The sequence below is a fragment of the Myotis nattereri genome (assembly GCF_964212035.1).
Source record: "Myotis nattereri genome assembly, chromosome: 6".
Lineage (NCBI taxonomy): Eukaryota > Metazoa > Chordata > Mammalia > Chiroptera > Vespertilionidae > Myotis > Myotis nattereri.
The window spans coordinates 88,455,545-88,527,633 of NC_138081.1; the positions used below are offsets into that span (position 1 = coordinate 88,455,545).

At 40.4% G+C, this 72,089-nt stretch overlaps 2 protein-coding genes across 2 annotated transcripts in view; both read right to left on the reverse strand.

Annotated features, from left to right (window-relative positions):
• Positions 1-20,761: 20,761 nt before the first annotated feature.
• On the reverse strand, positions 20,762-43,801 carry NUS1 (NUS1 dehydrodolichyl diphosphate synthase subunit). Its single transcript, XM_081094865.1, has 5 exons — positions 43,378-43,801; positions 29,454-29,579; positions 28,227-28,376; positions 26,851-26,950; positions 20,762-23,549 (listed from the first exon to the last, which is right to left on the reverse strand). The coding sequence occupies exons 1-5, from the start codon at positions 43,790-43,792 to the stop codon at positions 23,459-23,461; spliced, it is 882 nt and encodes a 293-aa protein (XP_080950991.1). The 5' UTR covers positions 43,793-43,801; the 3' UTR covers positions 20,762-23,458.
• A 16,036-nt stretch (positions 43,802-59,837) lies between these two features.
• The window catches only part of LOC308521781 (nephrocan-like), a gene marked incomplete at its 5' end in the record, with an annotated part of 12,588 nt that continues 336 nt past the window's right edge, over positions 59,838-72,089 (reverse strand). Inside the window, 2 exons of the mRNA XM_081094885.1 lie at positions 59,838-60,883; positions 63,144-64,045. Of these exons, the coding sequence (XP_080951011.1) occupies positions 60,436-60,883; positions 63,144-64,045 (1,350 nt within the window). The 3' untranslated portion in view covers positions 59,838-60,435. The remainder of the gene's footprint in view (positions 60,884-63,143; positions 64,046-72,089) is intronic.

Below are 72,089 nucleotides of genomic sequence, written 5' to 3' on the forward strand. Positions count from 1 at the left end.
GTTATAAAGAATCACTGCTTTGCATGAAGAAATATGTCAAGATGACATGTGAAGTTCTTTTCATACATAGTTCATCAACATGGTTTCCCATTATTTACATGGTTTGAGTTTGTTGATGGAAAAACATAATCCGGTTGAGGACTGCTCCTCCAGTTTGAAAGGCTAATGAATGTTACAGAATGAGATCGTTACATTCAGAGCAGAGCCTCCCAAGGTTGACAGCAACATTTAGAGAACGACCCGTCTCCTCCCCACCACCTGGCTGCCAGACTGCTTGTTGAATGAAAACAAGTCAGACTGAATTGCACCACATATGCAAACATTTATTTACATGCAGGTACAGAAACAGTCATACAACCTGTTCTTTTAAGCTTTATAGAGTCTTCCCTCAAAGTGCCCCTGCTATGAACTGTATGTTTGTGTCTCTCCCCGCCCTCCCCCCTCCCCCCTAATTCATAGTTGAAGCCCCACACTCCAATGCAATTGTATTTGGAGGTGGTGCTTTTAGGAAGAAATGAGCTTTAAATGAAGTCATGAGAGGGGATTCCCCATGAAGGGGTAGTCACCTTATAATAAGAGGAAGAGACACCAGAGCTCTCTTTCTCTTCCCATCATGTGAGGATACAGCAATAGGCAGCCATCTGCACGTCAAGAAGTGAGTTTGCACCAGGCCCCAACTCTGCTGGCACCCTGATCTCAGACTTCCCAGCCTCCGGAATTGTGAGAAATAAATGCCTGTTGTTTAAGCTGCCCAGTCTGTAGTGTTTTGTTATCACAGCCTAAGCTAAGACAACTCTTGACTCTAAAAAGCATCCCATAGGAAACTACAAAGCAGATCTAACAATACTTTGAAGACAAGATCAAAAAGCCTTTTAGTCCTCCATTACAGGAGTCACAGATGACTAAAGGGAGTTCTAGACTAAGCCATCACACAAACATTTTATACTGCTGCATTTGCTGGGTCCTTTTTTTTTTTTTTTTTTTTTTTTAATAAAAGGATGAAGATGCCTGTACAATCATTCTAGCCAACCATATGCCTTGAACACTACTCATTTCATCAGTGAAGAATTATCTGTAACATTCCTTTGGCTAAATAACAAAGCTCTCCGGGGAAAATTTAGATAACAGTAACTAGGCACCTCTGGACGTTAACTAACCACGTTTAAGTAGACTGCAACTCACAAACAATATAACAGAGGCAAAGCTACTTTGTTTGTTTCAAGAATACCATTATGTTAAAAAATATGAAGTTACAAATTTTCTGTGTATTTTGAATGCTAACATTTAATAAAGAAGTCCTTCGATATAAAATATATACAATAGAACAGTAATTCCTAGTCCACTATAGGCAACGTGGTCTGGGATGGGGCACAAGCGGAATTTAGGGATAAATGTCTTCTCCTTTCATTGCTGCGACTGTATCTCTGTGACAATTGGACAGCCTGGTTTGGAAATGACATCAAAATCTGAAATAGAGGCCCTTCTTGTGAAGAAAGTTAGGTCTGAGCCAATTAGCATGACCAGTACCAACTCTTCAACCCTAACTCAGGCCCTGATTGATAAAGTCCCAATGGCTTTGATGTTTTCCCCAAAGGGCCAGCCTAAATCAAGGTCCCTATGCTTTCAACTATGTGGTGCTACCTCCCAGGTGAGGCCGGTCACAGCAGGGCTCTAGGCTCAATTGTCCGGCATCTGGCCACATGCTCAGGCTGGCTCAGGATGTCACTTCTGACCTAGAAGGACGTAGCCCTCTTTTTACCATTTATACAGGACTTTCTACCATTTATTAACTGGATAAATGTTACCTTGACTGCATTCAGGGACAATCTGAAGACATCAGCTAATTATGGAAAATTCACCAAAACTGCATGAATATTTTTCACTCAATTCACAAGTGGAATGATCACATATTTGATCACGGACACTTTTTAATGTCTTTAGTGGGTTATTAACAAGTTGACAGTAACTACTTCCAAGTGAAGAAGACGCTTTAGAAGTTGCTATAACTGAGATTAAAGTAAAGGACATTGAAGTGTTAAGGAACAAAGCCTTCTCACTTTTATAATTACCTCTTCACATATATCCATCATTAAGAATTTCTGCTATATTGTCATCTGTTAGCAATTAAATCAAAGTGCTAAAAATCCTCTAAAAGTGCTAAGTAAATCCTCAGCAACAATCTGGGACTCTATTTAAAACAATACCTTACATCAACTAGTATGGCGACCACAGTATTTACATAAAGCCTGTTACCACAAGTGTTTGTTGCACTGTATCTATCCACAGGGGCCAGAGAATGCTCAAGAGGGGAATGGAGGAAAGAAAAGATGAAAGAAAAATGACACAAGTTATTTTCAGGCATCCTCCCACATAAAAAGAATCCTCCTTATTCTTTAAACCTCCTTCTACCCCGTTACCCTTAATAGTTATTAGGAAGCTCTTGAGTTGGTCTCTCTGGCCTTTGTGAAGAGTTTACCAGAAAATGCCATATTCCTTCTCCCCAGGGCCACAGGTTTGTCCTGTTATCTCTGGCCTCTTGTAAATATATAATCTAATTCAGATGTCTCCTGCACTGACATAACTCCTAACTCTCCCTACAGAGCAAATTTCCTCCAGTCCTTTCATGATTGAGGGTTCAGCTCTTGGGCTAGTAACATTCCTATATGATTTGACTCTCACTTAAGAGGTGCATTAGAATCCTCAGCAATTGACTCACTAATTTGCTCCATTTCTGGTTGAGATGTGTCCAGAGAGTTTATAGAAATGATTACCCGAAAGAGGCTAAATGCATTATATTTTATGCCAGGGTAGGTCTGCTGCGTGGTTCAGGTACAATTATGTTATGTTAAATTGCATAAGATCAATGGTGCTGCCTTCTGGAACCAGTAGGTTGCTTAGAGTCTTTCTACTAAATAGAATATGTATGATGGTAAGAGCTCTGCTTGTGGATTATATTATTCAATGTGTATTAGAGATCTGGACGTTTAGAAAATACATATCATTGAATTCACATGAAAAGAAACGTATTTTCATGTTTTCTCTTTGTGTGTAGGCATCAGTTGCATCTTACAAAACTAACATAGAGGCATTAAATGCTCAGTCTATATTGCAAACACTCTTCTGCCACAAACGAACTTGGACAAGTTGCACCTTCCAATGAGTACATGGCAAAATGTTAAAGAAACTTCCAGAAAACTAACCTTGTAAGCTGGCCTAGTCTTTGCAATCTAAAGTTGGCTGGAGCACTGTTTCCGACATAAATCTACCCAAGCAAAGCTCCTGCAGCGGTTTCCAGTAATGTAACAGCAACCTTGGGACAACAGAACCAGCTAAAGTCACTCCATCTGCATATGCATTTCAAAAGCTAATACAGGGGAACAAAATGAACAAGTCATTAATCTCAGTTATATTTTTTAAAAACTCAAAAAATTTGTCACACAGATAAGGATGCATAAGAAACTCAGACAATGCATCTTCAGTTAATTTATGTGTGCATCTGTGTGTTCCATGTTAGCAAGGTGATATCTCTTCTGTATTCAGAATAACCTAGTTGTATTCATATATATAGTTATCATATTGATACAGTCTGTCATTTTCCCGGTACTGAAAAATGATGTTTCAAATTGTTTATGTGATAAGAGATGAAGTAAATACAAAACAGAGATGAGCAAACTGGGAACACAAAACTAAAAAAAACACATCCTTGACCTTCTTGTTCACATGTGACTACTGTTTAACTCAACTGCATGTGGTGCATCATGGATCGTTGATTTTCAACGCTAAGTGTGTAGATCATAGTGAAGAACAAGTGACATGACTCATTGCTATAGACATTAAATGTCAAATTCTCTTTAGATTCCCTATTTTAAATTCTGCTTTTAATACTTGGAAACCACTGAACAGATCCCAAACCTCAGACATCTCATTTTCTAAGGGATGGGGAAAAAATCTGACTTTCCACTTCCTCCTCCTTTGCAAACATACAGTGAAGTCACAGGCAAGGAACCAAATAGATTTTCTATTATCTGACACTGGAATCCACAGACCATATGAATCAACAAAATAGACTAGAAATCTTTTTCAAATGATGCTAAACATTCACTTGAGAGCACAATGTCCTGAATGCTGAAAGCAATGTGCCAGTTCTACAAGATTTGCACAGGGACAGCGCCTCCTGCTGACTCGCAGATGAAATCTTCATTCAACATTAAGCTCTGGTGGAGGAGCCTTGGGAAAGACTGGAAGCTTTCTCCATTAAAAAACAAACAAAAAACAGTAGACATTTTCCAGTGCCTACTAGGGAGTTATGCCAGACTGTTCACAGCTGGCTGGGCATACATCATACCTCATAGCTTTTCTAGAAAGAAAGGAAATCAGTGATGCTACCAACAGAATGATGAGCTTGCCTCTTCAAAACTACAGAGCACGGACCAATCTTTCCTAGATCAACAGGGGAGGAAATTCACTTACTAACTTGCTTTTTGGCTTACCATCAATTCTGGAACAAGTCATCCTTGGGATATTCATACATGCTTACCTAACAGGTAATGAACACGCTAGACCCATAATAGCTGATATTTATAAAGTACTTAGTATGATGTTTGGCACTGTTCTGTGTGTGTTATGTGTTAATCAATTTAATTCTCAAAATAACTTTATGAAATAGATTCTATTAGTACTCCAAATTTACAGGTAAGGAAACAAGAGGCGCAGAGAATTTAAGTAGTTCGCCCGCAGTGACACAGCAAAGTGTAGGGTATGAACTCAGATCATCTGGCTCCACAGTCCCTACTCTGAACCACTACACTTGTGGATTCACACAGCAACGTTTTCCTTCTCGGTACTGCCTCTGCAAACCTGTTGTCAGCTCCCTTCTGTGCATAGCTTGTGCCCATCCCCTCCTTGAATGGAATGAAATCCTAGGTAGGTCTCACAGCGTTTCTCCTAGAGTAAGTCTTTCAGTAACTTAAAGGCATAAGAACAGTCACCATTAAGTCAATAATAGCTGAGGTACAATGTAATATTAACTTTTAAAGCCCCAATCAAATACCCCATAGCACCTAACACCTCCCAACTTATGGCTGTTGCAGTCATTGGGTTGGGAGAGGGACTGTGTTTGGCTGTTCAATCTACCAGTTCCAACTATGGCTTCCCCCCTAAAAGGTTGGCGATTTGGAAGGAGCAGGTAGGTAAGGAAGGGTCAGGGGCCTTCCCTCCTGCCTTGAGCCCACACCAGTGCACCTTGTTTAAAGCCAACTTGACCTCGGGGGTGACTTCTGTGAGCTTGTGGAGAACCCCATCATGGGGGTTGCACACCCAGAGTCCAGTCCTCTGTGCCTTGAGTCATATGTACAGGCCTTTATACTTCATCTTGACCAATCAAGCCCTTGAGCAAGGCTGCTCTTGGCACCCGAGGGAAACACTGAAGGAGCAGTGGAAGCTCTGCAGAATCTGGGAGGTGCATCTTCATGTCCCGCATACTCTGCTTACCTAAGGTCAACACACTCATGCTCTGTCGGTTCCAATTACACTAGGGAGAAGAACATGAAATGTGGAACGAAAGGATCCACTTCCCGTTTTATCCTGGAAGGCATTGAAAGTGCTCAACTGGTTCAAAGAGGATCAATAAACTTGGTGAGATATGGGGTCTCTCTATAGTCAGGTATTCATTTCCAGAAACAGTGGAGGACCAGGCAAACCTACACAAACTTCCAGAAAGCATTAAGCTATTTCCTATTGTGATGAATGGCTACCTCCATCCATGTTCCTTCTTCTTCCTCTCCCCTCCAGGACTAGAGAGAAACTCTTAAATATCATACACTGTTTGAATGGAAGTGAGTGAAGAACATACCAGTAAGAGGAGAAATACAGTCTATCCTGTGTTAGCAGAATAGTTTTTGTTCTATTTTCAATTCGCTGTTTATAGAAATTGGCCTAATTATAGACCCAAATTATTTATCACCTTTACTTAATTTTAGAAGAAGATAGACACAGGTGCCTAAATAAAGGATCTAGGCAGTTCTGAGAGTGACTTATGAGCATGCTGGTTTCTAAGGATTTCAGAAAATAGTAAAAAACCATGCCAGGGCAACCTCAAAGCCAGCTAGAGCCCTGACTTAATTACAGGCCAACTCTACACCTGAGAGCCAGATGGGGATTTAGAAGGGTACCTCGAGCACAGCCTGGCTTCCCTGGCTCAACAAGAGTCACAAAGCCCCCAAACTCTATCTTTCCATATGTTCAGTTGAGGCACCCAAGCTGTGTGAGTACAGAAACAAATAAACAGTCAGCTCTTCATTCTGAGCTATTTACGGAAAACCAAAGAGGTAGGTGATGCTGAGTGAGCAGGTGGATTTGAGTAAAATATTTCCCTGGCTGCTTTAACTTATGCAAAACCCAGACTGAAGAAAGCAACATAATGCTAATTAAAGCTGTACCTCAGAGTTTGCCAAAGCTGCTGGCTTTGATGAATGAGCCTTTCAAAGCCTCCCTAGCTGTGGACGATCTACCAGTCAGCTTGCGCCTCATTCAAGCGCTCTCTAATCAAAAAGCTTTATTAAGTCACTTAGGGGGTAAGTCCTACATTGTTTTAAAAGAATAACAAATGACTACTATTTAACATTTGCTTTTTAAACACCAAAATATTCTAGAACACTTTCATAACACCTTCAAAAAATGTGGAACCACTCCAGACTTTCTCTCTGAGTCACAGTTGGAGAAAATACTGGTAACCTCTGCTCCCTATGGTAATTCTGTGAAAGAAACAGCTGGTCTCTATGAAGGCATTCAAGGCAGTTGATGAGAGATTCAGTCACTGGAGATCCAATGATGGAGGGACCCAGGAAATATGGATTATTGAGCAGTTTCAGATTAGTAACAACAAAAAAGACAATGGGAAGTTACTTATTCTGGAGCCGAGTACGGAGATATCACCAGTGTTCACCAGAAGAATGCCCCTCCCAGTTCTTCTGCAGATGGGTGAGGCCAAGTGACTAGTTTGGCCAATGAAATGTATACTTATCTAACCGGATGAAAACAATCTTTTCATCACTAAATAAGGTGGGAATGAAATAAAATAGCATATGTAAGCCCCTAGACCAGTGGTTCTCAACCTTCCTAATGCCGCACCCTTTAATAGCGTTCCTCATGTTGTGGTGACCCCCAACCATAAAATCATTTTCGTTGCTACTTCATAACTGTAATTTTGCTACTGTTATGAATCGTCATGTAAATATCTGATATGCAGGATGTATTTTCATTGTTACAAATTGAACATAATTAAAGCACAGTGATTAATCACAAAACAATATGTAATTATATATGTGTTTTCCAATAGTCTTAGGCGACCCCTGTGAAAGGGTCGTTCAACACCCAAAGGGGTCGTGACCCACAGGTTGAGAACCACTGCCCTAGACTGTTCTAGCACATCATGTGTGATCAATAAATGTTAATTCCCTTACATTCCTTAATGCTAACATGGAATTAATAAACACCAGCCTTGCAGATGGACATTTACAACATAGCACAAAACCTAGTGGGGGTTAGCCTGGGAAAGAAAGAAAATGAGATTCACAGATGATAGTAGCATAGGTAAATGCCGGCACTCACCACCTCCCACAACCACATCAAAATAAAAATACAGAAGAACCATCATTCAGAACCACTGGAAAGCTGGTTGAATGGAAGCCCTACAACTAGAGAAGTAAAAAAGAAAGCACACTGAGACTGGTAGGAGGTACAGAGGCACAGAACAGGCTGGTCCAGCTCCCACGTGTGCTGCTTTTTTGATAGGGAGGGAGATCCTCTCTGTGAAGACCACCTGAAGGAGCAAGGGGACTGGGCCCCACACCAGAACCCCAACCCAGGATCCCAGAGCTGGGAAAAGAAGTCCCTATGAGCAGTAAGAACTATGGCTGTAAAAACCAGTGTGGATTGGGGCTCATTGACACAGACCCAGCTCTTCCTCTTAAAAGGCCAGCACCATGAACTGAACTTACAAGGTCCTGCTTCCTCTGAGTTCCAGCACCAGGTTGAGGCTCTGGGGAACACAGACACATATGACGAGGAACTGGATTGTCTGGCATCAGGGCAGGAACTCAGTGGCAGCTTTCTCCCAGAAGGAGGTGCTCACAGGAATCATTGTTCCAATGCTGGGACCTCCCCAGCTGGTTGGTTGCAGGGCTTCCTGGCAGCCAATTCTGTTTGCTCCGCCCTGGTGATTCCTTAAAGCCCTGCCTCACCCAATTTATAACCCCACACAAGCTGTGTGCAGCAGCTTTTCCATATGAATGGCCTGTCCTTGATTAGGCTAAAATCTCTCAAACAAGCTGCAGCTGGGCCAGGGAGCCCCAAACCTATCAATAAAAGGTCCAAGGCCAGCACCAGCCTCCCTTGCTTCATAGCTGGGCCTCACCTGAGCACTTCCAAATCTGATACAAAGAGGAGGAATCTGCAGATTTCTCTGTAGCTCCTGCTGGGTGGCCCCAGGCAGTGGCTGACTTTGCACCTCCCTGGAGACCCAGAGCCAGTGTACCCAGTGGTAAGTAATACCAGATTACAACTCTACACATTCATAAGTGAATACTCAAGAGGCAGACCAGTGAGCACCAAAGCCCTACTGAAGCAAGTCCTGCTCCATAGGGGTTTCTCCTGTACAGCAGCTCTCCCACTGTAGTTACATCTAGTCCTCACAGACAATTGGCCTGAAGGTCAATTCCTCCCAGTGAAACTAATAGCAATCAAGTCTCAACTACAACAAGATTGTGCTCACAGTCCAGAAAGAGGTGCACCTAGAACTCCCAGCTCAGGTGACTGGGGAGGCTGATCCACTGTGTCCTATAGAACATCTACTACACAAACCCACTCTACCAATTCAAGGAGACATAGCAGCTCTATGCAGTACATAGAAACAAATACAGGGAAGCAGCCAAAATGCAGAGACAATGAAACATGTCACAAATGAAAAAAATGGAAGAAAGCAAACTACTGAATATAGACTTCAAAACCATGGTTATAAGGTTACTCAAGAATCTTCTAGAAACCTCCAAAAAATTGAAAAGGACCAGTCAGAAATAAAACATACACTGACTGAAATAAAGAATAATATACAGGGATTCAACAGTAGACTAGAGGATTGTGAGAATCAAATCAATGATTTGAAACACGAGGAAGCAAAAAACACCCAACCAGAAGAGCAAAAAGAAAAAATAATCCAAAAAGATGAAGATAGTGTAAGGAGCCTCTGGGACAACTTTAAGAGTACCAACATCCAAATTATGGGGGTTCCAGAAGAAGAGAGAGAGCAAGATATTGAAAACCTATTTGAAGAAATAATGACAGAAAACTTCCCCTACCTGGTGAAAGAAATAGTCTTCAAGTCAGAGAAGTACAGAGAACCCCAAACAAGAGGAATCCAAAGAGGACCACATCAAGACACATCATAATTAAAATGCCAAGAGCAAAAGACAAAGAGAGACTCTTAAAAGCAGCAAGAGAAAAACAGTTGGTTACCTACAAGGGAATGTCCATACAACTGTCAGCTGATTTCTCAACAGAAACTATGCAGGCCAAAAGGGAGTGGCAAGAAATATTCAACGTGATGAATAGCAAGGACCTACAACCAAGATTACTCTACCCAGCAAAGCTATCATTTAGAATTGAAGGTAAGATAAAGAGCTTCACCAACAAGGAAAAGCTAATGGAGTTCATCACTACCAAACCAGTATTATATGAAATGTTGAAGGATATTCTTTAAGAAGAGAAAGAAGAAGAAAAAGAAAAAGATCAAAAATATAAACGGCAAAATGGCAACAAATACATACCTATCAACAACTGAATCTAAAAATCAAAATAAATGAATAAGAAATCTAATGAACAGAATAAACTGGTGAATAAAATAGAATCATAGGCATGGAAATGGAACAGATTAATGATTCTCAGAGAGAAGGGAGGTGGGGAGCAGGAAGAGATTAAACAAAGATCTTATATGCATTACCTATGGACACAGACAATAGTGTGTTAAAGACCTGGGGTGGGGCAGGAACCAGGTGGAGGGAGGCAATGGGGGGGGGACATCTGTAATAATCTCAACAATAAAGATTTTTAAGTATTTAAAAAAGAAATAAAATGAGAGTTGTCTGAGAAAGGTAATAAAATTTGAAAACTTCAGCAAAGATCACATGATGAAAGAAGAGGTACTGTGCATTTGTCATAAGCAAAATTCAAATTGCCATCAACAGTATTTGCACAAGAAAAATAAAATGCTCTAATATAAAAGGCTTAAACTTCTATCTTCTTAAGAATTTGATAAATTAATTTTGTCTACTTTTTGTTCATCTTCTTTGGGGAATGGGAATAGATGTGAATGGGAAGGGCAAGTGAGGGAGTGTTTTAAGCACAATTTGGGCACTAACTTAATGATGATTCTGAAGAAAGTTTCCTTTATCACTGTGCGGTTAATCTGCTCCTAATTACTTTGCCCCCTCTGCTGATGAAAGGCGTCCTCTTCGTTTATGGCTCACAGACTTGTATATTCCCCAGAGATTTGCCACTACCCCCAAGTCACCAGAGACACAGTGGTTTACTCTCTCTAGAATTTTAAATCAAATGGCTGCAGGCAATCCAGGATCCAGAACAACAGCTAAATCACAATTTATGTCTGGAACACATGTTTGATGTTACAAAATGACAGGGCAACAGAGAAAGATAAAGAGATAAATTATTTAGTCTTATGGAAATGATTAAAGTAGAAGTAAAATTTGAGAAAGCATTCAAAAATAAAACAAGATGATCTGAGGATGTTCTTACCAGTGTGTGCATCTTGCCGCTCTTTCTACCCTGTGAAAGGGGAAAACTAGGTAAAAAGGCAAATCACACTAACTTAAAGCATATGGGCTTGTGTTGGCAAAGCAACAGAGAAAAGTAGAATCTGTCAGTCAAGAATCATTAAGCACCCATGATACCAGGGCAAGGCAGCAGGTGCCCAGAGCCCTCTAATCGTTTTAGTCTCGGGAGCGCCTGAGGGACACTTTGTGTGTCTTGTTGGCTTCTCCAAACACTGAACAGAGACCAGGCATTGGGTGTGCTTTCCAGATCAGAGCAACCTGCCTAAGCAACCTTTATGCACCACCTACTCTGAGTTAGGGATTGTGGTGAGAAACTTACATGCATAGTCTCCAGCCTTTTTGAAGAACCGTTGCTGTTTTACATATGAGAAAGTAAGGGTTCTAGATGTTATACACCTTGCCTTTGATCAGACTTGTAGTGGAGGGTAGAGCTGTGTTTTAAACCTATCTCTCTGGTTCCAAAACCTGTGCTTCTTTCAGGAATGATGGTGGGGTTTGGGATGAAGAGGAAGACAGTGAGCCTGAGTCTATGGCCATCACTGAGTCTGAAGAGTGACCAGCTATGACAGCTAGGAAGAGGAGAAAGACCAAAGAGCCTTCAGAGAGGGCTTTTGCATGAGCGTTCAGGAGTAATGGTTTACTACTGGTGTTGGGGACTAGGAGAAAGCCCTTCAGCCCCATCCTGAGGCTGTTGGACAGAGGACGCTGATGAGTCCTGTGGTGGTCAGCCCTTTGGAGGTACTAAACAGTTTTGGTAAGAAGTTATTATGTTGCCTCCAAAGAAACCAGAGTCCAAATTTGAGGGCAGAAATGATATTGAACAGTTTCATAAGCCCGACCGTATGTTGCAAATATCAGGAGACAGGTACACAGAAGAATGCAGAAGGACTTATGCTTCTTTAGAAGGAGCCAACTGTTGCCTAAATGATCACATTTCTGAGGGACTGGAATGTCAGCTGGAAAAACAAAACAAAAACAAGGAAGCCATCATACACTGGTAGGCTTCATAGAGAAAATAATGAAGGCTCTGGCTCCTAGGCAAATTATTCTCATCACTGAAGACTCTTGAAAGTTTTGCTGATTATTTATCTCAGTCTTCTTGATCTCCATCCTGTTTGTTCCTAGTGTCTATCTGATTGTGTCTTCATTATGCTAATATTACCCATATTATTTATTGTTGTATATATGCCATTACTGACTGTCCAAATAAATGGTTTGTTCATCCCAGCAAAAGGAAAGAAAATGTAATTAACAAATAAATTTGCCCCAGACTCACAATCCACTGCCCAGTCTTTAAATACTACAAAATACCTGGCCCACAGATATTACTGCTAAACTTCATTCTGAATCTTTTCACTTCCAGCAAAAGATTAACTGAACAGCCAAACAGGTCATCTTCATTCACCTTGGAAAGTAATGGCGGAGAAGGCTGTGTTAATCTGCTTCTGACACGAAGTCCTCAATTATATTGTCATTTGACAGAATGAACTAGAAGCTAATACACGACAGAACCCGAATGGATCCAGGCAAAAGCTAATGTGAAATTTATCTATTGAAAATAATCAGTATGCACATATTGGCCACCTCAGGCATATTTGCTTTGCATTTATTCATTTGCTTGTTTTTTTTAGTGCTTGACTCATCTAAATTAGGCTCCAGAGTTTAGTAAGTAAGAGGACCAGATCAACGGGTAGAGAGAAGTATAGTTGACACTGGAGGCTGGCAGGGAAGATCTGAGGAGTTTGTGCTGTATTCAAAGTTGAATGAGAAGGGATGGGCGGGTCTTGAGAAGAAAGTGCTGTGACCTAACTTTTTTGTTTGTTTTAAGGTCACTCCACTGCTATCTATAGGGGTCTGAGGGACAGAAGTGGCAGTGGGGGAGCTACTGGGAAGCTCTGGCAGGAGTCCAGCAGAGAGAGACCACGGGCTCCCACCAAGATGGCAGCAGTGGGAATGGAAGAATAAGAGACAATATTAAATGTTCAAATGCTTTCAAATGGAAGAAGCAATGTAATTAAGGATGAGGCTTAGGATGTATCATTATTTTTGTTTATTTTACTAAAAATTTTAATGTCAAACTTGAAAATGTTTGTAATATTTTTATCTCCCAAGTCCAATAAACACCAAATTCTGATAACTAGAAATAGCAAGTTAAATGAGCAAAAACGTGTTTGTTCTTCTATTTTTACAACATTTCATGTATCGGAAAATAATTATAAAAGGAACATTAAGTCTAGTGGAAGCATCAGTAATTGTTCTGGAACTAATTCTACCTAACATGATTTAATAGGCTTTATAGAGTTCTACAAACAACCAATTTAAATTAGGCACACTGAGGTTTAAATCCATAAAATAACTATACAGTTAGTTTAAAACATTGGTGTTAGTCTCCTCTCAATCATATATCTGCTCTTAAAGTGAATAAACTGGAACATACATCATAAGTGGCTATGATTCTCAATCCACAGATTAACACAGGTGTGTAAGAAATATCCACTTATTTTCTTTAAATCCATTTAAAACCAACTCTGATCCCTCAACCCACTCAACCCTAGTGCAGTAGCTCTCAACAGGCTCCGTGACTTCTAACTTATTTACTCCTGAGGAAATCTCCTGGGCTTCCTCTCCTTAATTTAAAAAACATTCCCCTCTATTCTCCTCTGTCCCTAAAGGTAAGCAGTTCAATGAGGTCAGACTCTGGAAAACACAAGCCAGAAATCAGAGTACATTAGAGGTAAATCCGGTTCTTGCTGCTAACATTCATTTCTCCCAAGGGCTGGACTTACAGACCCCCTTTTTAACAAATTGAGTACAGCAAATGTATTAGGATGTTATTTCTCTGGTTAACTTACAAAAGATGTGACTTCCATCTTGCCGGCACTCTGGGTCTCTTGGGTGTTTTGCTCTGGTTGAAACCGGCTGCCATGTTCTGAGCTCCTATATAGATAGGCCTCTGTGGAAGGAAACTCAGAGCAGCCTCCAGCCAACAGCCAGGGAGGAACTAATGCCTTCAGTCCAACAGCCCTCTGGGAACTGAATCCGACCAACAGCCCCATGGGTGAGCTTAGAGCAGTGCCTGCCCCACTTGAGCCTGCAGGTGAGACTGCAGCCCTGGCCAACACTGGGCAGCTGGTGAGAAACTCTGGAGCAAAGGACCCAGATAAGTGGCACCTGGATCCCAACCTCAGCAACCATGAGATATAAATGCTATTGTTTCAAGCCACTAAGACTTAGGTTAATTTATTATATATGAATAAATAATACAAATTATCAAGCCTTTGTTGTGCCCTTATTCAATGTATGAAGTTCAGAAAGCCATGGAAAAAATCTCGTACTGTTTGCACACTGTATCTATCAAACGTCCTATTAATTATATGAATTAAAAATATTTGTGGATGGCCTGGCTGGTGTGGCAAGGTGGTTGAGTGTCAGCCCAATGAACCAGGAGGTCATAGTTTGATTCCCCATCAGAGCACAAGCCCACCTTACATATAATTTGACATTTAATTGAACTAACTTGAACCAAATAGCAAAAAGAGTTAATTCATGAATGGGAAAAATTATAAAACCATATTTGATTATATAACTTGGAATGACTCAAATGAAGAGAATAATTTCCTTAATTAATGCTCTTTTCTTTCTATCTATAAAGGGCATAGGAACCTTGTTCTTTTTCCAACCAATTATTGGCACAGTTTTTCTCAAGAAGCACATATTCATCCAAGTGTCAGGAAATTAACTGAGCTACTTCCATCCACATCCCACGTGTTCATCAGTGGCAAGAATACCACGGGTGGGAAGACTCTGTGAGAGGGCATGGCCAGCAGGGTGCACCTTGGCAGACACTCTGTGCCCTGAGAAATGGTAGAAAAGAGAGCAGTATTTGGAGTACCTGGAATGAAAACATAGCCCTGGGGCTGCAGAGAAATGAGCCAAGGGCGGAGAAAAATAGAGCAAGTCTGCTCACTCCCCTGTGCTCTATGGTACCTTTTCTGGCTTCCCAAGTTGGATTAACCTGCAGTGTGGATCTGGGTTGAGCTACAGGGATTTCGGAAATGTTCATGAAATAGTACATTTGCAAGCCTGTGATATCTGTTTGCATGAGTTGACTTGAATGAGGGAGGGAGTGGGAGAACATTTGCCTGTAGAAGCTTATAATCAGGTGCTTGAAAAAGGAGAGAGTGAGGGAGCAGGGCACAGATGTCAGAGCCCTGTGGAGAGAAGTGCAGCTCAGAGCCAGCAAGAAGGGCTATTTTTGCTGATGGGAAGAAGGACTATTCAAGCTGCGGGAGCCTGGGTAACAATTCTAACCCCATCCCCAATAATCTTTGACTTAATGTAGACAGAGGTGAGATCCATTTTTTTTGGCATAACCTAATATGGCCTTTAAGCTTTACAAAAACTAAAATAAGTGAATGAGGAAATTGGGGTTCATGAAACATAAGGCAAAAAATTATATGAAGGCAGAGTTGACAAAACTCAATAGAATTAGAACAACCTGTTGGTTCTGAGCATCCTAGTAGTCAAAGTAAAGGGAGAAATGCAATCTGTTGCATGAATATGTACTGTGTCAATAGGAGAAACATCAACTAGCAACTCAGAAGTACAATGAATTCTTTATTCCAGAAGCCCCATACCTGAATATTCTCAAAAGACACTAATAAAGTTGTTTTTCTCCTATGAGGCAAGGGTATACATATCTAATCAATGCCTATACCTGATGGAAGAATTCGGTCCTTCCAATTTTATGTAGCATATGTAATAGAAATGTGATTTATTCAAATAAATTGCCCTTAAATCATGTGTCTAGCCAAGAAAATAAAGAAAAATGAACATAATACATATGACTCTACCCCTGGTGAAATGAATAGACATTAAGGTGACCTCAGAATTCAGTTTCAGGTTGATTTGGCAAATGCCATTTTGATACAATATCACTGGGGAAAATAAAACATTAATATTCACTGCACAAAGACTAGCATATTCAACACTTGCTATTTTCAATGTAATAAAGGTCATTAGGAAGTGAATATGCCTACATCCTAGGCAAGTATGCATATTAACCACTTCTAACCACTTCGTTGAAATCTGCTAATGCTGCAGATTTGAGAAATGGGACTTAACAACAAGCCATGGATAGCAACAAGATCACTACATTAAAAAAAATAATAATAATAAAAAAATAAAAGCCCTTATTTTGTCTAGTTCTCAAATAGTTTGTACTGACATCAGCACAGTGATGAGATAGGAGTTTCCAGGATGTGTCCCCTAGCAGAAACATGAATTTTTCCAAGTTACAAATCAAAATGCAGTATATGATAAAGATGGCAGTCTCAAATCACTGGGCAAATGATGGACCTTTAAAAAAATGGAACAATTGGTTAGCCATTTAGAAAAAGACAAAATAAGATCCATATCTAATAAGGGGAGGGGAGGGGAGGGTTTGGAAAAGAGGAAGGGAGGAAAGGAGGAGGGGAGGAAGAGAGTGAGAAACTAGATACAATGAAAGATAACATAAGTAACTTCCTCTATAATCTGTTAAGTGGGGAAAGATTTTCTACGAATCTAGAACCAATAAATATTGATAAATTTAGCCACAAAAATTAAAACAGTATGTAAAAACAAGATTAAAGGTGATGGACAAACAGAGATGAAATGTTTGCAACTTATTTCACAAAGAACAAATAACATTTATAAAGAGCTCATGAAAAAGAACAGATACCAGAAAACAGAAGAAAAATGGGCAGACATGTACATTCACAAGGCAAAAAGGAAATGGCTTATAACTATTGGAAAGACCTTCAACCTTACTTGTAACCTCTCTCTCACTCCCCCTCCCTCCCTCTCTCACTCCCTCCCTCCCTCGCGTGCTTGTACACTACTTGTGGTTTCATTTTGTGATGGCTCAGGACTCCAAGAACAAGAAAGAGGAAGAAATATATTTTAAGATAACAGCCTTGCAAGCTGCATGATGTCACTTCTAACACATACTACTAATCGGTCACAGGGCCAGCCCAGATTCAAGGAAAGGTGGAATAGGCTCTACCTCTGTGTTATGGAAAACTGGCCAGGTAACACTGCAAAACAAAGCATGTGGGATGGGAACTATTGTTATAGCCATCTTTGGAAACACAAATTAAAACAAGAGTACTTCTCATCCATCAAATTGGCAAATATCTGAAAGTCAACAGATCCTAAGGAGGTAAGTACTCTGGTTTACTGCAAGTGGGAATATGGCACAGGTCCGATGGAGGAAAATTTGCCAATATTACTGTTTGACACAGCAATCATAATTCCTACTTCTACCTCCCCAAATAGAATATGTACACATGCCGTATTATTAACTTCTCTTTTTCGAGGACCACAAGTGCAGGCAGTGGGGAAGCTATGATTTTCTTTCTTTTAAATAAATTAAAAGCATCATCAATTGATATTCTATGAGCATCGTGGCTGGTCTTATATTCCATCTGATAAGCTGAGGATCTCAGAGTGTATCTGATATAGTCTGGTTTTGCAAGCAACTTGATATTCTGCATACTTATGTATAGATGAGCTTCAGCTTCCAAGTAACTCAAATTAATATTTAATGAAATCATTTGCCTTGATATTTCTTGTGCCGTCTGTTAATCTCCTGAATAGTTTATATTTGGTGTTGCACCCCACACTCCAAGGTCAATTACAGGCTTATCAGAACTATTTTTACATCCACATACATATCTCATGCACACGATAAGCAGGTTTACTTCTCTATAATTTTCCCTCATACATCATCTTTCTGTAGGCCAAGAAAAGGTAAGATTTGGGAAAATCACATTAAACTTCAATCAATGTTAGTTTCAGAGAACTAAAAAAGGTCATTGGATGAATTATTTAATTGGATGAATTATTAAAAAAGATATTTACCAATGATAGTCTTTATTCTTGGAGATATAACCTCAGAAACAAGCGTAGGACATGTTTTTATTTATATCTATGTATATAAAAACCTAAGTGACCTTTAAGACCGAACAACCAGAACAACTGGTCGACCAGTTGCTATGACGTACACTGACCACCAGGGGGCAGACGCTCAATGCAGGAGCTGACCCCTGGTGGTCAGTGCACTCCCACAGGGTGGAACGCTGCTCAGCCAGAAGCTGAGCTCATGGCCAGAAGCAGGCACAGTGGGCCGGGATGAGTTCGAGCGGCTCAGGCTCCTCCCTGGCTGCCTGCCACTTGGTGCACTGCTACATCCCCTGAGGGATCCTGGATTGCGGAGGGCACAGGCCAGGCTGAGGGACCTCCCCCCCCTACCCCCCCACCACCATCCAAGTGCAGGAACCCGTGCACCAGGCCTCCAGTTGATTTATAAAAAGAGGAAGGGAAAGAGAGAGAAATATTGATAAGAGAAACATCAATCAGCTGCCTCCTGCACGCCCTCTACTGGAAATAGAGCCTGCAGCCTGGGCATTCGCTCTGACCTGAAATTGAACCTGTGACCTCTTGGTGCATGAATTGATGCTCAACCATTGAGCCACCCAGCCAAGCTATCTTTGACATTTTGACGCCGATCAGTTTTTCAAAGCTTGTCAGCTTATTGTTTATTTGAAACAAAGTCAAGTTTTTTTAAGAGACAGTAATGTTTTACACATGTTATAAGAAATCACATGCTTCAAATTATCCAATCCATAGACATCAAGTTAGTAATTTATTTTATCCTGCAGGTAATTGATTTTATATTGTTCTTAAATAAAAACATATTTTTAAAAAATGTCAAAGATAAATGTGAAAATGACTAGAACCCATGAGTAGAAAAAAGTGAATATATTATTTCAAATAATTAAAATATGCATGTTTATTTCACCTCTAAACTATGATCTATAGATTCAAATCTAAACAAACTTGCATTTTTACCATTCCCCTCAGGCAACATCCATCACTACTCCTCCCCAAATAAAAGAAAGGATTGTCAGCCTCAGCACTACTGACATTTGAGGCCTGGTAATTCTTTGAAAACTGCCCTGGCCTTTCTCACTAGATACCAGTAGTAGTCCTGTCCCCCTCTCCCCACACCACCCGGTGGTGAAATATAAATGTCTCCATTGTCTAATGTCCACTGGGGGGCACAATCACTCCAGTTGAGAAGCACTGCACAGACAAATGCTTTGTCAAACATCTCCGGTTAAGAAACTTCCACATTTTTAGGTCCCATTTTTCTAATTATCTAAAATCTAGTTAAAATACAGGTTCCTCTGCCCTAGCCAGTTTGGCTCAGTGGATAGAGCGTCAGCCTGCGGACTCAAGGGTCCCAGGTTTGATTCCAGTCAATCGCATGTACCTTGGTTGTGGGCACATACCCAGTAGGGAGTGTGCAGGAGGCAGCTCATCGATGTTTCTCGCTCATCGATGTTTCTCTCTATTCCTCTCCCTTCCTCTCTGTAAAAAATCAATAAAATATATTTTTAAAAAATACAGGTTCCTCTCTGGAGAAAGGTGTCAGTTACTATTACCATTATCTATCTACTTCTCTATTAAAGTTCATAAAAATAAGGAATTCTGGGCAGTTATGTACAAGTTGTTATTGAGGAGTAACATTGTAAAATATACATTTATCAAAACAAAAGGTTCATAGAACCAAACCCATAAAAGATACAGCAGTTGCAATCTTCATCAGAATGGAAATATTAGATACATACAAATGCAACTTGCCTACATTTTGATTTTTTTTCATTTTGCTGAAGCTTTCCTTCTCCAAGACAAACGGATCTTTTCTTATCCGCATAAAAGCAACTTAAATTACTAGTTCTAATGAAGGGGAGTATAAATATGATCAACAGCAGATAGCCTGATCTGAGAGTACATCTAATTTTTATTTTGCCATCATCTGGATATGAATCCAGATGCCAAAATTAATTTATAGTTCTTGAATCTCTAGAAGATAGAGAAAAGAGAAATAAGTATAAAATTACCTTTAAAATATGAACTAAGGTTAAAATTCATTAAGGATAACTGAATTTTTCCAAACATTTTATCATGTGCTAATGTAATCTGTTTATATCCAAACACAGTGACAAAATACAAGACAGAATAAAAGACTCTTTTTATAGTTTAAAAAGAATCTCTTTATTAAACCCATTACAGTAGGATCCATTTTTAAAAATATAAGTACAAAAAAATTATAGGATTGTCACCAAAAATGTAATCGTTGAGTGATAGTATTATAAATTATTTTCCTTTATGTCTCCAAATTAATTTTTCCTACAATAAATGTGTGTGTTTTTTTAAACCTTAAGCAGATTCTTTTTGCACTCCCCCTTTCCACCAATTTTATCACAGGTCATGGCCTATCAACTAGGATTCCTGGACAATTGCTGGCACTAATTTGTTTCCTGGGATTATTTCAAACCATCTGGAACCTTTTCTACACTAATTTTTGTTAAAGGCATTTCCTATTAACCAAAGTTAAAATGTGACCTTTGAAAATTTTATTTCAGATGAAAATTATGCATAAAACCAACTATCTTATAATTAGATCCTCAAGTTAGAAAGTGAATACTCTATGCAACGTACAACAGATGATAGCTCTTACCCTTTAATTTCCTGGTTTGACAAAAACTGTCAATTTTTTTAAAAAGAGTACACATATACATTTTAAATTCGGCATTCCATATTCAGTAAAAATCAATTCTTATTTTAATTATTGTAGAATTTTGACAATTCTAGCAATGGGAAAGATGAATTTTATATCACTGTTATATAGCAAAAAGCAAATAACATTATAAGATTCCCAATATTTAACCTGGTAAAAATGAGAATATGTTTCAATCAAGAACATATCATCTAAAAAATAGTATTGCTATATAGTCATAGGAGTTTCTCATTCCATTTCTGCAAGTCCTACATGTTTAGAATAAATGCAGCATTCACATAACAATATAGTCCATGAAAAGAGTATATTCTTTTATTGTTTTGTTCATACATGTTAAGTTTCAACTTTCAATCATAAAATTCAATAAATTTGATTCCTTAATCATAAAAACTTGCTTTGCACATTATTTACATGTCACCAAAGTCTACAGCCATACAAAACATCACAAGGATCTTACTAGGCATGGAACCATCACACAGGAGGAGGAGGGAGCTATCAAGTAACATACATTCAAAGATTAATTTGTAGATACGCACAGTGTATTTGGCACTGTTTATTAACAACACCTCCCTCTCTTAAGACAGGCTATTATGCCTTAGTCACAATATACACAATTTGCTATTTGCATCAAAACCAGCTTTCAAACTTTGTAACAATAATCATTTTAAAAAAGCAAAATCAAACCAGATTGGGACTGGTTTTCAACCCCTGACTTCTTGCTATGCTCCAAGCTGCCATCTAGAATGTGGGTTTAATTTGATAAATTTTTCCATTATGGGGAGTGTCAATAAAGTATTTGAAAGATATTTAAACAATATCCTTCAAAAGACATAAAGACAAACAACACTTTCCTTTAAAATTATCAGTTCTTCTTGGGAGTGCAAGGGAGCCCTGATAATGTGTTAACTAGTGATAATTTTGGCAGGAATTACAGAATGACCAATGCCATTCAAGTTGTGGAGATTGTACTAGTAGTTGAACCCATGAGGAGAAAGATATGGAATGCCTATATCTGAATTCAGAATCCTTAGCAACTTGTTTTCAGGGTCTCTTCCTAGGACTATAATAAACTTAAGTCACAGGTTATAGATTCACTCTGGTGTGTAGCACTATACTGCTACAAAATGGAAGAAAATGAAGTAAAAGACAACTATTAAACCTTTAGCAACTTTGGCTATATCCCAGTGGGTAATTTATTTGACTAACGTCGTTTTAACAAATATTATATCTTTTCACTTCAATTGGGCCCATTACATTTAATTCATTAAAGCTATACATATTCCAGACACATGTTTATAAAAGCCATAAATTCAGTCTTAAACTAAGGCAAAAAAAATCCTCACTAGAACACGAATCACTGTACAGGGGAACAGAAATAAAAAATTCTCTGGTCAAGTTCAAAGATATGCTGTAGCTTCACATAAAACTTTCAGCAATAAACTGACTTTAAAAAAAAAGTCTTACAATGTTAAAAGAACAATGAAGTGCAAAGCAATATCACTAAACCAAAATTTAGTTTAATAATTTTATTTCAAGTGTATTTTTTAATCATAAATGGGGTTTTGTAATCCAAAGTTTAAACATTTATTCTTCATAACTTCAGAATTTGACAAGCAATTCCAGATCTTCCTTTCCAAATCCAGCCTTCTCTGCTATTTTTCAGACTTCTGAGACCTACTATTTAAATTTCTCCATTCTAAACGTACAATTTTAGATAATTATTATACAGTTGTTAAGATTTTTCTGAAAACTGTCCATCAAATATAAAGAATGGTTTCTGTTCAAGGATCAGCAGTGAGGAAAGAAATATTAAATACCTATCAAAAACCATTTATTTATTTAAAAAAGATAACAGAACCAGTGCTGCTCTCTGGCATGAGAGAGAACATGTAGAATTAACTTACTTTTGTAGCCTTTGGTAATGTTTTATTACCTCCACAGCCCTCAATCTCACTTAAAGGTCTTTTACAGAAAGTCACCATCAGGATTTACTGAGCAAAAACCCTGGGTACTAACATGGTCCTAAATGTGTGATTCCAAAGAGGAACAGGTTACTTTTGAGGAAAAGAGCTGTCTTATAATTTCCCTCAAATGCTTATTTTAAACAAACAGTTAGTGGAAATATTTGTTAACATAACTTTGGATACTACGTAGCACACTACCCATCAAACAACAAAAATCCAGTAGGAAACTTTCCACCTTTGTTTTTCAGGTTCCAACTTCTTCACCTTTTCTGGATTGCCTAATACTTAAATTTTTTAAGTTTTCTTTAAATTCTTCAATTCAATGTTGTAAGAGTTCAAGTGATCTTCATATCCCAGAACAAAGACAGCGGATCAACACTCTCCAATCACATTGACAATAACGATGAGATGAAAAAGGATGGGTATCTGAAAACAGGTATTCCTTGGGCTTCAATGGTGAGCAAGTTTTTAACACGTGAGCAATAAAGATCTCCATTCCTCTGGAAATGCCTCAAACTCACGATGCTTCCATTTAATAAGTCAATATATTATTCTTAAAAATTAAGGTTTGGTCATCAGGAAAGACTGAAAAAAAAAAATCCCCCCTCCCTCCAAAATAATAATCTAACAGCTCTAAACATCCACTCCTATCCCTACAAAAACAGGGAAGTAGTTGGGGCTGAAGGCTTTAAAACTGAAATTTCAGCTCCTATAACATTACTGCTGCTTGCTCAGAGGTGCAAGTCCATGTGTTTCCTTCTCTAACACTTCCCATTTATAAATTTATTTCCATACACACACACACACACACACACACACACACACGCATGCACGCACGCACACACACACACCCATACCCACACACACTTACTCTCAAGTAAGACACTTTTTTGTGTTTGTTGATAAATTATGAGGGTTATAAACTAGGTGTGTACAGGGTTTCATAGTTGCTTTGTAAACATCAGAATCACTTAGGTCCTTTTCTCCAAAAGCCTGAAACCAAATTATGCAGCCAGGGATCACTACTTTCCCAGACGCTGTTCACACGCTGCATACTGACGAAGGGCAGAGAAAAAGTCCTCATAGCTGATGTTTAGGTGGGAAGGCAAGGAGCTGAAAAGGAAGCACAGGGGAAAAGAGGCAATTAGATGACATACTGTAATTTGGAGGGGGGAACCAGAAGGGTAATGACCAAAGAGAGGTTAAGGACAGAAGAAAGCAAACTGTAAATATAGAGAATACAAACCATTTCTACTAAATGATTGTTAACTGTGAAACAGTTCAAGTGAAAAACAACCTCTCCTTCCACAATAAGAGAAAAGTAATTTGTAGTGAGATAGCGATTCAGAACCTCTAAGTAGGATTAATGCAAAGCTGGGGATCTATTTATATAGGATTTCACTCATTGACTTCAAAAGCTCCTCTCTGAGTAAAGCCAGTACTACTTTAATGGTTTAGGAAAGCCAGGCTTGGCACTGGCAGAGCAGCACAGCATCCCTGCACAGTGCCAGACTGAAGCCACGTGGTGAGTAACCATAAATAAATGACATCTACTTCCACCATTTCCAATTGCTCAAGGGGACAATGGCAGTGTGAAGACAAGGATTTTACAGGCAGAGTGAACATACAGCTGGAGGATTTCCTTTAAGTATTTTATTATTATTTATTTTTAATCTTCACCTGAGGATTTTCAGAGAGGAAAGGGAGGAGGGAGGATGAGAGGGAGATAAACATCAATTGGCTGCTTCCAGTACTCACCAGACCAGGGACTGAACCACAACCTAGGCAAGTGCCCTGACCCAGAATCGAACCCACAACCCTTTGGTGTACAGGACAATGCTCCAACCAACTGAGCCACCCAGTCAGGGCTCCCCTTTAAGTATTTTAAACACTTAAGTAATTTTCAGTAATTAACATTTTTAAAAAATCTCTACTTTATACAGCTTTATTGTGAAGCTTTGGAAATTCCAAACACTATTAGAGCCAAACACCTGGCTATTGTACAAGAGCCACATTCATGCACCAGAGAGAAGGATTCAGCAAACCTGCCATGTATGAACTCCTCTCTGCCCCTGTGGTTCTCTTTTGCTATACTTTACCTTTTCTTCCGCAAACCCCAGCTTTACTGAGATAGACCTGACATGTAATCTTTATCCTTCCTTTGACTACCATCAACTCTTTATCCTATTCACTCTACTGAAATGACATCCTCAAAGGACAAATTTACTGACATTCTTCTTGCTAAAGCCTGCTTCAAATGTCCTCCTCAAACTACCCACTTTCCTAAGCCCTCCTCATTTCACCCCCTTTTCCCACAGTCTCATCTCCCGTCACTCCTCAGGAAGCACTTAGCGCCACCACCCCCATGCCTCCGAAGTGGTCCTATTTCCTGGTCGGCTTCGTCAGGGCTCACCCTTCTTTTCCATAGTAGGACATTTTCCTGCATCTGGGTGCTTGCAGTCTGGTGGACAGTAGACAAATACAGAGCAAACCTCAATATAGCGTAGAGCTGTAACAGACGTAGAGCTTTGACAGACACAGTACAGAGATCCACGTGGAAAGCCTGTATGTGCTAGATAGCCTAGGTCCATTATCAGATTTAAGTCAACTCTGTTTAACAGCCCACTTTACAAATAGAGAGAAGTTTAAATAGCTTTCCAAAATCATGTTAATGAGTTGCATAGATAGCTAAGATTTAAACCAAGATCTGTTTTAAAACACACTTTTTCCTCTAAACTACTCCCACCTGAAAGGCATGGAAAGTTCTAGAGAAAAGGAGACAAGAGAAATAAGCACCACGCTCGGGAAACCCAGAGTCTGCACATTTTAGTTCTAATTCCACTTTGTTACAAGCCTGAGCAATGTCTCTTCCACTTTACTCGCCTACAAAATGAGGCGGCCACCTCACGTGATCTACAGCCCTGTCTCACTCTAACATGCTGCTGCTCTTCTGCCTCTTTATTTGACACCCTTTCCCCGCCAGCCCCTGAGCCTGAGGCACTTGACCCCTTGGTCCTGTGCTCCTCGATGTACCCATTAGAGAGGTCCTCTACTCTCACAGGTTCCCTACTACTACTTCCAAGACACTGACACTCCCCAGATTCATCTTTAGCCTTGACTTCTCATCCAAGCACCAACTCTACATCTTCTTCTGCCCTCTACACGTTTCCACCTAAACAGACTATGGCCTCAAAATCATTTACTCTTGAATTCAACATCTTCCCTTCCAAAGTCAATGCTCCCTTCACTTTTCCACTTCTCTCGATAGCTCTATAATCCACCCAGTCACTTAGGCTTAAAAACTTAGAGGAGTCATTTCATTTCTTTTATCATAATTAGTGAAGTGCCAGGCTTGCAATTATACTTCTCATGAGATAGGATTTGCAGTAATTTTTCTCCTAAAGCCCAGAATTTAAATATATTTTAACGCTTCTAAATCTCTCCTTTGTTTTAAATCAACAAATACAGCCCAAGAACCAGCTACCTGTGTTTGTAAATAAAGTTTTATTGGAATGTGGTCACGCACACTTGTTCACATGTTGCCTGTGGTTGTTTAGGTATACTAGCCAATGTTAAGTAGTTGCAACAGAGGAGATCTTGCAAGAGACTGTAGGACCCCGCAGGCTTAAAATATTTACTATTGGGCCCTTCATATAAAAAGCTTACCCAACTGTTCAAAATAAGCAATTTCATTCTCTTCACTGTATCCTCCCCTAGATTAAGCTATGGCCTCTTCACTGGTGTGTTGACCTCATCCTCCCCCAAATGCAATCTGCTCTGTTCCAGTTACCAAACAAATCTTCCAGGGTCACCATTCCTGCATCATCCCCAGGCTCAACGGTTTCCATCTGCCTGTCCAAACAATGATATGCATTCCTTCTGCTGCTATTTAAAGTGTTCTCAATGTCTCCACTCCCAAATTATTTTATTTTATCTCACACTACTACCTAACACTAACGGCCGGCTCTGGTGTGGCCAGTGCCTTCATTCTATCTCTGACATGTAATGAGCATCCTCTGGACCCCAGCTTTCCGCCCCCCGCCTTCCCCTCCCCCACCCCGTGCCCCGCCACTGCCCGTCCCCTACACTTCTTTTCCTCTAGTTCCAAATTCCACCCAATTTACATCTTCAGATCAAGTCACATCCTTTCGACATAGTCAACAACTCTGGCCCTCAGAGATATCTCACTCCTGATCTCCTATGATACTTGATGTCAATACCTAACATTTGCACAAACATACCCTCTCATGTCTGAGCATTTATGTGTCTTTCTTTTACCAATGATACTGTGAAATACATGGGGAAAGAATCCAGTATTGCAATTTTTGGGGAATTCCCATTAAACACAGTACAGTACTAGGCTCCAGAAACTCCTGCTGAATTGAACCAAAGTCAGTGCACTTTAATTACTTACATAATCTCAGTCAATCTGATGTGCCAGGGAAGGTAGCCTAAAGTGCTCTCCACAGGCCCAAACTTCAGTACTACATCAGGATCAGGAAAACCATTTGAACCTTGAAAAGAAAGAAATACACACAAACTTAATATGCACTGCTTGCAAATAAAATGACCAAGGGCAAAACCCGTTCATCAAATTGGCTTCTTATGCTTTGAATATCAACACACTGTAGCTTTATAAGGACAGAATACAGAGCAATGGGATAGAATAGAAAGCCCAGAAATAAACTTGCAGATTTATGGTAAACTGATTTTCAACAAAGGAGCCACAGTAATTCAAGGGGGAAAGGTTAAGTTAGTCTTTTTAATAAAGAAAAACTGGTATCCTATGCCTCACACCATTCACAAATATGGGCTCAAAATGGAACACAGACTTAAATATAACACTTAAAGCTATAAAAATTCTAGAAGAAAACATAGAAAATAATTGTGACTTTGAATTAGGCAAAAGTTTCTCAGACATGACCCCAAATACATGATCTACTTAAGAAAAATTGGTAAGTTGGATTTCATAAAAATGAAACTCTTTAATAAAATCATTTTTAAGAAGATTTAAGCAGTGGTGCCAGGTAATAGATTCCATAACCCCCCAAAAGGACAGGACTCGGAGCTTCTCGGTTGGTAGACACAATGCGAGTGGTTTACACACAGGGGGCATGGCTACCTGATATCTGTATGAGAGGCTGCATTACCACACGCCCACCTCCCACTACACCCTCGCCCTGTACGCCTTTTCCTGAGTTGTATCCCTTGCAACAAACCGGTAAACATAAGTGCCTTTTGAGTTCTGTGAGCCATTCTAGCAAATTATCAAACTTTAGGAGGGAGTCATGGGAACCCCCTATTTATAGCTGATTGATCCCAAGTACAGGTGCTCGGAGAACTACACTGGGGTCTGAAGTGGGGGCAGTTTGCGTGACCAAGTTCTTAAGCTTGTTAGACTCTAACACTAACTCTGGGTAGTTAGTATTGGAATGAAACTGAATTACTGGACACCCACAGTTGGTGTCTGGAGAATTATAAAACTCATTGTTGGTACAGAAAAACATCCCAGAGGGAGGAAGGCTAACAGGCAGAAGTCCTTTATAAGAATACTCATCACTCTCCCTACAAATCCTTAGGTCCTCTCCTTTACCAGTAAGTCCTCATGCAAGTGAGTTGACTACGAATGTCATTTTCTCAAAACCAATTTCACACAGGATCTTAAACTTCAGAAACACAACATGTATAACAACAACAAAGTCAGGCTTTAAAATGTGAAAGGAACCTAGATATTCTTCTTCATACTGTATATTTGTGGAACAAAACTAAAAATAAATATATATGACTTACTAAGTAAACTGTCTAACATATGCACATCCAAATCTGTGGATTTACTTTGCTGCTGGGCTACTAACTGGCAAAATTCCTGAGCAGCTCGTACAATATCTGCTTTTCCATCTTCTGGGGACAGGACCTTCACTGCCACTTGGCAATTTAAAACTGGAGGAAAACACAAACAAAACATTAATAAAAACATACTTTTCCAGATATATTTCAAAATCAGTTTCAAGATATGTTATATTCAGACCTAAATAAAGGTACAGATCTTACAGTAAACAAGAATCATTTAAGCCCTTCAATTTCCATATCAAAATATACTTAAACTACTTTCCTCTGAAAGGACCCACACAACACATTTGTGTATGTATTTATATACTGCTTTCTCTTTAAAGTATGCAGAATGACCTTGTCTCTGTGAATAAATCCTCTAGCAAATAGGAATTTTAATTATAGAATAAATTTCAATTTCTATAAGTCTAAAGTGGCATCTAGAATCATAGCAGTTAGCAGTAACACGGGACTGAAGCAAAAAAAAATGTGTTTTAATGGAATATGCATTGTTTACAATACATACCCATTTAATCAAATTTATGATTCTATCCAAGCTATTTTACAATTGGTAGGATTCTAGGTAAGTAATAGCAATGCCAAATTCTTGTCTACAGAGGTTCCCACCAACCCCACTAAAAACCATTTCAATATTCCTGCTCTAGAAATGTGTCCATTCTTTGGATTCTCTTTGAACTGGTATAAAATCTGCCTGGCTCCTCGTGGCTTACGAGTGAAATAAAATCTTTAACATGTGTTTATTTTTTAATATCTATGAAATTCATAATTTTATCTTTTTCTGAAAATCATTAATAAATGGCCTGGCCATTTGTGGCTCAATGTTTGAGCATCGACCCATGAACCAGGAGGTCAGGGTTCAATTCTGGTAGAGGCACAAGCCAGGTTGCAGGCCCAATCCCCAGTAGAGGGCATGCAGGAGGTAGCAAATCAATGATTCTCTGTCATCATTGATGTTTTTATCCCTCTCTCCCTCTCCCTGAAATCAATAAAATCATCTTTTAAAAAAATTACCAAAATGAAGAAAAGTCTAAATCTGATGATTAAAGATGGTGACAATAAAGACCAACAGGGTGGAATGAATGAATGAATGAATGAATGACAGGATTTGCCTTCAACCACAAAACACATCGGCCTTTGTTAGATATTCAAATTTATATTCAGGTTTACCTTGATCATCTTTGTCATTACTATTTGCAAACTCTGTTGAGTATTTGGAACAATCTAAGCCCAGAAGTTCCTGCTGTTGTTTTAAAATTTCATCCATCAATCTGGAATTATTTCTTTTGAAAATACCTAAAAAAAAAAACACCAAGTAAATCCAAATGAGGGTAAGTTATCTCTTTAATAAATAGTGTGTTTGCTGTGAAAACAATGTTAGATCCAGAACTGAACAAATGCCAAGTGAAGTAGTCATGACTAATTAAACTAGAATCTGAAAGGAAGTGATAACAACAGAACTTTGTTAATATAAAGAGCCTGGCTTCAGGCTAAAGTAAAAAACAAAACAGGGGTAACTACGTAGTGTCAATATAAACATGACAGAAATTTAGACCCAGAAAGACTTAAGATCATTTACTCGACAACTTTATTTACAGATTATGAAACTGAGACACAACATCCTTAAGGGTCTTGTCCAAGGATTTAGAAACTGCAGCAGTGGTCTAGAGTCCGTAACTTCCAGACTCCCAGCCTCATGGAATTTCCTTGCAGACTTACTATTTATATTCAGAACCACAACCTCAACTTGATTAGATTTTTTAATAGTGGAGGGACTAATATGAATTATGTAAAAAGTAGAAAATAGATAAAACTAGCAAAATTTAGTGAAATCAGCCCTGGCCAGGTAGCTCAGTTGGTTAGAGCGTCATTCTGATACACCAAAGTTGTAGGCTTGATACCTAGTCAGGGCACATGCCAGAATCAACAAATGAATGCATATAAATAAGTGGAGAAACAAAATGGTATTTCTTTCTCTCCCTCCGCCTCTCTCTCTAAAAACATCAATCAATCAATAACAATTTTAAAAATTAAATTCAACAAAGGATGAAGGAACTAAAAATGTGACATGCATTTAATGTAAAACTAATATAAAGAGCTCTAACTAAAAACAAATAAGTTTTTGGCTATTTTCAGAGAAGCCAACCTTCCTTTTTGGCCTTTACCAAGTATTCCTCTCAGTCAGATATGATTTTAAAACAGTTCAAAGATTAACTGGGAGAGAGCGAGAATATAATAAATATATAAAAATAGCACAGAAGTTGCTGAATATACTATATAATAAAAGGCTAATATGCAAATTGTCCCCTTGAGCGGGAGTTCAACTGACCAGGAGTTCAAACAGGGGGTGGGGCTGGCTGGCCAACCTCCCTCAGCTCCCCTCTCCCCCCTCCCACCAGCCTGACTGGGCCCAACTGGGGCAGGCCAGCTGGACCCCACCCATGCACTAATTCGTGCACCGGGCCTCTAGTGCTATATATAAATGCCAACTTGGTAGTGTACGTGTAATAACAGTTTAAAGACAAAAGCAGTCTCTATTGTTAGGGGAAAGGCTTTGTAAAATAAGACTTGAGGGAAGAAAATGGGAAGAACATTTACATGGAGAAAATGCTTAAGAAAAAAACATGGAATGCTCAAAAGACCGACAAATGCTGCTGGTGCAAAGGATCTGTGAAAAGGGGCAAAGGGATAGTCCTAATTTTTATTTCATTTTGTCTGCTCAATAGGCAACCAACAATTTCTGAGCAATGTGGAATGTGTGAAAATGTATTTCTTCAGGAAAATTAACCTGGTAACAGTAAAGAGAAGGCCAGTAAGCAGACTACTGCAGAAGTCTATACATATTTTGATGAAGCAATGGAAAACGATTCACTACAAAGGAAGAAATGATAGAATAAAGAATATGACTTAATTAGAGGTAAAAACAGAAAATTCCATGACTTCAATCTCTGGTGACAGACTATGTGAACATCTTTTTTTTTTTTAAGTAGAGAAAGTCTACAAAGAGAACTGGTTCGAAGGAAAAGATAAGTTTACTTTAACATAGCTGATTATATAATATTTAGGTAAGGGTTTATTGTAAGAGTGACTAAGAGACACAAGGGAAAGATGTTCAAAAGAAGTCGTCACATAAGCACCACATGAGTAGGAATCTTACTGCTTTGTTTACTAGGGGCTAGCAAAGTGCCTGGTACAGAAGAGACACTCAACAAGTGAGCTTCTACTGAAAGAAGATGGCAAGTCAGAGACTGGCTCGGGGACTGGAAAAGGCCTCGTTTGGGTTAAGTGACTTTTCAGCTGGTCTCTGAAGAATTAGGAGAATTTTTTAGATGTGGGGCTGGGAAGGCAACTTAACAAAAAATGGAGGATGAAGATGTAGATATATATTTGGGAATCATCCTCCTTAAGGTGAGAGCCAAACACTTAAGAAATAATAAATACAATTTCCAAAGGTAAAGGGGCACATCATATACATGAAGAGCAAAGGGCTAAGAATGTGGCTCCATAAAAAAGTCCACAATTGCCCGGCCAGAGTGGCTCAGTTGGTTGAGCATTGTCCTGTGCACATGGAAGGGTTGCCAGTTGGATTATCAGTCAGGGCACATGCCTGGGTTGCAGGTTCAATCCCCAGTTGGGGCACATACGGAAGGCAATCAACTGATTGCTGTTTCTCTCTCACGTTGATGTCTGTCTGTCTAAGAATGTCCGAAGGTGAGGATTTAAAAAAAAAAAAAAAAAGGTCCACAATCATTAAGACTTTAAGCTTAGAAAGATAAAGGAAAGCATTTTGTAACACCCATGTCCAGAGCAAAATTAAATACAACAAATATATTCCCAAACACAAAGAAAATTCTTAAAGAAGGTGATTAATATCAGGAGTTATTTGAGTAAGTATTTAGGATAGTAATACTTGTGTAGTAATATAGATGTATTTGGATATAATCATTATCCTCAAGTCCAAAACAAAAGTCAAAAGTAAAAAAAAAAAAAAAATAGCATATAAATTTTTGATACAGGTTTATAACTGTTACAAGATTTCCAATTACCTATGCAAGTAAAGAAGAATAATTAGACCACCCTTTCGACTATATTGTAGTTATAAATGGTAGAAGGCATTCATATTTCAAAATTTTCTTAATTTAAAAACATCAAATTTCTACAACAGTACTGCCAGAACATGTTTATTAAAAATAAAATGTTAATTAATCTGTTTACCCTACCCCTCCAGATTAAAATGGCAAAGCTTTTCAGAAACTCTTGCCCTCTCCAATGCAATGGATGACATTCTTCATCAGCAAAACAGTCGCCACCTCTTCTCAATCTTTATTCTTTCCTCCTCAACCTTTCTGTTAACATTAATGACCACCCTGCTTCTTCAAAATCCTATCCTCATTCAAGCTTGTCTGAATGTCCTCTCCTGGTTCCATTCTCAATCTGCTCCTTGACTGGCCCTTCTCACTTTGGACTGCATGCCTTTTCCTCTTTCCAACCCCTCCCCCACCTCCCACCCTGTTCCTAGGTCAGTCCTCTCTTTCTGTCCACGTGTTCTTCCTCCTCTGATCCTAGTTACTCATAGGATTTTAAAACCACTCCAGACCAGGACAGGGTAAGATGAGTGAAGCAAAATTTAAGGGGTGCCCAAAACTCAGTAATTAAACATCCATGATTAACAGAACATTAAAATTTGAAGTAAAAACAGGGTTAGCATTTGGTTCCTATCACTTCCAGTTCAAACATCTAATCTTACCCAAAAGTTTTGTAAGCATCTGAAAATGAACACGTCTAAAATATGGCAGCTTATATTTAAAGCTAGCTCTCAAGCACTTATATTACATCAAGTTAAAAAAAAGGGGGGGGGGTCTGAATAGGCTATATGAGAACAGTAAATATATAAGGGTGGTGGGACATTTAAAATCACAACTGCTACTTATATAATTAATACTTATATAATAAATAAATAAATAGCCCTTCTTGTTCTAATAAAAGCATCACTGCCTGCCAGTCACTCCAGGCATCTTCTCTCTCAAGCATTATCGCCACCACCTCATCAGCACCCAATTAATATGCAGACCCATGTCCTCTTCTACAGCAGTGCTCCCTGTACCCATTTCCTTTTGTCCAGTTGACATCCTTGTATTTAGCCCAGTTATTAATTAACTGGAAAGGAACAATGACTGAATATAACAGGTACGCCCATAATAAGGTCTGGGTGACTACCTGTCAGTCACTCCTGGGAGTGGTCATTGGCCAGAAGAGGCGTGGCCACTGCAAGTGCAACAAGATTTGAGATATACTAGTATAAGTTCCAGAACAAGGGAGTTCCCTCCTTCTTGCTCTCTTGGGACTCTTGTGGCAGGGGGTGTACTCTCACGCTCCTGCATTTGCCTACATGGCTCACGGTCATGTGGACCCCACACACAATGGACTAATGGACTCTAACTAGTCTGATGCTACATGGGTCCCAGCTCCACCATGGAACACAAACTCTGGGCACTGGCTTTGCTTTTAGCTCTGCTGGATCCCCAACTGCACCTTTTCCAGGACTGGTTTAAGGGAAATGAGACTTTGCAACTTGAGGGATATAATTCCACACAAATAAAGCTTTATACCACATCTTATTTTCCCTGGAGGCCTCCAGAAATTCTTTTTCCAGTGGCACCCCAAAAACTCCACTCTCACTAGCAATGGAGAAGAGCAATGCACATAATTCTCTGATAACACTCTGTCCCCATTGTTTCAAGCAATAGTCTTCTTTATAATACTACAACCACCTTCTCATGTGTCTTTCCTGACCCTTCTCATGTATTGCTAGACTGACTACAAGATTAATCTTCTCTGAGTATATCTTCAATCCTGTCACATTCCAACTTTAATATCGTCAATGGCTCCCCAAATCCTGAATATATTAAGAACAAGCTGCTCAGATCAGCATTGATATTCCAGTCTATGCTTCCACACTTGGTGGCTAGGAATACTTTATATTTATGAAATAAATTAATCTTTCTATGTCTCTATAGTACCATATTGCCAGCAAATTAGACTGCTTCCTTTCCTCCAAAAACACAGGAAGAGAGGCCAGCCTCCAACCTTTATTATGTTACCTACACAGCCCCACACCTGTAAAATTCTACTAATTCTTCACAGGCCAGGTGAAATGTCACTTACCCTCAATCCACCAGACAGATGTGCCTGATTCCTCCTCTCACCCCCTCCGAATACACACAATTTGTTCAAACCCCTTGATAGACTAATATTCTACATTTTATTATAGTTATAGCTTAACCCTTCTCCCCCAACTAAACTGTACTTAGCTGTGAACTAGGGTCTTACTTATCTCTTTTCCTCTAGGGCACCTTCCACAATGTTTATTTAATAAACTGAATTATCAGTGCACAAAATATCACCTAACAACAACAAAACCTAAATGAACACGTCACTGAATGGAATTTTTTTAATGTTTCCAGGAACCTCCCACAATAAAAGCAGATACTTCCTTATTGCACATAAGCAGAAATTATGTTTAAAAGGAAGAATATTGTACAGAGGCATAGTTACAAAGCACCTTTTATAAAGACTTTCATAAAGTTATTTTAAACAGAACATTTATGTTGGCTGGTTTGGATAAAGAAATGAAATTAAAAAAAAGTATAGTGTCTGAGAAATGCTAAATGCATAGATAAGACAGATTATCAGCAAGATGACTGACTCCTGATACCTAGTCACTTGGACCCCATCCGGAAACCTGATTATAGTCTATGGCACTTATCTCACTTATACATAAGCAAGATTATAAGCTTACCATTTTCTTCAGGATTCAAAGTCCACACACACTTCACATGATACAAAAGAAATGCAACAACATGCAAGTGCACCTTGGACTGCAATAGGCAATTCCTCTAGCAATACCAAGTTGATGTGGAGATTCTTTTTCTCATATCATAATTCATCTTGTTTGCTTTCATAGAATCTAAACTAATGCCAAAATGATATGAATTTGGCATGAAATCCAGGTCTCCTGGTTTCTAATTATTCAGTTCAGTAACTATTTCTAACACTTATAAAGAATGATGAACCCAATTTACTATTAAATTTTGAATTCTCCTCTCAAAAAATTAAACTCCATAAAATAAAACTGACCTTTTACAAATGAATAGTATCTTTTGAAAAAAACTAGGACTACAGTTTATTTTTAAAAAACTTTTGAAGAAGGTTTCCCAGGGCTAACAGATAATTAAATTCTTTAAAAAATGACTTAGGAATATAAGTTTTTTGCAATAATGATTCATTTTTCTTAATTTTTTAAAAAATACATTTTATTTCTTGATTTATGATGATGTCTTACCCCTATAAATATGTATTTTAAATATGTTTTTATTGATATTTAGATAGAGAAAGGGAGAGGGAGGTAGAAACACTGATAAGAGAGGAACATTGATCGGCTGCCTCCTGCATGCCTCCCACTGGGATCAAGCCTGCAACCGGGCATATGCCCTGGGAATTAAACCAGTGACCGACCTCTCGGTGCATGTGACAATGCTCAATCCACTGAGCAACTCCGGCCGGGCTGCAATGATTTAGAGAATTTTACATTATGTTTTGTTGCTCTCTCAATTTTCCAAGTATAAACTACATGAAAATATACATAGAAAATATGGAAGAACCAAAAAATTTTAAAACACACACATGCACACACCCACAAAAATCTAGTTTCCATGAAAGAATAAAATATTAGGCTAGGAAGGCTGGATCTCAGAAAGACTACAATGTTTTTGGTATTTCTTAATAAACACTACTATGTACTTTGAGGGCCAAATGTACTTCTTTTTCTATCTGAAGAAATGCCTGTCTTAAATTCTAATATTAAAAACTATATGAGATGTTCAAAGTTTAGACAATAAAGGAATGTCCCCTAACCATCCATCCACCTTACCGTTATAACACAACTATTTCTAATTTTTAATATTTCTGAGTCTTTGTCTACATGCATGTGTAATACTGGCATATGTGATCATGCAGTTCTGTATCATGCTTCTTTCGCCCCAACATTTAGAAGTGGAGCAAAGGAGAAGCTGGGCATAAGGCTGAGAAGAAACAGACAGTGAGAAACGAAGAAATCCAACCATATGTGATGTCACGGAAGGCTGGAGAGAAAACATTTCCAAGGGAAAAGGAATTAAGTATGTCCTATCCACCTATTTGATTTATACTGTACTCAGGAACCTTACTGGAGTCTTTAAAAAATCTCTAGTATGTTAGTTAAAATGACATTTATAATTGCTTATAGGTTTCAATATGTACACTACCTAAACTATACTCAAGCATCTACACCAGTGGTTCTCAACCTTCTGGCCCTTTAAATACAGTTCCTCATGTTGTGACCCAACCATAAAATTATTTTCGTTGCGACTTCATAACTGTAATGTTGCTACTGTTATGAATCGTAATGTAAATATCTGATATGCAGGATGGTCTTAGGCAACCCCTGTGAAAGGGTCGTTCGACCGCCAAAGGGGTGGCGACCCATAGGTTGAGAACCGCTGATCTACACATTAACTGGGTCACAAAGCCATGGCATAATACTTTTTTCAACTTAATACCAAGTAACAAGGAGTTTAATTAGGCAAGTGTTCAACTAGCAAATCTTACCTATAGCCCTTAAATCAGCGGTTCTCAACCTGTGGGTCACGACCCCTTTGGGGGGTCAAACGACACTTTCACAGGGGTCGCCTAAGACCATCGGAAAACACATATATAATTACATATTGTTTTATGATTAATCACTATGCTTTAATTATGTTCAATTTGCAACAATGAAATTGGGGGTCACCACAACATGAGGAACTGTATTAAAGGGTCGCGGCATTAGGAAGGTCGAGAACCACTGCCTTAAATACATCTAACATCCAAGGGGAGAAAAGTGAGATAAACACTGAAATATCTCTTAGTTATAAAGCACCTCTCCAGCCATGGAATCAAAGTAACAGCTCTCTGTAAATAGGTGGACTCACTCAAGTAGCCTACCTTTCTTCTTTTCAAACCAGACATCTATGTAAGTTACCTAGTGGTTGCCCTCATTTAATTCTCTAACAATCAAATTATACCACTACTGGAGGCAAACGTCAGCAAGGAAAACATATAAAGCAATTATTTAAAATAGAATAAAAAGTGCAATTAAAATTTTAGATGAATGAAGCAGTCATAAATACATCTTATAACCTATTAAACAGCTTTACTTCAAGGGCGCCCCAGGATACCTCATGGAAAACAATTATACTGGAATAAGCATGTAGCAAGGGAACAGATACATGTAATGCTGGCATTGTGAGGCAGAATGAGTGCTGGGTTTTCAGTCCCAGTGCTTCCGCAGAAGAAATGTGTAAAATGAACAAGCCTCCGGGTTCTCTCCGTCTCTGGTTGCACATGTAAAAACGCAACTATCTTCAAAGACTCTGATCACCTGACAAATAAATAGTTCAATACAGAGCAGAAGCCCCATAAAGTTAAATTCATCGGGTTAAAAAAGGAAAGTGATTCCTATGATTCCCAGGATGAACATTTATAATAGTGGTATGAAGAACATTCTATTTGCCTTTAAACACCTTTTACCAACCATTCTATCACCTGTAGATAAGTGCCACTTTACTAAGGCTTTACTCCTACCAGACCTGAGGCCCTGAACCTAACTGTCCCCTATACCTGGGCTCCTGAGCATTAAAGAGAAAAAACCAACATGATATAGAAAAGTGTTAGTTACATGCAAACAAGTGGTTAGAATAAGATGGAACTTGGAGACATTGTAGGAAATAGGTCTACCTTTCATCTACCTTTCATCTAGCGCCAATATTCCACCTTTGTGTGGAAATTACCAAAAAATCGGTACAGCGTTCTGGTAGGGTTAAGGTGACCTTACATAATCAGGACTAGTACTAAAAGCGATTGCACTGTGGTCACATTCTCTTCCCAGTAGAAGTCTTACCAATATAGCAGTTGAGTACAAAAGCTCTGGAATAAAATCTGGTTCGGATTCTAGATCTGCTTTGCTAGGTACGGGTTCTTGCTTTCTAGGTCTCAGTGTCCTGGTGTGTAAAACTGCTAAGAACTTAATGTGCTTCTGGCATAGTATCTGGTACACAGTAAGTGTTTCACAGAGTTGTTACTGCTATTAAGTAAAGGTTTATTTTCATACATTGATCGAGCAATATGGTAAAACACAAGTGTATTCAGAGAATGCGGTCATTCAAAAATTAACAAAGACAGCAAAACTGGGATGGAGCAGTCGAGAAAGGCTTTCCAGGAGGAGATACTCAGAATGGACACACAGGATCTCTCCTAGCCTCCTGACAAGGAACTAGCCCTTTGGCAAAAAAAGGAGAAGAGGACATTCCAGAACGCTAAAATAAATGTGAAATGCTGTGCTGGAAGTGAATCAGACAAAAGTAAAGATTAGAAAGAGAATGCTCCTTTATTAGTACGCGAGTTACTAAGTAAGGGAAGCCAGGTACACTAGTTTGTATTGTGCGGTATATTAAAATGTAATCGCATTTATACTTCCCCTTTTAACACTTCTGGCAACTCTATATTTCAAAATAAGAAAAATAATTCTTAATAAAATCATATCTGCTAACAGCATGTTTCAGTTTGCCAAATAAGTAAATAAGGAAAAAACTATGTTCATTTTCCTCCATTATTTTAAGGCTTCTGGGTAGTATTTGTGTTGAGAAACAACTTATAACTCAGTTCATTATTCTTATTACAGAAAATACAGTCTTCCTTTCAACTCAAGAAATACATACTGACTACACACATCACAACAGCTACACTCCGTAGAAGAAAGAAAAATGAAGATTAATAGCATCTCAGGAACTTAGACTCTAGGAAGGAAATTCAGGCCCATACCAGTATACATACACTACCACTTTACAGAATAGAGAACAGAAGTGCCTTTAGGGATGTACAACACTCTAAGGAGATTCAAGGATAGAGCAAGATTAGCGGAAAACCAGTAGAGACAGACTACCCTACGAGGTGTTAGAAGGGACTTACAAGGATCAACAATAGCCTTTTAGCAGGGAGATGACATTTACTGGGAAAAGGAGAGGAGGCAGCTTCAGGAGGAAGGAACATCAAGTGATCTAATGCTGGATGCAGCACAAGGCGTCTAAGAGTGAAAAACAGGTTGGGAAGGTTGGCAGTTCACTGGGCAGATCTTTTGAGTGAGAATTCTGGACCCCACACCATTTCAGAAGACACAGCAGTTCTTGGATTTACAACTATGGAAGTAACACTAAAAAGAGCTACAATAGATTTCTTTTGTCTTTTACTGAACTCTCACAAAGAAGTCAATGCCACATTCTAGATCAGCGGTTGCCAACTGGTGGTCCGCGAGGTCCGAAAGGTTGGCGACCGCTGTTCTAGATCACTCAAACTTATCCTAAGTAATATTAAGACCCACCCCAGGTTATCCTCACTCATGAAAAAAATCAGGAAGGATGAATAATTTGATGTAAGGTAAGTAGCAGGGAGATTTGTGTTAGGGCCACACAAATGCATCCTAAGGATCATTTGATAAAAGAGAGATGCTCAAGTCCCATTCCCTAAATCAGTCTGACCAATAACTGTGTTGAATCTGTATTTCTTATAAGCATCCCCAATGACTCACTCACAGATGGTCCTTGTTTTAAAAATACTGCCCTACAGCGAGGTTCCCGGCATGGCACCAGGACAGCGGGGCAGTATGAACAGGTTCCATCACAGAAGATAATATATATCCAGATACTTTGGATCTAGGGATTCTTGAGGTGAGACCTAGGCAAGCACAGCAACTCTGTGGCTATCATATCAAAAGTCCCCAAACTCCAACTTTTATACCATTCCAGTTAGTCATTTCTTGAATTATAATCATGTAGAGAAAACAGCCAAGTCTCCTTCCATACTAGAATTCTAAGCTCAAGAAATTGCTGAGAAAATGACTCAAATTTCTGAAGGATAAAAGAATTACTAGCAGAAATCATTACACTCAAGTAATACTGCAGGCAGGTGAAAAGAAAAGGATCAGTTTGCTGGCAGGAGTCAAACCACGGGAAATATCAATGGATGTTTTTAGTCTAAGAATTAAATATAAGTTACAGCAATTATCATCAAAATGAATATTCATTTAAAAAAATGCCACTCACTGGCATTTATATATTTGCTTACAATAATTTTTAACAGACATCCCGAATTTGAGTGTACACTCCTTGACACCATTTCTTGTACTTCTTTGTACTCCAGTGCTGTATATCACAGAGGCACTCAATAAAACTGGCATCAGAATATTTTTCTAAGTTAAGTATCTCTAGAGAAATAGCTAAAATATGCCCTGACTGGTTTGGCTCAGTGGATAGAGCATCAGCCTGTGGACTGAAGGGGCCCAGGTTCGATTCCGGTCAAGGGCACGTACCTTGGTTGAGGGCACATCCCCAGTAGGGGGTGTGCAGGAGGCAGCTGATCGATGTTTCTCTCTCATTGATGTTTCTCTCTATCCTTCTCCCTTCCTCTCTGTAAAAAATCAATAAAATATATTTTTAAAAAGAAATAGCTAAAATAAAAGTCTGTTAGGGAAAACTGAGTAGAGCTTAAGAATCTGTACTTCCCTTGAAAAGAACAACTTCTCTCACGTCCACATGGCTGGCCCCTCACACCTTGCACAGCCATACTCACTGTGCGTGAGACTGTTGGTTAGAGAACTCCAAGAACACACATATAGTATTTTTTATATCAGAGCAGGCTTTGCAGCGCATTTTATAAATATTTAGCTCTGAATTCTGCAAAGTGGTGGAGTAGGAGGCAGTTTTCCAAAGCTTCAATCCAAAATAAAATTAATCTGTCATACTGACTGCCTTTACTATGTTGTCATATGGAAAGATTTAAAACCATTTCAACAAAGGATTATAAGGGGGGGAAGTCATTGAGGTTTTCCTAAGCCACTCTATCACCCTATCTCCATCACTGATTTTCAACATTTTATCCCCCTTCCCTGCATTTTCCTCCTTACACTTTTGACGTAATATTTTACTCATTTGTAATATTTGTCAGGCTTCCACTAACATAAGAATCCTTATTTTGTTCACTGCTGCACTTTCTTGTCTGGAGCAGTATCTGGTGCTTAATAGATGCCCAACTGTCACCTGGTAAATGAATGGATGAAAGACCCAATCAAGCAATAAAAACCAAGAATGGGTAACTGGAAAGTCTCTTATTTTAAACAAGGAAATTATTCCTATCCCTGAGGAAATAATTAAAATAGCTTTTACAGTAGGACACAAAGTGCTCAGTTCATTCACTGAAAATGCTCTGTAAAATTCCTTCCGGTTGTCAGGCAATACTGGGTCGGACTGACTTCTTCCTTTTCATTACCAATTGTTTTCTTTCAGCGAACATGACACAGGGTACTTCTGAATTCCACCAGCAACTCAGCAACAGGAATTGCAGGAACAGGAAGTGTGGGAACATGTCATCGGGTTAGCAGGCTGTCACCAAGTGAAACCAGTTAGCTCCACATTTTCCTTTCCTACTAAAGGTACAGGGCCCTGGATTTAAAACAATCACCTGGATATAGGGATTCGCTTTTAAGTCAATCCGCCTTTAAGTCAATTCGCCACATCTCTTAAAGGCTTTAACTAACTTCTGTCTGTTTCGCTTATGTTGCTCCCTGGCAATGTGTCCATCCGCTGTATTGCTCTGAGCAGAGCCTGCATGGCCGCTCACAGTCTCGGGATTCCTGTGCCTCTGCAGAGCTCCTTGGCAAGTGCCACGGAATGTCAGCCCCTGAGTATACTCAACTTTACCCGACAGGGCAAATCGTCCGTTGATGGCAGACTATCTAGTCCCCGTATTTCTTTCTGGCAGCAAGAAATGTTATAGGTCAAAGATTACTCAAATACCCTGTAAAGTTAGTCAGACCTCAACCCACCCATTTGTTGGGGGGAAAAAAAAACTCCACAAAAAACCAACAACAAAAACACAACCACAACACCCACACTTAAACCTGGCCTTAAAATCTTGATTTTAAAGATTAAAATCAAGCTGTAGCTTCTGTGAGATTTATTGAACAGAGAATGAAAGTGGTAGTTCAAGTTACTAAACAAAGAATAAAGCATCAGTTTGTCCTTCATCTCAACACTCACTCCTACAAATCTTCATCTTTCACCAAATCTGTATCTCTAAGGAAAGTGCATTGTTGGCAGGATTCGACCGAAACCCAAACCTGACCCTCAGCGCTTCCTGCCCCTCGCTGCCGCCTCTGCCCCCCGGCTCCGCTCCCACCGCCTCTCCCCTGCACACGTCTCCCCGCTGCTCCTGGGAGCTCCTCGCCCCCGACGTCTCCTCAGAGCCCCTGGCACTCAGGTGGCCACGCGTCTCCTCGGAGGGTCCACGGAATGAAGCGTAAGGTCCCCAGGACCAGGCCCGGCCCGACGCCTGGGGTGTGCGGCCGCCTGGTCGTGGGGATGGTGGACACTCCCTCAAGGGGAACGCCGGAGGACGGCGGCTGTGTCCGGTGCAGCGCTGGCCCCCGAGGCCCCGGGACCCACCCCAGGACCGGGGAGCGCTCTCTCCCCTGCCCACCCCGCCTCCCCGGGGCTCAGTCCGCACCCCCAGCCGCTCAGGGGAAGCCCGAACCCCCGCCGCCGGGCCGCGCCGTCGGATCGGGGCCTCGAACCTGCCTCCGGAAAACACACTGACTGTCACCAAAGGGCAGCCGGGCGGGCGAGTAACAGAAACGCCAACCCCTCCTGCTGCCTGTGGGGCTGCAGGCAAATCAGTGCACGTCCCTGACCCTCGGCCCCCTCGCTGGCGAAACATGGCATACAAATGCCACCCGCCTGACCCGGGGCATTATGAAGAAGGAGGCATGTTTTTCTAAATGCACCCACATCTACGGACCGAATTCAGGACTCGGTAGGTGTTCGCTAAAGCCTGCTCTCTCCCTTCCTCGAAAGCATGTGACACTGAACGGTGCGCTCCGGGGCCGGGGCGGCGAGCCGGCAGGGCTGCGGCGAGCGGGGTCCCCGCCGTCGGAGGCGCCCCGCCCCCCGCCCCCCGCCCCGCGCCTCACCTTGGTGGTCGTAGACGCTGATGTAGGAGATGCCCACGGCCATGCACCACACCACGAGGCTCGCGATGTCCGAGAAGCTGGTCTCCGGCTCCTCCTCGGTGATCACCAGGCCCATGTGCACCGGCAGCTTCTCCAGGGACCGGCCGTCCGCGCGCCAGCGCAGCCGAGGGTGGGGGCCGCCCGGGCCCGGCCCCCCGCGCGGGTGCCGGTGCGGCCGGCGGTTCCTGCCCGCGGCCGGGGGCTTGCGGAGCGTGAAACCCAGCGGCGCTAGGACCGCGGCGGAGGCGGCGCGGCAGCAGCGCCGCCAGATCCAGTTCCAGGTGCCGAACCGAACGCGGAGCCAGTAGGTGAGCGTGCGGTGCAGGCAGAGCAGAGCGTGCAGCACCCGCCACACCAGCTCGTACAGCCCCGTCATACTCTCCGGGCGCCCGGCCGTCCTCCCCTCCCTCCCTCCCTCCCACACCCACGGGGCCGCGGCTCCTTATCTACCTCTGCGGGCGGCGCGCGCCATCGCTCCGCGTGCCCCGGTCCCCCGCGCCCGAATCCCTTTCTACTGCCAGCACCTCACCTCGCCCCCGCCGCCATCTTCCTCCGGCCTTGGCAGCCCCACCCCCGCTAGCACATACTCAGTTCTGATTGGTCGGCGTGGAACTCTGACGTGGCTTCTTGGGTTAGAGGATGTGGCCTAGCCCCGCTTGGCGAGGGAGAGCGCGCGCCTGGGAACTAGGTGGGCCGGCTTCTGAGTGCGCCCCCTGGTGGTTTGGAGGTTTAGAAGCGGACGCCACTGGTACTTAGGCGCCGGACCCAGAAAGATGCCCGTCGTCATGGCAGGAGTGGGTGATTGCAGGGACGTAGTGTTCCTTGGGTCCTGGGCATCTTATACCGTCTGTTTCCTCTCATGGTCCCTCTAGAAACTGTTTTTAAGCAGTAAAAGTCGTCCGAGTGGAATGGGAATTACAATAGCCAGAAGGAAACGAGGGGTGGAAAGTATCCCTCAGTAAGTGTTGATGCTGGAGCCAACCAGGGTCCCCTAAAGGACGTGTCTGTAGAGGTGGGAGCGTGCCCCTCAGAGAGGTCCTGCCACTGCTCTTTGATCAAACCTTCTAGCTAGACTGATTCTCCCGAGAGTGAGAACGGGAACCCTTAGTCATGCTCCTGAAACATAGTTCAGCCCATATCTTCCCCTCTAAAGGGAAGCCTCTGCTCAGGACGTAAGAGAGGTTCCACCCCTGGCAGTCCAATCCCTTCCTTCCTTCCTTCCTTCCTTCCTTCCTTCCTTCATTCATTCAGCAACCGCTACTGACTCCCAGCACCACTGACCTCGGTCACCACCACTATTGGATATAAACGTCCATCCGGTCTTATCCCCTTCGCAGAGCCTCGTGTCCAGTCATCCGGGCTGCGAAGTGGCCCTCCGGACCAGTTGGGTCCTTCCCTGCAGCAGTTCTGAGCCATTTTTGCTCTCTTTGTGCAATCCCTTCCCTTCACCGAATCCCTGAATCCCAACTCGGTATTGCCCAAATCCCAACCCATTTCTCAAGGCTCATTCTTCAGTGGCACTTCCCTTGATCCCCTCTCTCCCTTCTTGTAAATCTCATAAGTTTCATGGCTCTACTTACAGCACTTCCCACTTTCATATACATGTGGGTCTGTATATGTAACATTTATACATATTATGTATTGTATTTTTATATGCTATATATTGGATTATATGTTTTCTCTATACACAGGCATGTGTTATATAAATGAAATAAAACAATGCTGTTTTAGGAATACCTTACCTAATCTTTGTTCTCTCGCCTCCTTTTCCTATTGGGAAATATCCGTCAACATCTTGGCTTTGTGCCTTAATGTTTCAGGCACTGACACTGTTTCAACTAGTCTTATTTCCATTTCAGAGACTCACTTCACAATGGGGTGGTGAGGGTCTGGGGGGGGGGAGGGGAGGGGGGTTGGGGGGGTGCGAGAGTGGCTGGGTTAATGGTGGGGGGAAGGAGGACCTAGGTAATACAACAATAAAGATTAAACATTAATTAATTTTTTAAACAGACTCACTTCACTCTATTTTAAAACTTGAATCTCATGTCTGTCTCAAAGTTTTCCTCCCTTTGGTAGCTCAGCCTGAGGAGGTGAAGCACGGGTCTCTGGCTGCTCTGCGCCTGCTCTTCTGATGACGGACAAAGAAGGGGAGAGGGGGAAGGTGAAGACCCGGAAAGCCTGCAGGAGCCTTCCTCCTCGCTGGCCAGTTATGTTCATCAGGAGGCTCTGCTAAGGAAGCTCCAGGGCACCACCGTCCCAGTGAAATTTCCTGCATTTTCCACAGGAAGCCCCTTCCCAGTACTGACACCCTGTCACATTGCTCTGATGTACTCACCTCTTTTTCCCCATGTTTGCCACCTGGCAACATTAGAACCATCAATCTCATCTCTCCATAGCCAATTCTCAGGTATGCAGGCTCAGGCAGGCTGCAACTTTTGTACTTCTCTGAATTCATAAATTTAAGCAAAGGGGCTCTTTCCCCCCACTGCCCCCACCACCTCCAGATGCATATTCTGGCATCTCTCCGCAATTGCTTGGTTTTGTTTCTATTAGACTAGCCAGTGGTAGGTTGACAGGTATCCATGCGTAAGGATGTTGGTCTCCAAAAGAAGTTATGGAGAGAACTTTGACACCTTTCAGTAGGGTAGGGATGGAGGTACCTGGTAGTTGCCCCTATTATTGGCAGCTTCTCTGCAATTAGGAGGTAATTCGAAGTCTTGTTTTTAGCCACAATTCTTGGACAAGAAAACTAACTGCATATTATGCATATACATTCAATCCAACGTTTATGAAATTCTCTCTTTTTCAATAATTACTTATTTTGTCATTTTCAAAAAAGGAAGTGAATATGGCACTTTTAAAACCTTAGGAGTTCAGGATAAAAACCTTGGATTACTTAGATATATCTAAACTCCCACCTCCACTACCCCCAAGTTCTACCAGGACATAAAAATGCAGAAAGAGTCCCCACAGCCTCAGAAAGATGGTATTTATAGCATGCCTAATGTTTATAGGACCAAAAGCCCCAAACGCCAGCTTATATACCATCCCAATTATGGCCATTTCTTAAGGTATAATCATGTAGACAGACTCATCAAATCTCCCTACTAGAATTCTGAGAAAAAAATATTCCCAAGAAAACAATGCTAATTTCTGATATGTGAAGAAAATAGTGTCAGAAATTATTATCAACAAGAAATATTACAGTTAAATGAAAGTCAAAAGGCAGAGTCCAACCAATGTAAATATCAATAGATTTTTTTTTTAGTCTAAGAACCAAATAAAATCTAGATTCAACTATAATTAGAATGCATACTCATTTTAATTGAAATTTTGGGGTAGCAGCGTACAGGGCTTGGAAAATGTAAGGTGGTACAGTAGCTCATCACCAAGATAGAGGCCATCGAGCCACCTCATCCCAACCACTTGTGCAGCAGCCATTTTCTCACTGAGAGGTAAAGTCTGTGTATTTCCTTGACTTGGGGCAGACCTGCGTCTTCTCAGACCCGGAGAAGGCAGCAGAAGGGACCCTGCATAATTTCCTAAGCTAATTCATAAGAATTCTTGCAGCTTGGGCCTTGCTGAGGTCTCTGGTAACCTCTTCCGGGGCTACCTGTAAGAAGTCGCACTACTACCCTGAAGCTGCTATGAAATGAGGAATCTCAGGCTAGGAACGTGGAAGGACCATGTGAAGACACGTGACCAACCTGTCCTCATCTATTCCAACCATCGCAAATACGGCACCAGATATACAACGAGAAACCTCTACTGACTGCAACCTAACGAGTGGGTCCAACACCAAGGAAGAATTGCCCAACGGACCCGAGTCCACACATCAACTGTTGTTTTAAGCTCTATGCGTTGGGGTAGCCTACAAAGCAATGGGTAAGCAGAGCAGTTGTCCAAACTTTCATTCTACTTCATTTCTCAAATTTTCATTATATCAACTCACCTACTGTATTTGCTAGTCCCAACACTGTACTTAATGTTGCTGTTCAAGCTACTCTAATGGAAATGCTGCCGTAGGGAAATATACACAAACACACAAATACATACACACTCAAAGAGAGAGAGAGAACACAGCGTTGTTTATGTTAATATAAATTCTACTCATTTTTGCAAGGCCCAGCTCAAGTTTCACCTCCTACCTTACCATGATTATATGGGATAACCTGGCTCCTCCGCGTTTTTCTTTTTCTCTTCTTAACTAAAGACGCTAACCTTCACTAGCATTTATATATTAGTTTATATTCATCTTTAGTTGGTATCTCTAACTTGAGTGTAAACGCCTTAAGAGACACCATTTCTTGTACTAGTTTGTGTCCCAGCACTTGCTATCACAGAAGGTACTTAATAAATCTAGCATTTATGAATATGTCAATAGGATTTTTTAATGCCAAATATCTACATAGAAACAGCTTAAATAAAAGTCTGTTTGGCCGAAACCGGTTTGGCTCAGTGGATAGAGCGTCAGCCTGCGGACTGAAAGGTCCCAGGTTCGATTCCGGTCAAGGGCATGTACCTGGGTTGCGGGCACATCCCCGGTGGGGAATGTGCAGGAGGCGGCTGGTCGATGTTTCTCTCCCATCAATGTTTCTGACTCTCTATCTCTCTCCCTTCCTCTCTGTAAAAAATCAATAAAATATATTAAAAATAAAATAAAATAAAATAAAATAAAAGTCTGTTTGAGGAAAATGAGTAAAGCTTAAGGATCAGGGCAGTATGTGCCTGAAAAGGACAACTTTTCTCACATATCCACATGGCTTGCTCCCTCATCTCTTTCAGGACTGCACTCAATCACCAAGGTTGTCCTTAGCCACCTTATTTTAAACTGCACGGAGGGGTGGGGTGGGTAGGGGCTGGGAGGGGAGGTGGCAAGGGGGAAAAAATAAACTGTACCTCCTCCTCCACCATTGACTCTTAACGTTCTTATTACCTTCCAGGCTTTATTTTTCCTCATTGCCCTTATGATTTAATATACCACACATTTTAGTCACTTGTAATATCTGTCAGACTTCCACTAAAATGTAAGTTCTATGAGTGTAGTGATTTTTGTCTGTTTAATTCACTGCTATAACCTCATGCCTGGAACAGATTCTGGCACGTAATAGTGACACAATTGTCTGTCACCTGTTGAACAAATGAATGAATGAGTGAGTGAGTGAATTGATCAATCAAAACCAAGAATGGGTAAACTGAAGTTCTCTTATTTTAAACAATGAAAAATTCTCTTATCCCTTAAAATTTTTTTAAAAACTGCCTTGGATGGATGGGTCCGTTGGTAGGAGCATTATCCCGGATACCAAAAGGTTGTGGGTTCAATTCCCAGTCTGGACACATACCTAGATTGTGGGTTCAGTCCCCAGTTACAGAAGGTAAGGAATCAATGTTTTTTCTCTCACGTCAATGTTTCTCTCTCTTTCTCTGAAAATCAATGAAAACATAGCCCAGGGTGAGAATTTTTAAAAATGGTTAAAGCTGCAAGCTGAATTTGTCAATGAGCTTCTTGAAGTAAAACAAAGAAAAGAAAAAGATACCGTAATGGGAACAATTTCTTAGTTATTCACAAGAAAACTTTACTATAGCCATATTTAGTTGCCTATCCCTTACATGGCAAAAGGAAAAAAAAATGCTTTATATAGATACTGAAAAGTATTCTTCCACTAGCTATGGATCTAGTTACACAGGATTTATGTGATAAATCATCGGATAGTTTAAAAGCTAAACCTGTCCAATTGCAGAGCACGTAGAGGCAATGCTGGCTACTCTGCTATCACCTTTTATGAACAGTGCAAACCAACACGACAGGACTCCTCTTGCACATTGTGCAGCTCTTGTAGTTCAGGTCAGATACAAGAATGTGGGAAGGCATTTTTATGTAGAATTGGCTGTGCTGTCTACATTTACTCCCAGATATAACTAGATTAGATATGGTCTTTAGTTTTAAAAGAATGCAGCTTAAATATATGTTAAACTGGAAAAATCACAAGAATTACCTGGGGAAGCAAGTATGGCTGGGAACTACAGTGAAGTTTGCTTGTTTTAACTTTCATTTGGATGATTTTAAACAAATTAGGGCGGGATGAACTCCCATGCATCACCACCAACTTTTATAGTTACTGATTTATGGATAAGCCTATATCCCCATTCACTTCTGCATAACATATAGCTAAATTGCCCCAATAGCATTTTGAAACAAAACCTGCATACACATCATATCATTTCATCCTACCTCAAATGATGTGAACTCTCTTTTTAATGTGTAACCATAATACCATTATCTTGCCTGAAAAATTAACACTCATTCCTGAGTGTCATTAAATACCAATTCAGTGAGCAAATTTTCAAGTTTGAAAATTTATAAGTTTTTAAAATATATTTTACTGATTTTTTACAGAGAGGAAGGGAGAGAGACAGAGAGTTAGAAACATCGATCAGCTGCCTCCCATAATCTCCCATTGGGGATGTGCCCGCAACCAAGGTACATGCCCTTGGCCGGAATTGAACCTGGGACCCTTCAGTCCACAGGCCAACACTCTATCCACTGAGCCACAGCAGCTAGGGCAGTGACTTACTTTTTAAGCAATTCACCACATTGCTTCACTTCTTTTGTTCCCCAGGCAATGTAACTATCTGTTGCATTGCTTTAAGTAAACATTGTGTGTCCTCATAACAGTCTCACGGTTTCTATTCCTTGAGTTCTTTGGCAAGTTCTGTGAATTATCAGCCCAAGGTATATTCAACTTTACCCCACAGGACAAATCATCATCTGATTAGAACAGGCTGGCTGCCAGAAATGTTATAGCTCAATCCAAGATTATTCTAATACCCTGTACGAGGTAGTCAGACCTCAACCCAACCTTTCTGACAAAACCCCACACTTATACATACCTATCTGATGAAGATTAAAAATTAAAAATTCAATTGTAGCGTCTGTGGAGCATACGGGCAATTTGAGTTATTGAACAAAGAATAAAAGATTAGTTTCTGTCCTTCAGACCAATTCTCCTAAATCATTCTTTTCCTCAAATCTTTATCTCTCAGGAAATTCCACTGTTTTCAGGATTTGATTGATACCCAGACCTGACAATTAGAGCCTTCCTCAACCTTATCTCCTCCTCATTCTCCCACATTCTGCTTAAATCCCATGTTTCTATGAACTTCTCAATTTCCCAAATTCAGAATTTCTCTCCCTCTTCTCACAGTAGTTCCTCACTCCCAAACATTTCTTGTTATGACCATGTCACTTATGTGTCACTCCCTGCAAGCCTGAGAGACCACAGAATGAAGTGTAATGGTGGTGTATTTTTATTTATTTATTTTTTAATTTATATATTTTATTGATTTTTTACAGAGAGGAAGAGAGAGGGATAGAGTTAGAAACATCGATCAGCTGCCTCCTGCACATCCCCTACTGGGGATGTGCCCGAAACCAAGGTACATGCCCTTGACCAGAATTGAACCTGGGACCTTTCAATCTGCAGGCCAACGCTCTATCCACTGAGCCAAACCGGTTAGGGCAATGGTGGTGTATTTTTAATTTCAAATTCCACTTGTCCGTTGCTGGGATGTACTCTTTAGTCTTATGATTAAGACTCAGTTTTTCAGTGAGCCTTGCCTCTGAACTGTGCTTTTCACTTACTTACCTCAGCCCCTCTTCTGTGGGGCAGGACTGTAGAGTGGGCTATTTTCCTTCCCGCAGGTCAGCTGGGCTCTGCTAAAATCCCAATAGTTTAGGCTCCAGTGAAATAGTTTCTTTTGATGGCAGGCCCTGTTAAGAACAGAATGCTCTGGCATATTTCAAAATGATTCCTTTCCTCCTCCTGTTGCCAGAAGCATGAAGGGATTTTTCTCCAATACAGTCACTTCAGAACCTGGTTCATTCAGTCCCTGGAAGTAAAACTCACAAAAGTGGTTTTGCCCTCTGGTGTCTGGGCCCCCAGATTTTTTAGTTCTCAGAGTTGTCCACTCTGAGCCTCCAGCAATTCGTGAATTACATTCAGCTCAGGTTTGCCTCCCACAGCACCGGCTCCTCTGGAGGTTGCTGCTCCAGTGAGTTGCAATTCTCTGTATTCTGCATTCTGTCTGTCTCTGCAGTTTGGGGGCAGAAGTTTACCTTGTGGCCTCACTTCTCTAATGGATCTAAAAGGAGTTGTTGTTTTTGTTCAGTTTGTCCAGTGTTTTACTTGTTGTTATGATGGGTTGTCAACGTCCAAGCTCCTTATGTGCTGAATCATAACCCAGAAGTCGATCACCGATTATTTTGTAGGTTTCATTTGAGTATAGTTACATCCATTCATTATGAATTGTCTGTGGCAGAGTTGAGTAGTTGCAACAGAGACCATAAGGCCCTCAAAGTCTAAAATATATACCATTTGGTTGTTTACATAAAAAGTTGGCCAACACCTGACTTTGCAAACTATCTTAAGTAAAAGGCGCTATATTCAGATAGATTTATAGAGGATAAAAAGTACTTATGTAGACTTACAGAAGTGTAATATTTCTAGAGTTCCCAGAAAGTAAAGAAATTGAACTATGTGCTATTGTTTAAGGAAAAACAAACCACTTTCTTACAGAAACTGCAAGGTCATAAACATTTTTGTACAAGAACCTAAAATCCTTGGGTAAATCATACTTGGAGAGTTTAGGTTTTGAATAAATCTGTAAGGGGAGAAACCAAATGGCGGCATAGGTAAACACCGGAAATTGCTGCCTCCCACAACAAATTCAAAAATACAATTAAAAGACAAAATGGACATCATCCAGAACCACAGGAAGGCTGGCTGAGTGGAAATTCTACAACTAGAAGGAAAGAGAAAAGCACACTGAGACTCAGAGGACCTGCGGAAGTGCAGAGGTATGGAGGCGCACGCGGCAAGGGCTGGCAACTGAGGACGTGGCTGTTTTTTTGAATCGGGAGGGAGTCACAAGCCCCTGACTGCTCTGAACTCCAGTTCCAGGTGAGTCTCTGGGGACCTAGACTCATACAGGGAGAAACTGGACTGTCTGGCAGCGGGCAGAACTCGGAACTCGAGGGCGGCTTTCTCGCAAAGGTGCTTGCAGCAATTACCGGGACACTGAGACACGGGGCCCCTTAGGACAGGGCTGAGGATCAGCCATAGCTGCTTGCTCCACCCCGTTGATTCCCTGAGACCCCGCCCCACCCAGCATGTGGCAGAGGCTTGTGCATATGAATGCCCTGGACCTTTGCAATCTGAAAATTACCTAACAAACTGCAACTGGGCCAGACAGACCCAGAACTTCCAAGAGAAGGCCCAAGGCTCCACAGCAGCTTGCATTGCTTCACAGCTGGGCCTCATCTGGGCACCTCCAAACTCCAAACAAGAAAGGGGAATCTGCAGATCTCCTCATAGCTCCTGCTGGGTAGCCTCAGGCAGAGGCTGAATTAGCACCTCCTTAGATCCAAGAGCCAGTGTACCCAGTGGTCAGAGTGGGACCATCCAATTACAACTCCTCAGATCCATAAGGGATACACTCAGGGGGCAGACTCAGTGAGCACCAAAGCCCCACTGATGCAAGTCTTACCTCATAAGGGTGTCTTCAGCACAGAAGTTCTCCCACCATAGACACAGCTGATTATCACAGCCATTTGGCCTGGAGGTCAACTCCTCCCAGTGATACCTACAACAATCGAGGCTTAACTACAACAAGACTGTGCACAAAGCCCACAAAGGGGTGCACCAAGAATGTCCACCTCAGGTAATTAGGGAGGCTGAGGTACTGGGCCCTATAGGACACCTAGCACACAAAGCCACTCTATCAACACAGGGAAGCATAAAAAATGCGGAGACAAAGAAACAGGTCACAAATGACAGAAATGGAGGAAAGCAAACAACTGGATATAGAGTCAAAGACACACTTTTAAGGTTTTTCAAGAACTTTCTAGAAACGGCCGATAAATTTAGTAAGACCCTCAAAAAGACTGGTGAGACCGCCGATAAATGTAGTGAGACCCTCAAGAAATCTAGTGAGACCCTCGAGGTTATGAAAAAGGACCAACTAGAAATTAAGCATACACTGACTAAAATAAAGAATATTATGCAGAGTTCCAACAGCAGACTAGAGGATTGCAAGAATCAAGTCAAAGATTTGAAATACGAAGAAGCAAAAAACACCCAACTGGAAAAGTAAAATGAAAAAAAATCCAAAAATACGAAGATAGTGTAAGAAGCCTCTGGGACAACTTCAAGCGTACCAACATCCGAATTATAGGGGTGCCAGAAGAAGAGAGAGAGCAAAATATTGAAAACCTATTTGAAGAAATAATGACAGAAAACTTCCCCTACCTGGTGAAAGAAATAGACTTACAAGTCCAGGAAGCACAGAGAACCCCAAACAAAAGGAATCCAAAGAGGACCACACCAAGACACATCATCATTAAAATGCCAAGAGCAAAAGACAAAGAGAGAATCTTAAAAGCAGCAAGAGAAAGAAACTCAGTTACCTACAAGGGAATACCCATACGACTGTCAGCTGATTTCTCAACAGAAACTTTGCAGGCCAGAAGGGAGTGGCAAGAAATATTCAAAGTGATGAATGCTAAGAACCTACAACCAAGATTACTTTATCCAGCAAAGCTATCATTCAGAATTGAAGGTCAGATAAAGAGCTTCACAGATAAGGAAAAGCTAAAGGAGTTCATCACCACCAAACCAGTATTATATGAAATGCTGAAAGGTATCCTTTAAGAAGAGGAAGAAGAAGAAAAAGGTAAAATACAAATTATGAACAACAAATACACATCTATCAACAAGTGAATCTAAAAATCAAGTGAATAAATAATCTGATGAACAGAATAAGCTGGTGACTATAATAGAATCAGGGGCATAGAAAGGGAGTGGACTGACTATTCTTAGGGGGGAAAGGGATGTGGGGGATGTGGGAAGAGACAGGACAAAAATCGTTCACCTATGGATGAGGACAGTGGGTGGGGAGTGAGGGCAGAGGGTGGGGTGGGAACCAGGTGGAGGGGAGCTATGGGGGGAAAAAAAGAGGAACAACTGTAATAATCTGAACAATAAAGATTTAATTTAACTTCTAAGTAATATAGAATACTGAAACATAGGCTACTAATATATATATCTACATATTCATAGAGATAGATATATTATATAGATGAACATACTATATATACATATATATAAGTACACACCTGTATATACACTAAAATATATCTTATGTATATGTACACACACATATATGTGCATAATGTATACTTTATAAATAAAAGATTGACTGATTTGACTATTTAAAGGTTAAAATATTCTGTGAGGCAAAAACATCATAAAGCAAGCCTAAAGGAAAAGGATGGTCTGGGAGAAAATATTAGTAATATCATTGACAAAATAGAGATAATACCTGCTATACAAAGAAATCCTATAAACTGATTTTTAGAAAAGACAAAAAACTGAATTTTAAAAAATGAACAAAGGATATGAGGAGGGCAAAAACAGAAGAAGAAATGTAAAGGCTTACAAGTATATAAAAAAAATGCTCAACCTAACTTGTAGTCAGGAAAGGGAAAAGCAAAACAATGAGATATTGTTTTTTCACGCATCAGACTGGCAAAATTGTGAAGACTGAGCATACTGGTGCCTATTTGAAACAGATATCTACAAACATTATTAATGAGTTTATACAACATTTCAGGGAAGTAATCTGCTGGGATCCATTCAAATTAAAAATATACATAGCCTTTAACACATGGAATTTCATTACATTTTGAAATTTCATTACATTTCCAAGTGAATAATTATCATGAGCTATGTATAGCAGGTATTATTTCATTTAATGCATAGACACTTTTTGTTTATTCAGACAGTATTATTTTCAGTGCATTTGTGATTTTTTTAAAAAGTAGATGATGGCCCGGCTAACATGACTCAGTGGTTGAGCCTTGACCTGTGAACCAGGAGGTCACAGTTCAATTCCCGGTCAGAGGTTCAACTCCAGGCCAGGGCACATGCTTTGGTTGCAGAGTCATCCCCAGTAGGGGGCGTGCAGGAGCCAGTTGACCAATGATTCTCATCACTGATGTTTCTATCTCTCTCTCCCTCTCCCTTCCTCTCAGAAATCAGTAAATATATATATTTTTAAAAGTAGATGGTGAATCCTAAAGCATCAGTGAGTACTACTGAGCCTGAATGATAATGACCCAACACTGGGCGGGGGAGTTGTAGGGGTCTGTGTTGGGGGAGAGACTAGGTGAAAAGAAAGACTACATACTAAGTATTTTCTGAAACCAAGATAGACTGAGATAAGAATACTCTAGAGGCAGTTGTCAGTGACAATTTTGAAAGTTGAATAATGGCAATTAAATCAAATCCTTTATATTGGATTCTAAGAAACAGTGTTTTGTGAAAACCTATAGAGAATATTAGAACAAGACCTTGCCTTAGAGAGGAAAATATAGGGAAATCCATTATACCAGCTCTTCCTTGTCAGAAACAGATACCATTTAGAATAATGGCAAGCCTAGGGCTCAGAGATGGCAATGGTCATGTTCCTGAATCAAAATGTTAAGATAATCCACTATTATTACTAGGATGGCACCAGTTCTACAAAGCTTGTCATAAAACTGTGCTTTGGGGCACTTTTACCATTCTTCAAGGTTTCAGACTGATAAGCTGGTAAGAATCCAATTTTTAATGTTCACTACACAATTAGATGATGGAGAAACATTGAGTTTCTGGTTGACTTGGTAATTATTTCATGTGTGTCCATATTTATTTAAGCAAAATCACCTAAGAGCAAAATCTGATTAACTAAATGGTGAGTGACATAGTGAGCCATGGCCCCTAGTAAAATAGGGCTTCAAAAAATTATTATTCAGTTTCTCAGGACTAGTGAAATCTATGAAACCTATATACAAAAGGCGTGAGAGTTAAACATCAGCAGACTCCCTTACCCTCCACTACGGCTGTTGTATAATGAGGAAGCTAGAATGTTTGGCTACAGCCTCAACACCAGAATATTATTTGGTGAAGGGACATAATAAACAACTATAGAGAAAAAGGACTCCTTCAGAGGAAGAAGTTGTCTGAGCATCAGCGTTGAAAACATCTTTTCCAACTAAAACCAGGGCATCCATGAACTACCAGGGCATCCATGAACTTCCTCCTGCTGGAGTAAGGGAGGAGACCCACAGATGCCGCCAAGCAGAGATGTGAGAAGGCTTGGGAGCTCCTCTGCAAAGCCATAGCAGAAAGTCTGCACATCAAAAAGAGACGAGTCTACAGCTTCCTGCTATAGCATGCACTGATTAACAGAAACTCAAAAAGTCTGGGAGGGAAAACTCTCTGAAGTTTATAAATTCTGAGCAATTCTGAGCATAAACTAAGAATGCCCTGAATGAAAACATCAGCACTGATAAAAGCTGTATGTCCGACTGTGTGCGTGTGCATGTGTGCGTGTATGTGTGTGCGTGTGGTGTGTGTGTGTGTGTGTGTGGTGGTGTGTGTGTGTGTGTGTGGTGTGTGTGTGCATGTGTGTGTGTGGTGTGTGTGTGTGTGGTGTGCGTGCGTGCGTGTGTGTGTGCATGTGTGTGCGCGCGTGTGTGTGGGGGTGGTGTGTGTGTGTGTGTGGTGTGGTGTGGTGTGTGCGTGTGTGTGTGTGCGTGTGTGTGTGTGGTGTGGTGTGTGTGTGGTGTGGTGTGTGTGTTGTGTGGTGTGGTGTGTGTGTGTGGTGTGTGTGTGTGGGTGGTGTGTGTGTGGGTGTGTGTGTGGGGGGGGTGTATGCGTGTGTGTGTATGCGTGTGTGTGTGGTGTGGTGTGTGTGTGTGTGTGTGGTGTGTGTGTGTGGTGTGTGTGTGTGTGTGTGTGGTGTGTGTGTGTGTGGTGTGTGTGTGTGTGGTGTGTGTGTGTGTGGTGTGTGTGTGTGTGTGTGGTATGTGTGGTGTGGTGTGTGTGTGTGGTGTGTGTGTGTGTGTGTGGTGTGGTGTGTGTGTGTGTATGCGTGTGTGTGTGTGTGGTGTGGTGTGTGTGGTGTGTGTGTGTGTGGTGTGTGTGTGTGTGTGTGGTGTGTGTGTGTGTGTGTGGTGTGTGTGTGTACCAGAGAGGAATATCAATGCCTTCTTTGCAGGTCACTGACTGCAGCTGTTCCTCTGGCTTCCAAACTGAGCTAAGGTTCCGCGCTTCCTCAAGGCTGAGTGGGAGACCAGTCTTTCATCTAAGAACACTCAGGCCCTCACAGGGTGCAATTTAAAGGCTTCACACCAGATGCGTGTGACCAACGGAACCGCCAAGAGCAGGGCTATGACCAGGCAGGAAATGCTCAGTTCGGACACTTGGCAAAACTGAGCCGGGGTGATTTGAATCGTTGGGGAGGAGGGGGCCGTGAGGGAAGAGAGGCCCTACGGTACCAACACACACTGTCTACTGCAATATGGAAGCAGGGGGCGCTGCTTCCATATGCCACCATTGTGACTGGCACCTTGGTGGTGAACAATGTCTAGGTTTGGAGAGGGGCAGATTTGCAAGTTCTAGTTCTGCCATTTTCTGGGTGCGTCAATCTGCAGTCACTTCACTCCCGTGAGCCTCAGCTATCAAAGACTAGATTCTTTCTCAAAATCTTTACAGCTTTGGGATTCTGATTATGAATATCCAGGTATTGTCAGTGAGTATAAATTATTACACATCAAGCATCATTAATCCTTCTTAGAGAAAACTGTAGGTCTAACACATTAAAAAAGTTGAAGCCTCATACAATATCAAGAAAAATCATGAGTTCCCTTACTCCTGTACTCCTGTGCTTTGTGGATTTGGGATACCTGTCTATGTGCCAGGGAGTACCAGAAACCACAATATAAATAGGGCTCTTCTCCAAGGAGTGTCAAGTTTATAATGATTTGGGGAGAAGAAAATAGGGACATAAAGCAAGTAATGCGAAACTTGCATAGAAGTTTAAATTAAAACACGACGCTCTAGAAGAAGTCTGGTGGGCATCTTTGCTCATTCACTCAACCTCTACTGTTTACTTTCTGTGCCATTGGGGGTTTTTTTGATGGAAAACTTTATAAAATAATGCAACAGATAAATCTTGCCAACTTAAACAGAAACTAATTTGTATGGGCTTTCAGATTTATTTGCAAATAGACTGATAGAAAAGAAAAATTCTACAGTCACACCTCTGTCCCCAGACAGGCAACTTTCAAAAGCATGCATTTAATTTAAAGAAAGAAAGAGAGAGAGATTGAGAGAGAGAGAGAGAGAGAGAGAGAGAGAGAGAGAGAGAGAGAAAGGAAGGAAGGAAGGAAGGAAGGAAGGAAGGAAGGAAGGAAGGAAGGAAGGAAAAGAGAGAGAGAGAGAGAGAGAGAGAGAAAGAAAGAAAGAAAGAAAGAAAGAAAGAAAGAAAGAAAGAAAGAAAGAAAGAAAGAAAGAGAAAGAAAGAAAGAAAGAAAGAAAGGCAATGTGGGGACTGTGGTCAACTCAGGTAAAACCTAGTATATCCCGAAGTGCAATTCTTTCCAGGAAGGCCTTTGCAAGGACATCTAGGCTAATTAAGGTGCCAATTTACATTTTTCCTTTCTGGCTTTCCTTTGGTCTTGGTCAGACTGTCAAGACATACTGCCCTTTAGCAAAGGGCAAGCATGTGACTCCAGAGAGACCATTTAGCTTCTTCTGCTGAGGCTGTGAATGCTGAGAAGAGGGAAGCTAGCCAGCAGCAGGAGCACTTCATTCTGCAGAGCGCTCTGAAGCTGAGGGCCTCTTCCTTAGTCTTCCGCCTGCGGCCTGGAGCAGTTCTGATCCCTATCTATCCCAGGTTCTTCAGATTTCCCATGGGTTCTGTGACCTATTCCCTAGCTTTCCAAGAAATTCTTTCTTCCTTAAGTCAGGCAAGTCAGTTTTTTTAAATCCTCACATCAGGATATGTTTGTTTGTGTGTTTGTTTTTTAGAGCGAGGAAGGGGAAGAGGAAAAGAGATCAGTTGCCTCCCATATGCAACCCAACTGGGGATTGAACCCACAACCTAGGTATGTACCCTGACCAGGAATGGAACCCACAACCTTTTGGTGTATGGGATGATGCTTCAAGCAACTGAACCACCTGGCCAGGTCAGTCAGTTTTTTGTTTATTTTGTTGGATTTTTAAATTTCTTTTTTTAATTTCAGAGAGAGGGAGAGGAGAGGGATAGAAACATCAATGATGAGAATCATTGATTGGCCGCCACCCGCCACCTGGGAACTGAGTCTGCAACCCAGGCAGGTGCCCTGACCAGGAATTGAACAGTGACTTCTGGTTCATGGGTTGACACTCAACCACTGCGCTACACCGGCCGGCTCACAGTCCGTTTTTTTGCTTGCAACCAAAAGCCTGTAGTGTAGGTCTGTATACTTATATGCCTATACCAGCTTCGTATAAAATATTACCACTTTTAATTTGATAAAATGGACTACTGTACTTGCAGGAAGTTAGCCAGATGGCGATTTTATTTGGCATTGTTATTTGTCTGGGTTTCAGTATAAAACACAAAGCAATTACTTTTCACATAGAAGGAATCTTACATCTTCTTACCATTGCTCCTTTCTACGTTCCTCCCCCACCTCATCTCTTATCTTAACCCTCATTTCATTCTTCAAAAAAGAAAAACTGACAAAAAGACTCTGGTATAGCTAAATATAGAGTATATTTCTGCTTACAAGACTGAACATTAAAAGCTGTTTCTGGAGCACAGAGAATGCTTGGGGCAGGGAAACTACTCTATAGGATCCTATAATGCAGGATACATGTCATTATGCACTTGTCAAAACCCACAGAGTGTACAACACCACGCGTGAACCCCACTGTACAGTGTAGACTTGAGGTGATGATCATGTGTCAGTGTGGGTTCATCGACTAAGAAATGTGCCCCTCTGGTGGGGGAGGCAGGGCATGTATGGGAGGTCTCTCTACCTTCCTCTCAATTTCACGGTGAACCTAAAACTGCCCTAAAAATAAAGTCTATTAAAAAAAAAAAAGAAAGAAACAAAAGCTTTTTCTAAACTGTAACCCAAGTTCACCCTTAATCGATTTCATAATCATAATAATCATCATCCATGTTGATTCTGAAGCTGGGGTGCTCTTCCGGTTTTGACTTCTTTTTGGTCTCTTTGCTCTTCTCGGTCAGACGTAGGTGTGGCTCGCACTGCCTCATGATCTTCTTGGAAGACATCCAGCTCTCCCCTTGTCTTTCGGCTGGTGCCGCACACTGTCCTCCCCGCACGTCGGTCCCCTTGGCCTTCAGGACCTCCCTCGCTCTCAGGAGACTGCAGGTGCAATTCCACGGATTGCCATCCAGGTACAGGTGCCTGAGGCGAGGCAGCCCCTCCAGGGCTTTGAGGTCCAAGGCAGAGATCTTGTTGTTCCTGAGGTTTAGAACCTGAAGCTGCTTTAGGTCCTTCAGCTCCCTCTCCGCGATATCCTGGATGACATTGCCTTTTAGGTCCAGCCTGGCCAAGGTCCCCGGGAGCCTGCGAAAGCATGGGAACAGGATGCGAGAGAAGGTCATGACCCTTATTCCTCAACTGCAAAGAAACTCAGATTGAGCCACCCCTGCCTTGTCTATAGTTCTGTCCCTTCTGAAGCTAGAAAACAAACTTTATTTTTAAAAAGTAGTTTTAAGTGTAAACTGCAGTCTTATCTATAGGTCTTCAAGCCTTCCTCATAAGTCTTATTTTCTAAACCTCTAATTTTTTCTAGTTCCCCATCATAAAACTCTTTAATATTTTTTCTTATCAAATGGGCTCACAACACTCAGGGCTTTGATAAGAAAATAAATAAATTGATAAGAAAGATACTAAGTTCCCAATATTTTAGTTGAAAGGGGCCATGAATCAATCATTTATAGAAGTAGTCCCGCCAGCATGACTCAGTGGTTGAGTGTTGACCAATGAGCCAGGAAGTCATGGTTCTATTCCGGTCAGGGCACACACCCAGGCTGTGGGCACAATCCCCAGTGTGGGGCATGCAGGAGGCAGCTGATCAATGATTCTCTCTCGTCATTGATGTTTCTATCTCTCTCTTCCTTCCTCTCTGAAATCAATAAAAATATATTAAAAAATAATTTATAGAAGTAAAACAATATTCCTCCCTTTACAGATTGCTGTGAGAAACACCAGATGTACATGAATTGATTGATGATCTTAGTCAGCAGTTATTAATGTTAGGTATCATTTTCTGCCTCGATTAGTATATTGAGGCAAATGTGGTAGATATTTTAATATATGTATACCCAAAACCATGTACCATTACACTTGATGAAATGTAGAATGGAAGATGGCAGACAAAAGAAGGGATTTGTGAAAACAGTTTGTGATATAAGTAGGTTGCATATGTTTACAGTGCATTTATAGAAATCTAAATTTTAAAGTGTTACTTTGTATATGAACAAGGAGCATGCAAATACAAAAGAAAGGGCGTATTGCTTAAAGTTCATAAATAAAAGTTTTTAAATTTAAGTAGAAGAGATAGATATTATTGTGTTTCTGATTCTTTATGGGAGGAATACTACAGAGAAAATTTCTGAGTCATTCCCACTTTTCAATTCAAAGAAAAGGAGGGAGTGTGGGTGGGGTGGTGATGGGAATTTAACAATCACTCTCTGCAAGAACTTTGCTCTCACTGCTGGCTACATTCTTTGACCGAGCAGACAGTTATGTTGCTTAATTTAAACCTCATAGGAAAAGCCCATTCCCATCTCATGTTACTCGCCCCATTGTCCTTGCCCACTGGTTCTCAACCTTCGCTACACATTAAATTCATTTGGAAACTGTTTGAAAATACTGAAGTCTGGGCCCTAACACTAGGTGTCTGATCAAATTGGTTTGAAGTGAGGTCTGGACATCAATATATATTTTTAAATATGAATAGATTTCAATTAGAAAAGTCACTTTTTGCTGCATTGTTTTGGGTACAAATAGCATACTATATAATAAAAAAATCCCCTTTTTAACTTTTTTAACCAGAAAAAAATTAACATTTGTACATATCAAAGATAATTTTTCCTTTTGCCATTAGTAAGAAAAAAAATATTATAACTAACAATGAAAATAAGTAAATGGAATGTCATAGGATTCTATAGAGGCCAGAGCTGGTATATTAGTAGAAATTTGATAATGATACTAAGCAAGGCAAGAAAGATTTTTTTCTATAAAGTGCTAAAGGGAAAAAGAATCCACTGGTAGGCACATATAATAAACATCATGATATCTTTTTATAAAAAAATAATAGTGCTGCATTCTTCTACTAGTTTTTTTATTTATCTACTTTAAAATGCAGGATAAAGCTTAAATAAATGGGATCAATAATATGAACTTATACATTAGCTATAGATTATGACTGGTTTGGGGGAACAGGTACAGTGGGTTGGGTATAGAGGGAGGGATATTTGTAAAGAAAAATTGTCAAGGTATTAGGGTATCTGTGTGTGTGTGTGTGTGAGAGAGAGAGAGAGAGAGAGAGAAGAGACAACCAAAACCAGAAGGTAAGACCAACACAAATGGACTCACACCCTCAGATGGACAAACAGGCAAGATAAGTTAATGCAGTATTCAGTGTGAGGGTGGAGACTCCAAACCCTTGTTTAAAACTTTCACCACTAAAGGCTTGGATAGGCTTGATCTGATCATTTATGTTTGCTCTAACCGGTGTTCTTGCTTTTACATTGTGCTAATTGCCCTAATCTCTGGAGAGCTTTTATAGTAGAGACCACGAGTGGTAAGGCTCACTTACCTGAGAGGTATAGACAGCAACAGGTTCTGCTCCAGGGCCAGGTTGGAGAGCTGGGAACACCGCTGCAGGGCCCCAGCTTCGAACAAGCTGACGATGTTGTTGTCCAGAAACAAATGTTTCAAGTCCCGGAGGTCCTGGAAGTCTTGCGCTGTAACTCTCCGAATCAGATTATTGCTAATATCAAGCTTTTGTAGCCTTGCTGGTAGTCTGAGGGGCAAGGCTTGGAGCTGGTTTTGGGACAGCTCAAGAGTGGTTAAATTGGCAAGGAGCTGCGCCCCCTCAATGGAAGACAGTGAGTTTTCTGACAGGTAAAGATGGGATAGGTTTTCCAAGTGTTTCATATCTCGAAACCTCACCACTTTGAGCTGGTTTCTCTCTATCTTTAAGGAGAGCAAGGATTTGGGCAAAGTAACAGGAATTTTAGTCAGAAGGTTACCACTGACACTGAGGAACTGCAAAGACTGGAGAGAAGTAAAGAGGTTAGCGGGTATAACACGTAGTTTATTATTCTCCATGCTCATATGTTTCAGATGCGGAAGGGCCAGTGGTCCAGCTACAGACTCGATCGTATTGCCATCCAACATCAAGCTTTGCAAACTGGCAAGGGAGGACAGCATGCTGGGAGAGACGGCAGAGATCAGGTTGTTTTTAAGTTCAAGGGTCTTTAACTTCTTCAGTCCTTCAAAATCAGATCCGTGCAGGACGTATATCGAATTGTCATTTAGTTTTAACACTTCAAGGTTGGCTGGGAGAGCACGGGGGACTCGTCTGAGCTTATTTTTCCAGAGTTCCAAGGTCTTCAAGGTACTCAGAGTTTTGAAAGTATCATTTTCTACTGATTCTGTTCCACTGGCCAGAAGAATGAAATCTTCCAGAGCCAACATTCGGGTGAAGTTAGATAGCTAAAAAAAAAAAAAAAAAAAAAGGCAGAAGCAGGGAGGGGCACACAAACAGTAAACTAAGATTATTGTGGTGGAGAAAACACACCATATGTGCTATCATTCAATACTAATGATGGTCAAAAACTAGGATCCTGACTATTTTTATTTATGACTGCTAACACTGGAAGATAGCAAAAATATTTTATGCACTTTGACACACTGTAGTTAGATGTGAAATATTGGCCGATTTTTGCTGTGTGTTCTCTGACCCAGCAAGTTTACTCCTAGGCAGGAAGTACTTATAAATTGCACAATGATTTATGGCATACGATGCTCTTTGTTGCATCATCTTATAATAGCTAAAAATAAAACAATCTGAAAATCTTTCACCAAACAGCTGCTAACTCTAGGGTGTAAGATTGCAAGGGATTTTTCACTATCTACATTTTGTATTGTTTGAATTTTTTAAATTATAAATTACCTTTAAAGCATTAAAAGTAACAAATTTAAAAGCCCCAAATACTGCTATCACCAGGATGGACCTATCAGAGAAATGTTTTCAACTATATTATACTAGAGGCCCGGTGCATGGATTCGTGCACCTGTGGGGTCCTCAGCCTGGCCTGCGGACATCCCTCGAGGTATCCAGGATTGCAAAAGGGTGCAGGGCAGCCCGAGGGACCCCACTGGTGCACGATTGGGGCGGGGGAGGGCCTGCGGGAGGGCTCCAGGGCGTGTCTGGCCCTTCTCGCCCAGTCGGGATGGGCCAGACCCCAGCAGCAAGATGACCTACCGGTGGAACCATCTGCCCCCGGTGGTCAGTGCACATCATAGCTACCGACCAAATGGTCAAACAGTTGTTTAGGCATTTATATAGATAGATTTTGGAAACTAGCCTCCCGCTCTATATCTCCCAAGTTGCACTTCACTGATAAACAAGATCCATGAAGAAACAAACAGGATACATGTATCTCCATCTCTATAGAGTAAGAAGTACATTCATACATATATCCCCGATCTCTCCTAGATTTGAGGAAGTACCAAAATCTGATAAACTTGGTCCATGATTTGCAAATTCAAATACTCCTATCTCTCTACAAATTCCACCAACTTCCTAGTTTGACATCCATCTTTTTTTGTGGGATGATGGGTTCCTCGATATTTAGTTCTCTGAGTAAGATCATGTTTAGGTAGAAAGAGGAATCGTTTTAGGTTTTCTTCAGCTTGATAAATTTTGCAGCATGTTCAACCTGCTTGAGAATTCAATTAAGGTGAAACTTTCAATGCAAATTTTATATGTCTTACCACCTACAGTTTCTAAATATTTGATTTCATTATGCAGTTGAGTCCTTTTATAATACCAATGCACCATTACCATCTTTAAATTGGGTTAATTTTGCATCCCATGTTTATTATAAGCACCTAAATTCTGGGAGGACATGTGATGTGAATTATGATAAAGTATATATTCAAACATCTCTTAATATGATACTCTTATTAGAAGAATCTCATGTTAAAATTTCCATAAACAAATATTTTTAATCTTAACAGTTTTGGCAGCTGCCTTTAGTTACATATTGCTGCTAATATTTGATATTTTCTTACTGATTAATCAGTTGCATTGATTAGTCCTAATCCCAATAGTAATAGCAATTTTTTTAAATCCTAACCCAACTATATTTTTCCATTGGTTTTTACAGAGAGTGGAAGAGAGAGGGAAAGACAGAGAGAAATATGAATGTGAGAGAAACACAACAATTGGTTGTCTTCTGCATGAGCCCTGACCAGGGCCCAGGCCGGGGAGGAGCCTGCAACTGACCGGAATCGAACCTGGGACCCTTCAGTCTGCAGGCCAACACTCTATCCACTGAGCTAAACCAGCTAGGGCACAAATTTTTCTTCTATTTGGTGAATATCTACAAGCGTGAAGTGCTTTTTTAATGTTAATATTAATTCTCTTAATAACCCTGCGAGCTTACTATCATCAACACTGGTTTTTAAATGAGGAAACTACGAAGTTAAGTGAAAACAAAACAAAACACATAACAACAAAAAAGTTAATAAGTGAAAGAGCTGAGAATTTCATCAAGCTCTATTGGACTGCAAAGATCTTTTTTCCTCAGCTCACCATTTTCTAATACATTTTCTATTGCATTTGGTCGACAACTAATGTTTTCAGAAAAGACTCAAGATCTGGACACAAACCATAGCATTTTAGAGAAGCAGAGATCTTAGAGATTAACTAATCCAAATCTCTCATTTAAAAGATGAAGTATTTCAGGCCAAAAATAAAAAATTAAATGACCTGCCCCAAAACTCAGTGTTTTTAAATCTATTCTCCATTCTGAAGTGTCTTTTTCTAGGCTTTTCTTTCATTAAGAGTCAGAAATGACTCTAGACACAGATCTTCACTTCTTGGACTATTGATCTCCCAAAAGAACTTGGTGTTACTCATACTTCCCGTTTCTATTTCAGTGGCCACAAGCCCTAAAGGATTGCTGACAATGCAGCAAGTCTCAGTGCTGACATGGATCTGAATGGGGAATATATTTGGGGAGGAGACACAGTGTGGTGTCAGAGCTTCAATTTGTCCATTGTCTTGATTTCTCTTTGTAAGTATATGCACTGGTCTAGCTAGTAAATGTAGTCCATATTCTGACCTGAATCCAATGGATAGATGTTTTCTTTTAGAGAACCTTTCCTTTTTCTTTTTGTCAGAGTCAATGCAGATTACTTCTTATTATTAATTAAATACCTGTCATTACTTAAGTATGTTTATCTTTAAAAAGCCCTCTGTGTAAGCATGACTATTCCCTTTTCTCAGAGGGAAACTAAGGCTAAGAAGGTGAAATAACCTGCCCAAGTATGTCTCACTAGCAAGTGGAAGTTGGGCTTTCAAACCAGGTTTATTATATTCCAACAAATGCATTTTTAACCTTACCCCTATAGCCAGCACTTAGCTCAAGAATAGAGAGTTCTGGTGGCAGAAACAGTGAAGAAGACACCCACTGGTTTTCAACTTTTCAGTTGAGTTGGCAAAAGAAAAAAGATAACTCGGCCATACCTGTTTTTCCATCTCCCTGGCCTAACCAGGGCTGTGCTCAAGAGCTATGGAAAGAGGTACTTTTGCCCTAGAGCTAACCTGGGGTTGCTGGTAGTTTTTTCAATGTTGCTTAGAAAACAAGGCAAGTATGGGTTGGTGTTAACCATTAGGCACAGGAATCTTACTTAAGTATAATATCTGCCATTGTAGGTTTACAGTTTAGTGAGCCCAATACATATATAAGTAAAACTTACAATAAAATATGAAAACATTTTTTTTAAAAAAGCAAGGGAAGTAAAATAAAGTAGAGGAGAAGGCACCTCCTGAAGGCTTCCCCATGGAAGGATTTATTTCTGGTTTCAATTTGGGCCTGGCCCTGTCCAAGCATTAGCGGCCCCACAACTTTCTTGTTTTTTTTATAGGTCTAATGTACACACAAAACTGACATGCCCTCACAGTGACCAACCGCCTCAGACATGTGTGAACCAAGCCAGCAAGAAATTCTAAAACAATGGGGATTTTTTTTCTGATCCTCAAAGCTACACTTGTTCTCTGTAAACAATTTTAAAATTCTGGAAAGTATAGTGAGATTATAAAAATTTTCCATAATTCCTCCACTCAGTGATAAATCCTGTTTAGGTATTTCTTACCCAGGAGGAATTTTAAGTAACTTTTTCCACAAAAGATGTAAAGGCAATCATTTTAATTGACCACCATCAAAAGACATCCCTATTTGTCCTCCAAATGTGAAAGCTCAACATATAAAACTCTTAGAAGAAAATACATTTTAATGACCTCGGGTTTGGTAAAAGCTATTCTAGATATGACACCAAAAGCAAATGTGAATGAAAAAAATTGATAAATGGGACTTAATAAAAATTGGAAACTTCTGTGCTTCAAAGGACACCCATCAAGAAAATAAAAAGACAACCCACAGAATATGATAAAATTTTCACAAATAATATATCTGATGGAAGGTTTGTATTTACCATATATAAAGAACTCTTACAACTAAATAATAAAAAGGCAAATAATTCAATTAAAAATGAGCAAAGGGGAGTGGAAGGCTTGGGCAGGGGGAGATAAGGACACATATGTAATACCTTAATCAATAAAGAAAAAAACAAGGAAATATGAACAGGAAATTTGAAAAAAATGAGCAAAGGATTCATACAGGTACTTCTCAAAAGAAGATTTACAATGGCCAATAAGCACCTGAAAAGATGCTCAACATCATTAGTCTTATGAAGGTCAAACCATAAAGAGATACCACTTGACACTCACTAGGATGGCTATGATCTAAAAAACAAAACAAAACAAAACAAAAGGTAAGAAATGTTAGCAAGAGAAATTAAAACTGTTTTACATTGCTGTGGAAATGTAAAATGATTTACCATATGACCCAGAAATTCCACTCATAGATATATACACAGAAGAAATGAAAACATATGTCCACACAAAAACATGTACATGAATGTTCATAGCAGCATTATACATAATAGCCCCAAAGAAGAAACAAACAATGAATGGATAAACAAAATGTTTATATAATGAAACATTATTCAGCCTTTAAAAGGAAGGAAATTCTGACATATAGTACAACATGGATAAACCTTGAGGACATTAGTAGAGGTATAGCAGGCAGCTGCGTAAGTTTGAACATGGAGAAAAGTTATGATAGAAACACAATTTGGGGAGCCATGATCACACAAAGTGAAGTCACCTAAGGATATTGTGCATAGTAAGAAAGGGGATGGCTGAAGATGGAGACTCCCCGGAAAAGCCAAAAATTAGAAAGCAGTAGAGGCAACAAAACCTATAAAAATGACAGAAAGAAATATCAGGGAAGAATAATGAGGACGTAAAAGTGTGGAGTCACGGTAGACAAGAATGTGAGAATTTCAAGAAGAAAGAATGAGCCAATGTCTGAGGGAGGACAGTGTTAGCTGTGTGAGAAGGGGTGGAAACCAGACAGTGGTGAATTAAAGAATAAACAGAAGATGACAAATCGGATCCAGTAAGTACAGACTACCCTTTCACAGACTTTTACAAATACAGATAGTCACAGAGGAGACATAGAATTAAAATATTTTTATTTTTATTGTAATAAAAGGATCATATTTATAGGCTAGGATGGAGCTAGTAAAGAAAGAGCAATGGAGGATACGGGAGTGGGGAGAATGATGGAGCAAGCTGTGGGGAAAGGTGAGAAAGATGGAATCAAGGAGAGGAGAGGGAGGCTGCTTTGAAGAGGAGGGACATCTCTCTGCAGGAAAGAACGTGCAGAATTGGATGGAGACACGTTAGTATACAGTGAGTAAGAACGGACGGAGATCAAGGCAAACGGCCATCGTGTTGTCATAATTTGTCAATAAAACAGGAAGCCAGTCATTTGGTGAGAATAAGGAGGGCAGGGCTTAAGAAGGAAATCCAAAACCGTACTGAAGTTTTGGAAGATGCTGAGGGGATATCGGTAGGACCTGACAAAGAATTGAAAGGATAGATGGGTGACACTGAAGAACCAGATGAAGTTGGAGACTTTAAATTTGTAGTGGTTCTATAAATGTGTGGTGTTTCCTAACTATACACACACACACACACACACACACACACACAGGCACTCACAGATATGTGTAAAGAGGTTGTGTGATCCTCTCCAGCAGCACCCAGATGTTCAGGTACAGGAGAAACAAAGGAAAATTATCACCCTAATTTAAAACTGAGGTTTTGCTGGATCAGCCATTGTGGGATACAAAAAGGGAGGGGGTAGAAAAAGAAAATAGATAGGAAACAAACGGATTATCTGGGAGAACTGGGTAGATCTAGGGCTAGAAGTCTCCATGAGGTGGAAAGATAAGTGCAGAGTCTGACTGAAAGGAAAGGTGATGAGGAGCAGAGAGAAAGTGTGTATGGGAACTCAAGTTTATTGAGTGGAGAAGTTACATGGGTAAAGAGGATTATGATCTAACTAAGACAGTAGAGTGTTATGATCAGGTGGAAATGGAGATAGATACTTTTTTATGAGTTCAAGAAAGTGTGAGACTAGGCTATTGGACACTGAAGGCACCCAAGAAATTCAGAGTTTAGGATGGAGAGCAAGACTAGAGCCAGGAGGGTAAGGACCAGGGCACAGTGTAAGGCAGACAGAAAAATAAAGAGTTCTATAGCCCGATGGCAGGCAGCTTCACAGAAGTGGGAATTTTTACAGATAAATGGATAAGTAAAATCCCTCTTTTCTTGAAGGCACAAGCTGTGTCTCAAACACAATTGAATTATATAAACAAATAATAGAAATATTTTAACTGTGATATTTAACTGTGATTTTAATAGTGATATATATACACCTATATGTATATATTTATGTATGCATACTTATAAATGTGTGATATGTATGCTTATATTTATATATATTTATATATGTACATATGTATATATGATTTCTATTGCAATGAATCTGAAGATCCATTTCAGGGTATTTTTTTCTTTGAATATAGGCGTCCTGTTCTATAATTCAAACCAAAAAAACTGAATAGACATTGTATTCACCAAACACAGATGAAATATAGTTATTAAAAGCCTAACTGTTTTTACAAGAATAAAGAGAAATATTATTGCTCAGAGCTTTTTATTTCCTCCACAAAACATTTCTGTGTTTCATCAACCTTTCCGCTGGGAACTGTCCGTCCAAGAGACAGTTAAGTGGGCTTAAGTCAGGGAAGTGGCAATATTGCTCTTCAGTGAGCCTAAACCAATGACAAATGGATTGATTCAATAATTTAATTTGATGAGAGGTATAATTTCATCTTATTGGCTGCAAAGCAGCAGTGCAGGGTCATTACCAGGCTTAGTTGACCCTCTAGCTCTCAGTATCTCAGGTCCTCAGAACAAATATTTAAGCAACCTGCCCCTTAACTAGGTGTCTTGCTTGAATGCTTAGACCTGACCAGGTCAGACGTGCTCTTGGGCATCAGGCACTACTGGATTAGGAAGAGAAAAGGCAATTGTGCTTACTAAGGCTTAGAATAAATACCATGCAGCATATTTTAAACCCTGTGTTTATGGGCACCTACATTAAGCCTTTTTACTCAAATGAAAGGAGGGGGGCTTCTACTTGAAGAGAAAGTATGGTCATCTGCTGACTCTGCACCTGAGTCACAGAGAGGCATTTCCTCATCTTAGGATTTGGGTGGATGTGGGAGAAGCAGTGATCAGTAAAGGATCATAGGAGAGCCATAGAATTTTCCATCTAGAAGAGGTCTAGGATCACCCATCTAATCTAGCATGCTCACTTCATAAAGGCAAAAAGGTGAGGTCCAGAGGTTTCTTATAACTGCTTGCCTAAGATGATTGTTTTTCTTGGTGGTGAGCCAAGTAGGGAGAGAACCCTAGTCTCTTGATTCCCTTCAAACATTAAAGGCCAAAACCAGAAGTTCCTTTATGTTGTAAAAGTCAGACAAATCTATAGCACTCTTTTCAGTGCCTTCTGAATAGGTAAGCATGAAAGTAACAGTCACAATTAAAAGCAACAGAATCAGAATTGCAGCAACATGACAAAACACAAACCCGTATTTCTTCTGTAGAGGTTTTCACGAAGACGCTAATGCTCAGTTGGATGTGAGGTCTGTGTGAATAATTCTCATATGCTGGGTTCATCTTCATAGTCTTACAATGATCTTAGTATTATCTGCCTTCTATGGCATAAACAAAACTACGTTCCCCCCAAAAGCATTTATTCTTATTCCTGAGAACATAAAGTGGCCATATGCTCTCAAACTCTTTGTTAAGAAAGAGCCATTTCTTTACTTTTACTTTGCAACAACACAATTAGAAAATTTTTTGAATAAAAACTGAAATAAAATATGATTAATTATAGGTTCTGGTGTTTTTTTGTTTGTTTGTTTGTTTTTGTTTATTGTTGTGGTGGTTTTCCTGCTTCCTTAAAAAGAAATATCCAGAGGTATAGTCCCATCTCAGTAGTACAGAGCAAGCTGGTAACTAGTGCAAATACCCAAACCTGCTATG

Bases quoted from the DNA above. Each gene is read 5' to 3' on its own strand.
- NUS1 (XM_081094865.1), bottom strand. From the start codon at position 43,792: ATGACGGGGCTGTACGAGCTGGTGTGGCGGGTGCTGCACGCTCTGCTC. The intron at 29,580-43,377 runs GTGAGGCGCGGG...TTTTTTTTTTAG, and splicing joins CAGCGTCTACGACCACCAAG to GTATTTTCAAAAGAAATAAT. The intron at 26,951-28,226 runs GTAAGTCATATA...TTTCTTTTCAAG, and splicing joins TATGTTAGACAGTTTACTTA to GTTCAAATGGTTTTCCTGAT.